Genomic DNA, 72,089 nt, shown 5'->3' with positions numbered 1-72,089 from the left:
TCTTCAGCATAGGAAAACGCAGCTATTTGACTAGTTTTGAATTTTGATGGGATTTTTCACCCTCCTTGATGTAATTAATGTAATTTTATGTTGACATGACACTTATTTACCTATTCTAGAAGATTCATTCATAAAATAGCAAAAAATTAATGAATGAATTGGTTTCCTAGCTTATAGAGGCAAGTTGTTTTGATTGCCTAGATTGTAGTGCTTTGTTTAAAATTGGTTGAAACAGCTCCTAGGATGATGAGCTTGACCCCTAGAGGCAAGGGAATGTGTTAGCATGCCTATATTATGTATTTTCTTGGTCATTTTCATGGTTGGACTCTTGGGAATAGCTTGATACACTATTGTACATATTTTATCTGCATTTTTGGCAAAGGAGAGACCAGGGTTTTACAAAACTATTTGGGATTCATGTGGCCTTATGTGTTGATGGTGTGTTTCTCTCAGTACTTGTAAGTTGTGTATGTGTACCACTTTCCTTATTTAATCTTCTGCAATTAAACAAATGAAGTGTTAAGGTAGAATCCATAAATTTGCTATGCTCTGCCTTTAAGTTTGTTTAATTTTCCATGTTTTCTTCAGTTTAAGGAGAATCCTTGAGACTTCCTTTCTCTCCTTAGCTCCTCATCTGTCAGGACTATTCATTCACTCAATTTAAAGGCATCAAAACAATCACCTATCTTGCCCCAAGTAGACCTCTGCAAAAGCTGTGCCTCATCCGCTCACCCAAAATTGCCTTTCCCTGTTTTCCAACAAAACCTTAAAAATCTTAAATCAAACTATCTTTATCAATTTACTAGCCTAAAATCAGTATTCATATCGGTCATCTCAGCCCCTTTGAAAACCTTTTGCCGAGATAGACCCGGAGAGAGCCCTCTCCTGTCCTCGTAGGGCTAGATACGAGGCTGAGCGTGGTTTGATGTGGCCTCAAGTTTTGCCTTCCTCAGCCTGAGGTGAATTCGAGTGTTAACACAGTGGCGAGCATACTAGGGAAGAAATCTCAATGGTTTGCTGGTTGATGTCATTTGTTTCATAAGCTACAGACAGAGCTTGAAGTTATGCCAGGTAGCCTTCGAAACGCTTTTGCTTTGCATTAGCGGAAGTAGATAAACGCTGCTTCAGTCAATCTCTGGTCTAGCTTGTAAACGTGACATCTAACTTGTTAATTACCCCAGTACATGTATCAAGTTCAGATCTGATTGTTGATGGTGGACAACGATCAGACACTAGAAGGCTGAAATCATTCACCTGGCGACTCCTTTCACTGAAGAATCCAACAACTTGTGCTTCATGGTGACTTCACTGCAGAGAGATCAGTAGCTGTGAGATTTTCAAGATGGACCGAATCACAAGAAGATATGCTCCCATGAGCCGAGATCACATTCCAGGTTTTCCGAATAAGATGCCCAAGGTAGATTGGTCAAGGAATCTGCCTACATTTAACAATGATGGTAAGAAGGATGTTGCTTTACATCTTGTTAGATTTCACATGCATATTCGCAAGTTGAAGGTTGATTTTCCTGAAGATTGCTTGATGAAGATATTCTTGGCCACTCTGGAAGGTAAAGCCCAATCTTGGTATGAAAGTTTGCCGCCTGCTTGTATTTACTGTTTAAGGGATTTCCATGCTATGTTAATTAAAAGATATAAGGACTCTTATCCATCATTAAATTTAGTTCAAGACTGTTACAAGCATGCTTATAGTTTTATTGAAAGCCTTGAGAAGTTTTATGAAGATGATAATTTCATGGATGAAGAGATCATGGAAGCCCTGTATGAGAATCCATTTCAGCAGCATAAAGAAAACTTAGAGGATACTTGTCCAGATGATCAGGACATTTTGCAGCAGAATCAAGATCAACAGGTTGAAGATGGTCATATGGCTGTAATTGATGAAAGAGAAGAGCTTGTTTCAGATCTGCCCACAGAAAAAGACCAAATTGCAGAATGTGATAATGTTAGGACAGCTACTTCAGAACTACATTCAGATTGTGATGACCAAGCATATCTTGTGTTGAATCCTGAAAAGGAGAGCTTTGTTGTTGAGATCATAGACAGAGTTTTGGATTCAGATGTTCATGAACAAGAGAATGAGATCTTTGTGCAAGTAAGTGATGAATCTCCTTTCAATAACTCAGTAATAAATGATAGTTTGAATGCCCTGTCATATGAAGATAATTACTGTTTAAGCAGAAGAAAACAAAAGGCATTGTCTCCTTTGTCTGAAGAGGAGATAGATCAGCTCTTGAAAGGTCTTGTTACAGCCCAAGCTACAGCAGATTTGCAGTGCACACATAGTCAGGAAAGTGTTGGGGAAACCTCTTCCTCTGTTGAAAAAGATGACTGTCTTGTAGATCAACAAACAGATAATGTTTTCCTTCACAAAGATGATAAGGATGTCATGTTCGATAATCTTGAAGACTGTTTGTTGTTTAAGAATTAACTAGATCATGAAATTGAGGAATATATTCTTGAAATTCTGATGGTCAAGGAACCTACAGCTAATACTCAGATGGCAGATTTGTGCATTTCTATCCCTCAGAAATCAGTTGTCCTTTCAGATCAGAGTGGAGTGAATACTCGTATTTTTGCATTTGGATCTCCAGATAAGCCAGTGTTTCAGGATTTTCAAGACCCCTTCAGCATTCTTCTGCAAGCATTAGAAAGGATAAATATTGTCTGGTTTATTGTTATAAGCATTGGTTTCAGTGATTGTGTTGAGTTGCCTACAAGTTTAGTATTCTGCCCGCTCGACGAGAGTAAAAGCAGAAATATGGTACGCAGCCATCTGCTGGATTGGTTGCATTGGAAGGCCCATTATACATGATTGTATATATTATATCAGTATGCAGGTGGTTGCCATCATGATCTTAAAGCTTGATGGATGGCTGCCCTTTTTTCAGAAAGTTTTTGTTTTAATTCAGTCTTTTCAGTTTGCATCAAGTCAGTTTGAGTCGATTTTCCAGTTAATAAGTTGAGTCATCAGTCTTTTGTCATTTTTTCACAATAATGGACTCCATCGCCCAATGGATGAAGGCACTGTCTAGCTCTTACAGAGATCTGCGGTTCTTGGCATCTCCAAGGAGCTACCATCCCCATTGGAGCCAATGTTAGAGTCGGTCTAGTTATCCCTCCATCAGAGATCAAAGCTCTTTTGCATTTCATGATTAGGTGTCCCACCAGTTTTGATCAGTTGCATTTCGTTAGGCATGCCATAACTCTGATGGAGTGGGTTGTGTCACTTATTCCCCTCGTGCTTGGCACTGTTGGTTCAGGCCTGTTTATTTAAATAAAGTCTTCAAAGGTCATTAACCATCATGTTTTAAAATTTCGAGGTCTTAGGTCTAGGGTTGAGTCAATTTTGTCTTGAAAAGTCTTAGAAGACCAACAGGCCAGAGGGATGTCTTTGTTAGATCATCACTTCAATAATTTTCATCATTGTACAGCTGAATAAGCACTTCTCTTCAAAACTCTGTTTTGAAGATAAGTCACCATCTCATTTTTGTAAAAATTGTCAAAATTTTCCAGTTCTCCAAATGTCCAAGCGCAACCTTGGTCTCCTTTGCCAGAGCATCAGAGCTATCCCTGCAAAAAATTATAAGAAGAAATCATTATTTCAACCAATTGTTTTTAAAGGGAAACCAAAAAGTCAGAGCCTATTTAATCTGAAAAAGTGTCAACAACCAAACATTACAAAATGGGTTTTGGTCAAGTGAAAATTAAAAGGGAGTCTATATAAAGGTATTTCTCCTCATAACCAACCCATTCACATCTCAAGAGCAAGTGCATCCATTCTAGGGTGATTTTACAAGCTGGTGAGAAAATCGGGCTAGTTCCAAGGGCGTGCTACGCATCAGCATTGGCGCGCTACGCACCCAGGGCACGCTACGCATTAGCACACCTTTTTTAGTGCAAATTTACTCACGCGCTACGCACCAGGGGCGCGCTACGCGTTGGGATTTTTGCTCAGAAATTCGCCTGCAAGTGTGTAACTCCTCCTCTAACTCAGTTAAAACACAAAATTTCTATATCCTTTCCCTTCCCTAAATTCCTTGTTTATTTCCATTGCCTCTATGTTCCTAATGTTCCCCCTTCCCTAACAATTCCCTTGTATTTGTGTCCCCTTGGTCACAGCATTTTGAAAAAAAGGAAAAAGTCTACAGTCAATTGTGTGCACAATCAGCATATATATTCCAGCCATCTTGTCTTCAACAATATGTCAGAAACCGAATCAGCTTATGAGCAGAGTTATGACAGTGATTCTACACCAGAAATAGAGGTGCCAAGGAGGTATCACAAAAGTGGCAAAGGTGGTCGGCAGGTCAGGGAGGAGCCCACTTCTTTGGCTCATTTGCAAGCTTGTCCACTTGCAATGGACTGTTTTCGGTATCAATCATGTTTTGAATATTGTGAGCGGATCTCACAAATCCAGCATCACCGAGAACTAGTTCGTTTATTTGTTCTACATTTGCAGAATGGTCATGTAAACGTTGTTGGAGTGGATTTCACCTTGTCACCCGAGATTATTGCTCAGGCCACTGGGATACCAAATGTAGGGGAGAAATGGAATAAGCGCCAGCAGTTAGACAGATTTCACTATGAGCCATATATCAAGCCCGGGTGTATGAGACATTTAACCGCTATTTTTCCTTTCAGATTCCTAAGGGATGAGTATGCGCCATTGATGAAACTCATCATTCGATATTTTAGTTGCGAGGGTAGATTCTCACGTCTCTACGCGTACCATGTCCGTTTGTTGATGCATTTCACAAGGGTACGTATGATGAATATTCCATTTTTCATGTGTCGCAACATAGAGAGAATGGTGCCTTTAGTACGAAGGAAGAGCCCAACACATCAGCATAAAAGCATCTATCATTATGCATTGATTAAGATCATAGTGATGCATCAGTTGGCACAGCAGGGCATTACTTGGGAGGATTTTATTTCTCGTGATCTTTTCACAGTGCCACAGCCACCTCCCGAGATTGTCCATGAAGAGGGAGGGCCTTCACATCAGTTTGACATTCCTGGGCCCAAGCATGTCAGCGCTCCTTCATGTGTTAAATATCAGAGAGGCCACAGGGCCTTATTTGCATCTGCACGGTGAGTATTATCTCCACCTAGGGTGGAAGGGGTCTCGCCTTCTTCATCGGCACAGTGAGTATTATCTCCACATCAGGTGGAAAGGGTCTCGCCTTCTGCAGCACAGGTACAGGCACAGGTACAGGATAAGGGAAAGAAGCCCAAGCATGAGGAGAGGCTTTCACGTGAGCCATCAGGTTTTGTTACTAGTCATGATGAGACAGCTTCATATATCAGGTATCTAGAGTAGCGCAACAAACAGCTAGAAGATGAACACACTCTTTATGAGTTGCGGTGAATCCGAGAAGACCGAAACTTGGCCCGCAAGAGACCCGGTGATTTGACACCTATCGAGCGAGATTCTATGCTCTGCCATATGAAGAATCATTACTGGGCTCGCATGCATGTTTGCAAAGCGAAACTGAAGATCCTTAAAGGGCGATTGAGCAAGGCACTAAAACGGAGAAAAAGGGCCGATCCACTCCAAATTTTGGCCGAAGCTTCTTTGAAGGAGCATGGTACTTGATGAGACACTCCCAGCTCAAATCTCAAAAAATTTGGAGAAATTTTTGTCAATTTTGAAATTTTTGTATTAAAAACAGGTTTTTGCCCTCAACGCGTAGCGCGCCGCGCGCTACCCTGAATATGGGGAGGTCCAAATCACGAAAGGTTTGCATTTTTGGATTTTTCATGATGAAATACACCTGTGCAGCCACTTCCAAGGCATTTCATCAAGTTTTGGGCCCCCAAAAGGTCAAAAAACATGCAAAAAATGACCTTACTGCCCCTTTTTGGACACACAGGAAGCAGTCTTGGGAGAATGCATTTTTGGAGGGGCAAATGGGCACCAAATTGAAAAATTCCACTTGGGTTGGAAATAAGACATCCAGACCTTTCCATAAATCCCACCTAAGCCCAATTTGGATGCCGGGAAGTGCCCCAAAAGTGGGCTGAAATGCGCGCTATGCGTAGGGTTCTGGCGCGCTACGCATCAGGATATTTTCTATGTCTTTCATCTTCAGCACAGGAAAACACAACTATTTGACCAGTTTTGACTTTTGATGGGATTTTTCACCCTCCTTGATGTAATTAATGTAATTTTATGTTGACATGACACTTATTTACCTATTCTATAAGATTCATTCATAAAATAGCAAAAAATTAATGAATGAATTGGTTTCCTAGCTTATAGAGGCAAGTTGTTTTGATTGCCTAGATTGTAGTGCTTTGTTTAGAATTGGTTGAAACAGCTTCTAGGATGATGAGCTCGACCCCTAGAGGCAAGGGAATGTGTTAGCTTGCCTATATTATGTATTTTCTTGGTCATTTTCATGGTTGGACTCTTGGGAATAGCTTGATACACTATTGTACATATTTTATCTACATTTTTGGCAAAGGAGAGACCAGGGTTTTGCAGCACTATTTGGGATTCATGTGGCCTTATGTGTTGATGGTGTGTTTCTCTCAGTACTTGTAAGTTGTGTATGTGTACCACTTTCCTTATTTAATCTTCTGCAATTAAACAAATGAAGTGTTAAGGTAGAATCCATAAATTTGCTATGCTCTGCCTTTAACTTTGTTTAATTTTCCATGTTTTCTTCAGTTTAAGGAGAATCCTTGAGACTTCCTTGCTCTCCTTAGCTCCTCACCTTTCAGGACTATTCATTCACTCAATTTAAAGGAATCAAAACAATCGCCTATCTTGCCCCAAGTAGACCTATGCAAAAGTTGTGCCTCATCCCCACAACCAAAATTGCCTTTCCCTGTTTTCCAACAAAACCCTAAAAATATTAAATCAAACTATCTTTATCAATTTACTAGCCTAAAATCAGTATTCATATCGGTCATCTCAGCCCCTTTGAAAACCATTTGTCGAGATAGACCCGGAGAGAGCCCTCTCCTGTCCTCGTAGGACTAGCTACGAGGCTGAGCGTGGTTTGATGTGGCCTTGAGTTTTTCCTTCCTCAGCCTGAGGCGAATTCGAGCGTTAACAGTGTGATAAACTAAGTTTTAATGCAGATATTCAAAAGCAAAGCTGCAGAGGGAAGAGATGATGCAAGATTCAGATGCTGCAAAGGGAATAGAACATACTTGAGCATACTTAGCAAACCAGGTTCAGGTTTGGGCCATCTTAACCAGCGAAATTTAGAGGCTGCAAGATTCACATGTTGCAGAGGGAGGAGAACCTGCCTGAGCATAATGAAGAAATGAAGAAAAGAAGGATGAGACTACTTTCTTGCAGCTAAGCCAGGTATTAGCCAGGAAGAAAATTACCTGAGATGAATGCGAGTGACATGGTCACCTACTCCCAGTCCATCCTCTCTGTTCGCATCGCCTTCATCCACCTACCCCTTATGCTGAAAATCGTAGATGAGTTGGGTAGTTCCCCAAGGTCTGCATAGAAATAATCATCATCATTTGGCTCCTCATAGGTCCAATATGAACAATAGCTATTTGAAAAGGCTCCTTCTCATCCCATTACTAATCCTGAATCGGTGGTCATTCCTTCCTGGGGCATGATGCGATGGTAGCGACTCTCGGATCAAGCAAATTGGGCTTATGATCATTCTGATCTTTCCTCAGCTACATCTTGCACGAATTACAGAGATAATATTAACTTACTTTACATATGAATATACATTATGAAACATCTCATATTTGTTTTTACAGTATGAAACATCTCAGATTTGTTTTGACATTAAAACTTACTCCAAAAGGAAACCAGCCATGAGTTCGACAGAAGCTTCTGGGCCTTCATTGAAATGGAAGGAGTCGATGGTTTCAAGGGAAGGAGACCAGTTGATCATCACCCCTCTTGGTGCAGACAGTGAAGTGGGTCGCTCCTGCGTTTACATGACATACAAGAACAAGACCGTTCTGGTAACCCCAATTCACTTGTTTTCTTTTTGTTGTTTTTTCCTCCATATTTCAATTGGGTCTCCCCCAGTGCAGGTTCCCCACCCATACCTGAACTCTTAAAGCATACATAATGTGTTCACAGTTCAAGCTGTTTGCACAGGTACAAAAAAACATAGAAAGTTCATATATATCTACTGGAAAAATATCTGTGCTTTTACTATTGTCATATAATCTATAAAACATACTTAAGATACTGATAACCTTGTAAACATAAACTAGCAGAAGGTGTGATGATTCGTGACCTCTTCCAAGTCAATGATAGTATGTGTTGACTCATGCTCTCATTTTATAATACTCTCTGATTGATGTGCCTTCTCTGTAGACACATCATCTAACTCTTCTTGATTTTCACAAGATGATGGGCGGACCATTATCAACCGAATAGTAACTAAAATTACATGCAATGCAGACACAAAACTATGAAAATTTGGCAGGGAATTGTTTTTGACAAATGAGTTTGAAGAAACTAAAAATTTCTCACATTTTGGTTACATCTACATATTCCTATAATTTTTTTGTAGCAAAATGCCATGGCAGCCATTGTCCCTCATATAAATTGCGCATGGGGAATCTCAATTGAATCATAATTCAAATGCCCTTGTAGGGTGCACACTAAAACAGGAACCACTACTGGTGTTGTTGGGTAACTGGAAAAAAACACTACCCCCTCATTCATATCTACTCATACATACCAGAAACAAATATGTTATACCACTGGTTCTCCAGCTACAACTCCTGCTGACCACTTGTTATCCAGTGTATAAACCTACTATCCAATCCTGGTCACTCTCAAGCGATAGCGAAAACTTCCACTTCAACTATTGGTTATTCAACAATTCCAGTAGTGTAATATTACTAGTAACCACCACAAAAGACTACAAAAGCATGAGTTTCTTGAGCCAGAGCGAGAGCGAGAATGCTGCAACATCAACTCCATGAGCAGACTGGATCTCAAAACCTGCTATAGAATGCTACAACATCTTGTTTTGAAGCAAGTAGATTCATCGTGACATATGCAGGAACCAACACGTGTAATACATGCAGGTGGTTCCATTGTCACTGGGTGTCCAAATGCCCAATACGGGTGTTCTATTCGATGGCTATCTGAATGGCCAGGTTTTCTATTCCACGGGTGTTCTATACACAATGTTATCATCTTTCATTTAGTTCATTTACCCAACCAAGTTATCGTCATTAAAATGTGTTACAAAAACTATAAAGAATTCCCTTTAACCCTTAGTATGAAGAAATTATAAAAATTATGAAAGTATCGTAAAACATGCTGGAGGTGAACTCTGATATTTTATTTTTAAAAATTATATAAAATAATGTACATTCGAATCTTACTTTTATGTTATGTTATAATAAAATAATCTCATACACTTTCATGATGATGGCTTTCAGGTTTTCATTGCCTCGATGGCTTTCAGGTTTCCATTGCCTCTTGTTCTATTGGCTTGTTTTTTTATTAGTTCCCAGCAATAAACATACAAATTCATGAAATATTTTTATGAACATACACAACGTTATCATCTTTCATTTAGTTCATGTACGTAATCAAGTTATCATTATTAAAATGTGCTTCAAAGACTTTAAAGAATTCCCTTACCCTTTGTATGAGGAAATTATATACTAAGTTCATTGTATAATGTGCCGTGAAGTCCAGAAGTTATGAAAATAGCTTATACCCCAGTAAAATAAAATATTAATATAATCGATTCCAACTGCAGATATGAATTCAATTAGAGAAGATTCAGATATGGAAAGGATTGTGTGCATAGGGATGAAGAAGGATCTTGGCTTTGAGGAGTCATGATGCCGGCCAGTCTTGAAGAGAACAACACTAATGCAGAGGAAATGGATACTGAAATGCCCATGGAGTCTCCAATTAGATAGAAATAGAAGTACACCATACATTTCCCTGGTGCAGTGAAGAGGAGCGCCTATTAATTTCATCAGCAAGCCATAGCCGTGGAAACGAACGAGATGAACTAAGGTACATAATAATGCGACCAGGTAGAGAATCCTTCCTCTGGGGTGCGCTCTATTACCTTTATCACTTAGTTACAGGTAATATGAAAACGGTGTATTGATATCTGAATCATACTTACTTCTATTACAATGGCATTACATGTCTGTTTCATTCTTATTGAGAGCTTATCTTTACCATATATATTTGAATCACGTTCATACAGTAAGCAACAGGTAAGAGTAATCGATATCGAGATCAAGATCGAACAAAGTCAGCCTCATCATCCGAAAAATCAGAAGAAGAAGGTAGCAGGAGAATCAAAAGCAACTGCAACTTCGCTTGAATTCATGGAAACTGGGCAATCAGACAAAGTCAGCATCGGGTGGCAAGATCATCCAACTTATTAGGAAGAAGTTGCACCCCTCTAACTGGACTTCCTGGAACTTTGGCTTCTTACTTTTTTAGAGGAAGTATCAACCTTGCATGAACGGATAAGCAGTAGGCACTGGGTGTTTACCCCTATTTGTGTACGACACTACAGGAAATCAATTCGATATGAATACCGCACGCCGGCAATCTCCCATTAATCCCTTCAACTGCTCCTCCTGGCTTGTCACTATTACCTTCTCGCTGGATAACCGATGTTTCCTTGATCAAAGAGAATCTTAAAGGCCTCTTAAAGGAGTCAGGGGTAGGGGATCCTTGTATCGTGGAATTCTTATTAGTTCACTTGATAACTAATTAAAAGGAGTTCAATCTATTTACTAGATCCACACCAGCTTCTATTTCCTAATCCTAGGCACGGGGTGTTTACCCCTATTTGTGTACGACACTACAGGAAATCAATTCGATATGAATACTAAACGCCGACAATCTCCCATTAATCCCTTCAACTGCTCCTCTTGGCTTGTTACTATTACCTTTTCACCTAATAACCGATGTTTCCTTGATCAAAGAGAATCTTAAAGGCCTCTTAAAGGAGTCGGGGGTAGGGGCTCCTTGTATTGTGGAATTCTTATTAGTTCACTTGATAGCTGATTAAAAGGAGTTCAATCTATTTACTAGATCCACACCAGCTTCTATTTCCTAATCCTACTTTGGCATGGACTTGGTGCTCCGCAACCATTCTTGTTAAGTCATGAAGATGTTTATGTTAGCTGGTTCATGGACTAATCCAAGTTTATGCTTGTATTTTTTTCTTCTCCATTCAAATCAAAGCTCATTCTTGTATTTGTTTCCTCTCCATTCAATTTGTTTTTTCTCCATTCAAGGGATCTGTGCACAACAGTGAGGAGATGGCAAAGGAGAAGGTAGGATCTCAAAGATGGCATGAGTTGAGAGTCCATGGGGTTGAGTTAAGGTCAAAGGACTAAATTTGACTGCAAATGTTTTTTGTTGTTGTATGTGTTGCTTGTGATGTTTTTGAGTCTAGTTACTTTTTATTATTTTTCTAATATCACGAAAATAACATGATTTCATATTTAATTACGATATAAAATGATATTATAATTAAATATAATATCATATTCTTAAATATAATATTATGTTATTTTTCATAATGTTATATAATATTAAATAATATTATTATATTATTTTAAAAACAATATATTATACTTATATTTTATGTAATAATTTTGTTGTATAATTTAATATTGATAATTCACAAAACTATATATTCATAATTTTACCATTAGATTCTAATATGCTGCTCAAAGAAATACAATAAATTTTTTTCCATGGGAGTTTGGGAGATCAAAATCATACAAGACCTAACAAAGTATTTCATCTAAAATATGTAATTACTAGGTAGAGTAATATAAGAGGACTTAGTTTAAAATATCTCTAAAAACCAATGCTCCATCAAGTTTCGATGAAGGGGGCACAAGAATGGGGAAACAAACAGGGGACTTATGCTAGTACCTAAAAATTTAATGGGGTTCAAGCTCAAAAATATAATACATTGTTTCATACGTCATAAATGGTTCAATGAAAATATAAATAGTAAATTATTGTATGCATTGATTTAAATTATCATTATTATAGAATTTTATTAGTACTAAGAAAAATAGTAGATAGCGGCTTGAACAGTAAATTGAAATTATTCCAACTCAAAAATAGTAAAAACTAACAAGTCAAAGACTTGGTTTAAAGTCATCAATATCAAGAAAACTAAAATGAACAATGGAGAATGAACCAATTTTATCAAAACGAGACCGGTCATTAAAGAGATCAACCCCAAAACTAGGAATTGGAAAAAAACCAAACCAAGAAATAGATTAACCAAAAAATACATAGATATTCAAATTTTGAAAATCATACATAAGTATTCATGTGCATCCATATGAATCCAAAACATCCATATTCCCATTTCATCTCTCTAAGTTTCCCTAAAATGTGGATGTGGGCAACATTTCCCCAAGAACCCCCCTATCCTAAGTGCATGCGAAACATGGGGAGCATGCCCCACACCCTAGGGGATGTGTCCTTATGGAACACTGGTAGAAAACCAAAAATAAAGAGAGCCAAATACTTGAGAATGATCCTAAAAACTAGGAGTTTTCCACGCCAATAAGAGTTGTAATAGATTTACTATTTGTTCCTAGACTAGATCTTGGGGCTAAGCGAGCTTTTATGCACTTCATTCTATTTTCCAAAGCTTTCATTTGAAGAAGAATTTTTTCAAACACTAATAGGATTTCATATTTAACACCATATATTTCCATGAGTATATTGTTGAGAAGTGTGTTCATTTTCCATTGATGGTCAATTGTATGAAGATACTTATTCTAGCATCCTCCAATATGCCCTATTTCTAGCACCACTACACTGACATCCATATGAATCTAAATGGAATTATCTTTCCTGGATAACCTTCATCTCTACTTCCGAAGATCCTATGGATTTCCTAAGGAATTTGGTTGTATAACTACCTAGCGAAGAACTTTACTCTATATAAGGCATGAAAAATTCCATGAATACCATGTACTTTGCTTCCCTGGTGACTTTGCACATGATGGTTTTCCATTATAGTGACAAGAAGTAGATCTTGGGACAAGGATGGATATGAAATCCCAGTCAAGCACAATAAGGGCCAAACATGGAGAAGAGTGATTGATGTTAAGCTAGAGAAGGTAGAATAAATATCCTCATTGAAAACCAACAGTGAAACTACCGAAACAAACTAGAGATGGGAACGAAACAACTAATGTGAGCAATAGAGAAATCGATGACAAAATGTAGAGAGGGATAAATATCTCTATTGTAAGGAGATGGAAAATAAATGTATAATACTTCCATCATAATGAGAGGAATGAGCAGAGCCACATCAAGAAACAAAATGGAAAATGATCTTTGTATCAGGCTCACATAAGTGAGTTATCACTAGAAGTAATGGAAACCATTAATGAAAAAGACTTTGGGGCATGGGATTGTATTTTCACTTGGAATAATTCTTACAATAGTATATAGGTAGGATTAGGTTGTTGGTTGTCAGATTTTTGTTGAGTGATTTTCTCAATAATATTCTCCTTGTTTGGAATATGTTGGATCTCATGATTACTATTTATGTGGCTTGTAATTTGTCTTTGTGAGTAATATAGGAATTGTTTTGACTGAATTTGTCCACAATGTTTTCTCTTCCAATTTCTTTGTTGGTATTAGAGCCTCTATGGGCTTGAATCCCTCAAGGGAGAGATGGAAAATATCTGAGGTTTTTTTTTTGTACATAGCTCAGTGTAGGTATGTTGTTATGTGAGTAAGAGATGTGTTAGTTTGTTATTGTGTTTGTGTATCATCGTTGTCAACGACGATTAAGTGCTTTACAGTAAAAAATGTTGTTGTAATATCATGGATTGGCTGATACAAAGTCTTTATCTGTGAGATTCATAGTATGATAGCTCGTTCACCTACCCACCAGAATCAAGTATTGCCAGTGACAAACGGAAGACCCGCGGATTTGTGTTTGTAATATATGATCTCAGGCAAAGATAGTGATTAGTGTATGAGGAAGCACAAACAACCAACATATGGAATGTTGAACATATTTTCCATCTACCAAGATTATTGGCATGGCTGCTGCAATACGTTGTGGTGTAAACATGCATAGATGCATAAATAGACCTGTGTGGTTGTGCATGGAGTAATGAAAATTGACCTATGTGTGGGGTCAGCTTCTTGTTAAAATGGATTCCATTCAGATCTTCTTGATCTATTATGGAGGATTAGTGATCTGAATTGGATCCTTGAACTCTCTTAAAGTTTCCTGAACTCTGTAAAAACGCATGCCGAAGTTTCAAAGTCTTATGGATGTCGAGCTTATCAGAAATAACCTCTAAACAATGGCAATTTGTGGTTAGCACAGAACAACGAGGACCTTCAGTCAAAGCGTGCAGACCGTTGGCACATGGTGACCACGCGCTGGCACAAATTGACAAACGAGAGGTCAAATCCAGAAACAGGGGTGGTTGCTGATACGTGCTAATTGCGTATCGCAGGGTGTCCCACTCAATGAAGGAAAGCCCCCAAGCACTCGGTCATGAGGAAAGCATAAAACCATACAGAAATCGCCAATTCTATCAGAAGGCGTGTCCCGCGCTAAAACCAGCAGGATATCGGAAGGGCTTCAAGCGGTAAGCGGGTTCGACCGAGTCCTGCCCAATTTCATACACTAGGTGACACACGTCCGGCGGAAGAGAGGTAAAACCGCTCACATCGGGCGGGTAAAGTTCATACTACTTATTTGCCAGATATGGATGGATACCGTAGGATCTAGAGGCTACAGAACAATGATGGAGAAATGATTCGATGGATGACCAGATTTGACGGGGAAATAGGCTACGTCATATGAGATTTGAGGTCTGGTATGACTGATGAGTTGCCAGAGGAATCAGTTATGCAGGCAATCTTGGAGCAACGGAAATAATGACCGTTCAAAGAAAACTAACACTCAATTCAAGAGGATACAGGTGGCCACTTCTCTGTGAAGCGTTACACAGTGATGATGATGCAGAGCAGGGGAATTCAAGCAAACAAAGGCAGGAGATCCATGGAGCCCGGGAGCGGAAACAAATAGTTAGGGAGTGGGTTGGCTTTAAGCCACGAATAGACAGAGAGTAAGACGAAAGAGGAAGAAAGAGAGAAAAGAAAATTGCAGAGAACAGAGAAGCCGAGTTGACCTACAGAGCAAAGGCAGCATCGCGTAGACAGAGACAGAGAGAGTCCGAGAGTGTTTGAACTCCAAAGAAGGCTTGAGAGGTTCAAGCAACTCTTCTGTGTATACTTGTCAGGTATTGAGTGCCAAATTGGACTCATACTGCTGAGACCGGTTGAGGTCGAGATTCAGTAAGGTGAGTCTATGTACTCTAGAGACTTGGGGGATCCAAGTACAATCCTATTGATCATCATCTGTTAAGTGAGACTTGAATTGAGCTCATTATTGTAAAAATTCTGCTTTTAAGACACAATAGAAAGACCACCACTGAAGGACGGACCAGGAGACGTAGCCCAGGAGGATTGGGTGAACTCCTTATTAAGCTTGTTGTGTTTTATGTGTTTGCTTACTATGTTTCTCTTACTGTTTCAGTGTCTGTTATTTCACAATCTTATCAATCTGTTGCATAAAATAACATAGGCACACCCCAACACATGAGTTTGTAATACCTTCATTAATTCTCTGAGGTCATTACGAGTGATTTCAGATCAAGTGGTATCAGAGTTGTAGGTTGTTAAGGTTAGACAAGATTGTGCTGGATTTTGTTGTTGAATGCTAACTAGATCAAAGCTTAAATTAGGAGAAGAATAGCTGGTTGAAACTAACCCGGAAATTAGAAGAGTCTATCCTAAGAAGAAAATGTCAGAAGAAAGTCCCTTGGGACCAGACCCCAAATTTATAGATAGTTTCCTGGCCATGAGGGCCATGGTGGAGGAAATGTAGAGGGAATTTAGGAAACATAAAGATGAAGATTCATCAGGCTCCAAACAAGACAAAGGAGAAGAAGAATCTCTCCTCCGTGACCACTCAAAAGGCAAAGGGAAAGGGGAAAACTTTCTCACGCCTCCTAATAGCCCTGAACATAAAAAGTAGACATCTTTGATTAAATTGGATGTTAAATTTTATTTACCAATATATGATGGAGGGTTGAATTCAGAGAAGTTGGATAATTGGATCAGACAAATTGATGTTTATTTCAGAGTGCAAAGAATTGACTCAGACAAAAGTAAGATTCAGCTGGCCAGCCTACGCCTTGGAGGCACTGCCTTCGTATGGTGGGAAGGCAGGACGCAAGCTGACATGAAGAAACATGGTAAGATTCTTTCTGTCTGGAGTGAATTTGTTTATGGAATCAAAAAGCAGTTCTATCCACTAGCTTACATGTAGCAAGCCATGATGAGCTGGCAAACTCTTCGCCAATTAAAAGGGCAAAGTGTACAAGGTTACACCCAAGAATTTAGGAAAAGAGCTTTGATTCTAGGAATTTCATTAGACTCATCTGAGACTCTGTTGAAGTACATAGGTGGTCTACACAGCTACATGAGACACACCATCCTCATGTTTAACCCCACTAGTATAGATGACGTATCCGTTCAGGCTACACACTAGAAGCTAGAGGTAAGAATGGGAACCCAGAAGTTGGGGGATCATCCCAACCCACTACAAGGAAAAATAAGGAGAAAAGAAAATAGAAATGGAAGGAGAGGAAGACAAACACTATACAGAAAAGCAAGTCTTCATGCACTCACTATAAGAAGGATGGGCATGATGATGAGCATTGTTGGATTCTGCATCGGGGGCTAAGACCCAAGAAGTTCAAGGGCAAGAAGAAGAAGACTGCTGCAGCTATTCAAAAGGATTTGGGGTCGGACTCAAGAGATGAAACAACAATTGCAGCCACATGTATAAAAGGTAAACATTCTGAAGCATCTACTAGTAATTCTGCAGAAGTGGTCAATAGGACAGTGATCCAATTGCTCAGAGTCTACTACAACAAGCATCCCAAACTTTGGGATGAATATTTATGTTATGTATAGCATGCTTACAATCAAGCTAAACATTATTCTACACATAGATCTCCTTTTGAGACTTGTTTTGGTTTCACACCAAGGTCTCCCTTGGATTTTGTCTTTGGTAAAGACATAACATTTGATGGACACAGTGATGTGGACAAGGCAACCAAGCTCATTGAACAAATCCAAGAGATTCACCAGGCAGTACAGGAACAACTAGAAAAGAGCCAAGCCAAATACAAAGCAAGGCATGAAAAGCATCGGATGGAGCATAGTTTCTAAGTTGGTGATCAAGTTTGGCTATATATCAGCAAAGACAGAATGCAAGGTGAAGGTAAAAACCTAAAGCTAATAAGGTATGGACCTTTCAAGATACTTGAGAAAATTGGTGAGAATGCTTTTCACCTTGATTTACCAGCTTACATGCACATCTACTCAGTCATTAATTCAGACAACTTGAGACTATTTGAACCTTCATTAATTGAAGATCCCGAAGAGCAGAGTCAATTGCCTTCTATTGATGATCTGTTACCTGAATATCTCAATGAATTGCAAGAAGACATAGTTATGGATAGGAAGGTGAGGACGACGCGCAGGGGAGATGTTGAGTACCTCAGAATTTGACTCAAGGGTTCAAAGCCAAGCATTGCAAAGTGGATAGAGATTAGACAAGTGAGACAGTTATACCCTCACTTAGTCGATGTTTGAAAACCAACTTTTGGTGGTCCAAAAGCCTTTTTCAGTGGGAAGGCCGTGATCCGAATTGGATCCTTATACTCTCTTAAAGTTTCCCGAACTCTGTAAAAACTCATGCCAAAGTTTCAAATTCTTATGGATGTCGAGATTATCAGAAATAACCTCTAAACAATGGAAATTTGTGGTCAGCACGGAACAACGAGGACCTTCGGTCAAAGCGCGTAGACCGTTGGACCATGGTGACCGCGTGCTGGCACAGATTGACAAATGGGAGGTCAAATCCAGAAAGAAGGATGGTGTCCCCCTCAGTGAAGGAAAGCCCCCAAGCGCTCGGTCATGAGGAAAGCATAAAACCGTACGAAAATTGTTGATTCCGTTAGAAGGCGGGTCCCGCGCTAAAATCGATAGGATATCAGAAGGCCTTCAAGCGGTAAGCGGGTTCGAACGAGTCCCCCCCGATGCCATACACTGGGTGACACGCATCTGATGAACGAGAGAGAAAACCGCTCACATCGGACAAGTAAAGGTCATGCTACTTACCCGCTCGATATGGATGGAGACCGTAGGATCTGGAGGCTCCAGATCAATGACGGAGAAATTATTTGATGGATGGCTGGATTCGATGGGGAAATAGGCTGAGTAATATGAGATTTGAGGTCTGGTATGACCGATGAGTTGGCAAAGGAATCAGTTTCGCGGGCAATCTTGCAGCAACGGAAATAACAACCGTTCAAAGAAAACTAACACTCAATTCGTGAGGATACAGGTGGCCACTTTTCTGTGAAACGTTACACAGTGATGATGACGCAGAGCAGGGGAATTCAAGTGGACAGAGGCAAGAGATCCAGGGAACCCGGGAGTGGAAATGAACAGTCAGGGAGTGGGTTGGATTTAAGCCATGAAAAAAAAGAGAGTAAGACGAAAGAGGCAGAAAGAGAGAGAAGCAAATTGCAGAGAACAAAGAAGCCAAGCTAACCTGCAGAGTAAAGGCAACATCGAGCAGACAGAGACAGAGAGAGTCCGAGAGTCTGTGAACTCCAAAGAAGGCTTGAGAGGTTCAAGCAACTCTTCTGTTTATACCTGTCAGGTATTGAGTGCCAAATTGGACTCACACCGCTGGGACCAGTTGAGGTCGACATTCAGTAATGGGAGCCTGTGTGCTCTAGAGACTTGCGGGATCCAAGTACAATCCTACTGATCATCATCTGTTAAGTGAGACTCGAATTGAGATCATCATGGTAAAAACTCTGCTTTTAAGACACAATAGAAAGGCCACCACTGAAGGATGGACCAAGAGACGTAGCCCAGGAGGATTGGGTGAACTCCTTATTAAGCTTGTTCTTTTTTATGTGTTTTCTTATTATGTTTCTCTTACTGTTTCAGTGTCTGTGTATTTCACAATCTTATCAATCCGTTGCATGAAATAACATAGGCACACCCCAGCACATGAGTTTGTAATACCTTCACTAATTCTCTGAGGTCATTACGGGTGATTTCAAATCAATCAAGTAGTTGCTGAAACCCACAAGTGTTCGAGAACTTGTGGAAAATGTTGTTCCAAGATGTTTGCAAGAGCGATATTTGCAATATTGTTCCGATCCCAAAATTTAGAAAATGTTGGGTCGAGGTGTTTGCAAGAACGAGATTTAAAATCTAGTTCCGATCCCAAAATTTGGAAAAATTGTGTCAAGTCGTTTCCAAAAAGAACTAGGTCAAGGAATTTATAATTTTTGCTTATGAGATGCATCCATGCTTAGCTTCATTGAGAAGTTAGAAGAGTTTATCGTGTTTATCGTGTCTTTAATTCCCACATTAAAGGATCGCCTGATAAACATGTTGTCTTCCAAGAATAAGAAGCAGAGCCTTTGGATTCAAAATGTGGCTGTTAGTAGTATTGATTCCTCTAAGTTGAAGGAATCCAGTATAAAGGCATGATGTCGCCGCATTGGACATGGTGGAGTCTATATTAGTCAAGAACCATTCAGCTCCTCATACGAAATGGGCAACTTTATTTGCTCAGGGTTATGCAGTGATCTTCCAACTATAGAATTTGTTTCCTATTGAGTTTGTATTTATATATTTTGGGTTTATAAATTAAAAGTGCAGAACCAATTAATGAATAGAAAAATATAATTAAATTAGTGGCTCTCGAATTTCTTCAATGTTGAGAATGTATCACTAATTTAATTGCATAAATTTTTTATACGCTTATGGGTCTTGTTGTGCTTCGGGCTTCAAGAGCATTAGTTACAGGTTATGTTATGAGATCCTTCTATGTAGAAAATTCAGTTGTATAATTAACTATAGAATATGCCCAGTAATTAGACAAGTTACCTATACAACTATCAAAAATGGTAGTTCTTTGCATTTTGATAGATGAGATTTTGTCCATAGGGTGGTCTAGTATCGAGATTTTCCTTTAGAAGATCAAGAAGTTTCAATTATACAAAGTTCATCAAAGATGGTTAGAGGCAATTATGTCTTAGACTAGTTGAATGGGAAGCTTGAAGATTGTGGTGGCGAAAACAACGTTGTCTAGGAGACTTCAGAGTGGAGATAAGTGTGGAAGACTAGTGAGACAAATGTGACTATATGTGAACTATAATTTTTGTTTTTTATTAATCTTTGTAATGATGTAATGTAAGAATTAAAGGGGGGAATTGGAATAATGCTTACATTAGTATATAGGTAGGATTGGGTTGTTGGTTGTTAGAATTTTGTTGAGAGATTTTCTCAACAATATTCTCCTTATTTGGAATCTATTGGATCTCATGAGCACTATTTATGTGGCTTGTAATTTGGCTTTGTGAGTAATATACCGATTATTTTGAGTAAATCTGTCCACAATATTTTCTCTTCTAATTTCTTTATTTTTCAAATAAATAATAAAATCCTTACCATTCATTACATACAGTAATATTTAACTCATCCCCTTCTCCACGTCTCATCTCATCATTCCATCTGTCATTTCATTTAAATAATTATAATATATGTAATAATATTATTATGAAATTATAATATAATTTAATTATATAATATTATATTATTTTTTTTTTTTTTAACTTTAAAAAATACCCTTATATCCCATGCTAGAAAATATGTGTTTCCATCCTCTAAATGCTCTCAAATAAAAAGGGTCTAAACCATTACAAAGATATATGAGCCCAACATGAACTATTGAAAATATTATATTTAATTGTGTTATGATATAATTTATATTATATTTAATTATGATACATTATAAAGAAATATATTTATATTATAACTACCATATTATATTATAATATATTATTTAAATATAACGGTTTAGTAAATGTTTTATGTTTCGGAATGTTTTATTGCATTTTCCCATTTAATTTTCTTATAATCCGGTAAGATTTGGCTAAAAAATATTTTTCCTGTTGAAAACACCAAAACGTAACATGTTTAAACAACATGATATTATATTTAATTATAACATAAGCATATTATATATGATATTATTTTACTTACATTTATTATATTATATTTAATAATTGTATTATATTGTTATCACGATGGTATATTATAACAAGGAGCCACTATTGTGGCGCTAGTCCTTGCCGGTTAACAGAACAGTTTGGTGAGTTATTATTATGAGATTTAATTTGCGTTATCATGAGAGCTGGTTTCCATTACTAGTGTGTTGTAGGCATGGTTACTTGTATTAAGATTTAATGAATTGGATGGCCAATTGTTGTATGAACTTTTTGAGTTTATGCGAAGAGTGAAATATAATGAACTTTGCCTTTGTTAAGTAAGAATTGTCATAAATGTCATTGAAGTGATAAATGCTTGTAATGTTGAGTTTGTATTTCTTAAAATAAGATTAGTTTTAGATATAATTTTGCAATGTCCCATGATTTAAAAAACGCTTAGATTAATAATTAAAATATAATAAAAGTTAACAGTGTATCATAGAAAACTTGTGGGGGAAAAACTATAAAAGCTAATAATAATGCATTTAATGTATGAAGAATTAAAGAGTGTCAAAGTAAGTTATGTATTTTAATAACCACGGGGTATAAAATATATTTAAAGGCATAATAATGAATTATAAAGTACGAAGAATTGGAAAGTGTTAAAGTGAGTTATGTATTGTAATAACCATGGGGTATAAAATATATTTAAATTCATAATGAATGACTAATAGGAAGGTGTTAAAGTAAGTTATGTATTTTAATAACCATGGTGCACAAAACATAGAATTTTCTTATTTTTTTACATTTGAATATTATGGAAATATTGATAAAATGTTAATGACCAAATAAACATTATTATGAATATAAATTTGTTAATTAAAGTAAGTAATTTGTTGCATCTAATTAATAATTTGTTGTCATGCAAAAGGACATGACTTTTGGCCTTTTTTATAGTTTTGGGTTAGTAAATATACTATCTAACTACAATAATAAAATATTTTTGATAAGTTTATTTTATAAATTAAAAATTAAAATAAACAAATTAAAATTAAAAAAACATTTAAACTTTATGAGTTGAAACCTAAATTGATCATGATCTCCAAGAAGAAATTCATTATCTTTTGGTGTTCTATATTCTTCCTGTCTGCAATATCATAATATTCGAATTAAAAAATATAATTTATAATTTAAACCGATAAGCTAATACATTGTGTAATAAGCATAAGAAATACATTGTTCTGTCATTTTTGTTGCAAAATACATTTATGTCAAGTCAAAGAAATATAATTTTGTTATTTTTTTACATTTGAATATTATGGAAATATTGATAAAATGATAATGACCAAATAAACAATATTATGAATATAAATTTGTTAATTAAATTCGCGGTGGAGAGTGTTCAATATTTACATAGATCATTCTCGAAGGTCAAAGAAGAACCTAAGCATTTAAAAATTATAGTTATGGAGTCTTGAACCCATGATTGAAAGATTACATATCTAGTAACATGTTTGGACATAAATGATACCATTCAGGTTAATCTCAATGATTGAGGAATTATTCCATGGTCAAAAGAACAAAAGATATATTTATTTAAAAATATTGTTTATCATAACTTTAGTGTGAACTTTAAATTTGTCCAATTACTAATTAGCAAAGAAAATAAACCCTGCATCTAATTTCTAATTAGTAATTTGTTGTATCTAATTAATAATTTGTTGTCATGCAAAAGGACATGACTTTTGGCCTTTTTTATAGTTTTGGGTTAGTAAATATACTATCTAACTACAATAATAAAATAATTTTGATAAGTTTATTTTATAAATTAAAAATTAAAATAAACAAATTAAAATTAAAAAAAAAATTAAACTTTAAGAGTTGAAATCTAAATTGATCATGGTCTCCAAGAAAAAATTCATTATCTTTTGGTGTTCTATACTCTTCCTTTCTGCAATATCATAATATTCGAATTAAAAAATATAATTTATAATTTAAACTGATAAGCTAATACATTGTGTAATAAGCATAAGAAATACATTGTTCTGTCATTTTTGTTGCAAAATACATTTATGTCAATCAAAGAAATGGCATTTTATAAGCTGGATAAAGAAGTATTCTGTCAGTACAATGTCAAATTTTGTGCTGTAACATTTTGTCATTCTGTGAGTACAATGTCATTCTGTCAGCAATCACAGTACTTCATTCCAAGTCTCCATGTTGCAAAAGTTTCAGTTGAAGGGGATCCCATGGAATTTGCAGAAATTTATGCTTCTTTATACGAGCTTAGCTGCTGAATTTTAACAACATCATTTCCAGACTTTCCTAGAATGGCTGATACTGCGCGTTCAGATATTACAACTTCAACTGTAGTTTTTGTGATAAGCTCACCAGCTGCTGTGACACTGCCAAAGGTGATATACAATGTCAGGGACATTATTACAGAAATCGTGATCAGCAAAACCCCCATGATAGCAGCAATCGACAAAGTTTTGCAAAGCTTGTGTACCTTCCAAATGCGGCAGAAGTCCCTTGACGAAGAATTGGCTCCTCAAACTCAGAGAAATTGACAATACTATTTATATTGCGGTTTGACTGAATTTTGAAACAAAGCATATAGTTAGTACTAGAGGGGTTAGTGTTTGCAGACAGATTTATGCTTAATTATTTTAAATAGAAATTTAATTGCAGCAAAGAATCTGCTTTTATTCTAAGAAATCAAAATAAAAAAGTAGCAACAGAGGGAGAGTAGAGGAATTCTTGGCAAATGTTGGAAAATGTCGGAGGGAAATCAAGAACTGCATACAAAATGGGTGCACTTGTTTGCTGTGGAGTGCCTGAAATTTCAACCAGTGTTTCAGATGTTCCTGGTCTAAGTTCAAGAAGATTAACTTTGGCATGAGAAATCTGACTATACAAAGAAAACATGATCAGTAAATAAAGGGTCTTCATAGCAAGGTATCAACAATTGAGCTTGAATCACTAGCCATTTAACACATTGTTATTTCCTCTAGCATTGAAGCTAAATTTATCGTTAATCTCATATTGCTGCCATGTTATCTCATTGCGGCGAAATGTGGCAACAATTTTAAATATACAGAACAGGTCCCGTCAAAAATTGATCCAGTACAAATACCAGAGCAGAAATAATGTCGAATAGTTGATAACAGTTGTCAAAGACAAAAAACCTTGTTTTAATTAACAGTGGATGAAAATAAATAAAAATGTTTAAACAAAGCTGACCTTTGATGACCATGGGGCTGGTGAAGACTGCATAGTCGGATAGCTTGATGATGAATGGCCAGAATCTTGAAACGGGATGCTAGAAGAGAAAGATGTACGAGGAGAGCGGTATTCAAACCTTGTTCTAGTACTTGATGGTGCCAGAGACGAAGAAACCATAGCTGCAGTACTGTACTTGTCATGGTTTAAATTTTCTTGCAGTCTTGAAGTTATTTGAACTAAAGGTTCTCGTGCAACCCTTATATCATGTACAATGTGCCAAAAGCTTGTTTAACATTAAAAAGAGTATTTGATTGACTAAAGCTGTATAACAGTAAGAGACATCCCTAACATGACTTGTCTAACTTCAAGGAGATTAGATTTGGCATGAGAAATCTGAATATACAAAGACAACATGATCAATAAAGGATCTTCATAGCAAGGTATCAACAATCGAGATTCAATCACTAGGCATTTAACACATTGTTATTTGCTCTAGCATTGAAGCCAAATTTATCGTTGATCTGATACTGCTGCCATGTTATTTCATTGGGGCAAAAGAATATTCAAAATAGAAAACTCATAAGGTATACAGGAACCAGTATGTGGCAACAGTTTTAAATATACAGAACAGGTCTTGTCAAAAATTGATCCACTACAAAATTCTGAAAATGACACAAACTGCCATTTGCTAAAATTCTGAAATTGAAACATGATACATTGAAGCATAGTAGAGCAGAAATAATGTTGAATAGTTGATAACAGTCGTCAAAGGCGGAAAAAACCTTGTTTTAATCAACAATGGATGAAAATAAATAAAAATGTTTAAACAAAGCTGACCTTTGATGACCAAGGGATTATAACCTAAGTCGAACCAAAGTTTTGGGGTGGAAAGGTTTTGGGGTCTTATTGCAGGTTTCGCATTGTTCGAGGTGAATGGCAGGCTTTGGCTCAGTGTTTGACATTACTGCGGTACAGATGGGAGTCCTTTTCAACGCAGACGGATGTACATTCCCACGGCTACATAGGTTATATTGTTAATATAATGAAAAATCACGTCGGTCAACCAATGCAGACAGATGTACATTCCCGCGGGTAAGCTGGAGTATGTATGTGCCGCATATTGCCTTTTTTTTATTAATGGAATGTATTGTTATTAATGGAATGTGTTATGGTTTGGAGAAAGGAGCGTTGTTTGCCTGGTACTCCTCTGTTAAATTCAAGGGTTTGTCTGTCGTTTAGAACCGTAGAGTCTAAATGCCCTTTGAGGAATTTGTAGTCTGGAATTCTTAGTTTTCATTATAAGCACGCTATCGGTATAGACTTTGCTTTTCGCTTCAGGAAAAGGGTTAGGGAGTGTGAGGATTTTTACAGAAGCTGTCCTGTTTCTTCGAAGCCTGAGCGAAGTCTGGCCAGCTTTAGCTGAAGAAACCATTGGTACAGTGTTGTAGGGTTTCTTTTTTCTTCTTTTCGGGTGAAACTGTGATTCTTGGTACAGATTGAGCGGCAATTTTCGTAATTTGAACTGTTTTTGCACATGAAGATCTAGATAAATTGGGGTTCATGGGTATTTAGATTGAAGCTGGAGTATGTATGTGTCGCATATTGGCTTTTTAATGGAATGTATTGTGGTTTGGAGGAAGGAATAACTGGACTTTTCATGGTTGAAATTTTTGGGCAGTGTTGAAGTTATCTGAACTAAAGCTTCTTGTGCAACCCTTATATCACGTACAATGTGCCAAAAGCTTGTTTAAGATTAAAAAGAGTATTTGATTGACTAAAGCTGTATAAGAGTAAAACACATGCGTAACATGGCTTGTTGCAGCTTTGCAATGTTGACGAGATCTCTGTTGATTTGTAAAAACAATTTATTAGAAAGTGAGTATTGTATATACCTGAACCAAGTGATCAGTTTCGAAAGCACATCGAGGAAGGTCTTCTCTTTGTAATATTGTAATATTGGCAGCTGTTGTGTGCCTGATATCAGAAGTCACTGCAGCACCCCTGCCAATTAGACAACAAAATTTCAAAATAAGATCAAGCTGCTAAAAGGTACTTTATCATATGCAATCCTATTACTGGTTACAGAACTATATCTACCATCAAACTTCAGATTCACGCTAACTAGCTAAACATGAAAATGCAGAAGGAGAGATCAATATCACGTACAATGTGCCAAAAGCTTGTTTAAGATTAAAAAGAGTATTTGATTGACTAAAGCTGTATAAGAGTAAAACACATGCCTAACATGGCTTGTTGCAGCTTTGCAATGTTGACGAGATCTCTGTTGATTTGCAAAAACAATTTATTAGAAAGTGAGTATTGTATATACCTGAACCAAGTGATCAGTTTCGAAAGAACACCGAGGAAGGTCTTCTCTTTGTAATATTGTAATATTGGCAGATGTTGTGTGCCTGATATCAGAAGTCACTGCAGCACCCCTACCAATTAGACAACAAAATTTCAAAATAAGATCAAGCTGGTGAAAGGTACTTTATCATATGCAATCCTATTACTGGTTACAGAACTGTATCTACCATCAAACTTCATATTCACGCTAAATAGCTAAACATGACAGTGCAGAAGGAGAGATCAAAACCGTGAGGCTACAAAGTCATAAACTTCTGGAACAAGGCTTGCAACGCCTGCTTTTCAATGAGATCTAATACAAACATTGGCTGAAAATATTGCACAGTGCTGAGGATGTAGGCAATTATGAGATTGCCATTGTCTTAGTATATAACAAAGGGGCAAAATGGTGCAAGAAAATGCAAAGAACCGACTAGCAATTTTAGGCATGTGAAGTGGACTTCAAATCATATAAAAAATGAAATGGGTTGAGGTAAACTTACTGCTTTGAAATCCAGCATTGAGTGCGAGCAAGAATACCAATGGAATGAGTGGAAGCTACCAGAAATGTATATCGGCCATTGTGTCCTTCGTCCTTTGTAGATTGGAAGCCATGTGACCATTCTTCAGATTGTAAATTGCAAACCATGTCAGCACTCTTCAGATATATGGCATATTCAGATGGTCTCTGGGATAAATTCTTTCCTGGTAGTGTTAGGAGATTTTATGCAAAGCAGTTATCTTGTAGCATTCATTTCGAAAATATAACTGTACATTTGACTTTGAATCAGATGTATTTAGGAACATGCAAAAAATTTAAGCAAATTGTAGAGGTAACAGTAAACAGAAACTTATAATGAAAAATCATGTCGGTCAAGCAACGGTCAGCAATTGATCGATCCGATATAGTCGCAGGGAGGTAGTAATAATACCAAATGCATTATGGCATAATTCCATTTTCAAACAACATATATTCATTTTAAAGTCCATATAGTTTGGTGTTATTTATAAAGTCTAGCTTGAAGCATGTTGCAGAATGCTTTCGATCTCAAATACAAGACAGAAACACAAACAGTACAAACAGACATGTATAAAGACTTTCTAGCTCTCTTTCCTGAATCGTTACCTACACTATGCAAGAAACAAAAACTAACATAGCATTGAGCCATAACATAGGAAGAAACAGAAATGAGTAGCCGATTCAATATACAATTTGTCATTTAACTGAGTGGATAATAAGTGCATGTTTAATCAATCTATGGAATCTTTGGTGTTTGCATTCAGCAGCTTTAGATACAAAATTATTGCTCATTTGATGTTGCATTTGCTGTATTCAATGATATAATTTAAACCAAACATGGTACTTTTTAACGTGGAGCAAAAATATAAATAAAAAAGGTGGCAAGACAATTTCTGGTTGTCAAGCTTGAAGCATGATGCAGAATGAGTTCCATTTGAGATACAGAACAGAAACAGAAACAGTACAAACACAGATGGATAAAGACTTTGTAGCATTTTTTCGTCAATTGTTGCGTTACATGTTCTTTGTAAATGAGTCAAAATTGCAAGTCAAATACTTGTATTACAGTAAGAGCATAATATGAAGAAACATATTCATATTACTTTTGCATTTGTTGTGGACGTGAAGGCCACCATGTTCCTGCATTTTGTAATTTGTATAACAAATAGTTAGTTAGAATAAAATGATAACATTGTAAATTGAAGAGAGGACATATTTGAGAGAAAACATGTTAAGGAGTTATGTGAACTAAAGCTTCTTGTGCAATCCTTATATCATGTACAATGTGTCAAAAACTTGTTTAACATTAAAAAGAGTATTTGATTGACTAAAGCTGTATAAGAGTAAAACACATCTCTAACATGGCTTGTTCTAGTTTTCGAATCTTGACAAGATTTCTTTTAATTTGCAAAAACAATTTATTAGAAACTGAGTATTGTATATACCTGAACCAACTGATCAGTTTCGAAAGCAGACCGAGCAAGGTCTTCTCTTGGTAATATTCTAATATTGGCAGCTGTTGTGTGCATCATTTCAGAAGTCACTGCAGCATCGATGTCAATTAGACAACAAAATTTCAAAATAAGATCAAGCTGTTCAAAGGTACTTTATCACATGCAATCCTATTACTGGTTACAGAACTGTATGTGTCATCAAACTTCACATTCACGCTAACTAGCTAAACATGACAATGCAGAAGGAGAGATCAAAACCATGAGGCTACAAAGTCATAAACTTCTGAAATAAGGCTTGCAGTGCTTGCTTTTCAACGAGATCTAATACAAACATTGGCTCAAAATATTCCACAGTGCTGAGGATGAAGGCAATTATGAGATTGCCATTGTCTTAGTATACAACAAAGGGGCAAAATGGTGCAAGAAAATGCAAACACCCGACTAGAAATTCTAGGCACGGGTTTCATAAAAACCTTTAAGTACCCTTGCCGGAGAACTCCAAAGGTAGTTTCTTGATACACGACACTCTGTGTGAAGTGGACTTCAAATGATATAAAAAATGAAATGGGTTGAGATAAACTTACTCTCTGTGTGAAGTGGACTTCAAATCATATAAAAAATGAAATGGGTTGAGATAAACTTACTGGTTTGAAATTCAGCATTGAGCCCGAGCAAGAATACCAATGGAATGAGTGGAAGCTACCAGAAATGTATATCAGCCATTGTGTCCTTCGTGCTTTGTAGATTGGAAACTATGTGACCATTCTTCAGATTGTAAATTGCAAATCATGTCAGCAGTCTGCAGATATATGGCATATTCAGATGGTCTGTGGGATAAATTCTTTCCTGGTAGTGTTACCAGATTCTATGCAAAGCAGTTACCCTGTAGCATTCGTTTCGAAAATATAACTCTACGTTTGACTTTGAATCAGATGTGTTTAGGAACATGGAAAAAATTTAAGCAAATTGTAGAGGTAACAGTAAACAGAACAGTAAACAAAAACATAGGTAAAATAAAACAAAACCTTTCGAGCCCAAAACTTTCGTTCGACTTAGGTTATAATGCTATTATAATGAAAAATCATGTCGGTCAACCAATGGTCAGCAATTGATCGATTGCATATAGTCCCAGAGAAGGACTAATAATACCAAATGCATTATGCCATAATTCCATTTTCAAACAACATATATTCATTTTAAAGTCCATATAGTTTGGTGCCATTTATAAAGTCTAGCTTCAAGCATGTTGCAGAATGCGTTCGATCTCAAATACAGGACAAAAACAGAAACATTACAAACAGACATGTATAAAGACTTTCTAGCCCTCTTTCCTGAATCGTTAGCTACACTATGCAAGAAACAAAAACTAACATAGCATTCAGCCATAACATAGGAAGAAACATAAATGAGTAGCCGATTCAATATACAATTTGTCATTTAACTTGAGTAGATAATAAGTGCCATGTTTAATCAATCTATGGAATCTTTGGTGTTTGCATTCAGCAGTTGTAGATACAAAATTATTGTTGATTTGATGTTGCATTTGCTGTATTCAATGATATAATTTAAACCAAAGATGGTAGTTCTTAAGATCTGGCAAAAATATAAATACAAAAGGTGGCAAGACAATCTCTGGTTGTCAAGCTTGAAGCATGATGCAGAATGCTTCCATTCGAGATAGAGAACAGAAACAGAAACAGTACAAACACAGATGCATAAAGACTTTCTAGCCTTTTTTCATCAACCGTTGTGTTACATATTTTTTGTAAATGAGTCAAAATTGCAAGTCAAATACTTGTATTATAGTAAGAGCATAATATGAAGAAACATATTCATATTACTTTTGCATTTGTTGTGGATGTGAAGGCTGCCATGTTCCTGGATTTTGTAATCTGTATAACAAATGGTTAGTTAGAACAAACTGATAACATTGTAAATTGAAGAGAGGACATATTTGAGAGAAAACATGTTAAGGCATATGTTGATGTACCTTCCATTTGTTAGTTGACATGTAATAGCTCACTATCTTCATTGAGTGTGAACTTGCTCTGAATTTTGAAGTCACGTAACATGTAAACAGTGGTAGCTTTCTGTTGCAAATATGTTTCATATGACATTGATTTTAAATCAGGAAGTAAGTCATGTAATAAGGGCTCCCTGATAATGCACTGGACAAAGTTATTTGTAATGGATTCTATTACGGCATTTATACAATGCTTGTAGAGGAAAGGGCAATTATCATTGCATTGTGAACAAAAAATTGTTGCATTGGCTATTGCTATGGATGAATTCACTGGGGAGTTACAAATTGCACAAACAGGTTCGAAAGGAGTTGAATATGGATTTGTTGCGATCATAATACCTTCGACCTGTTTAAAAAAGATTCAAGCGCTAATTTACATCATTACATGGCAAATGCAAAGGCAGCAAAAACATTATTATTGCTATACTTACAGCATAGGTAGATGTAGTTAGTTTTCTGAGATTGTTGAGTGCATCTGTGTTAAGTTCAGTCATGAACGTTGACTTCGATGCTCTGAATATTGTTTCTTTTGTGTTTACCTTTTTTGTTAAATTTTTGAAAAGGATGAGCGGAAAGTGTCCTTTTTGCAATTGTTTTTCCATTGAAAGGAAAAACTGTTCATATGTGTCAAAGAGTTGCAACTGCAAAACAGAAATTGTTATGTATTGAAAAATACAAAAAGTAATATGCAAATACATTGTTCGTATGCATTGAAAAATTGCAATTGCAGTAGACAAATTACAAAAACTATAGACAAATTACAACAACTATATATTGAAGTGATGCATGTTATCTACTGAAAATTAGCAATAAGTAACATCTGAATACATACAGTTGCATTGTCATTTTCAGAATCTCCATCTTTGATATGGAGTATGTAATGCAATCCAACTCGTTTGGCAAGTGTAACGGTGGTAGCGATTGTGCCAATTGGGTACATTTCTTTTTTGTTTGCAAATTGCCTAATGGTTGTATTGGGAATGAAGCAATATTCTTTGCAAACTTCAGGTACAGTTTCTATGATACTTGATTCATTAAGCAAAATTATTTTGTCCCAGTCACCGCGATCATAAACAGTTTTAGGCAATATCCTGAAATTTGTAATTGAGATGCTGTTGCCTTGCAAAATTTTCTGTTCATGTTGCTCCACCAAATGTGCAGGTACACTCAACGTTATAGTCATCATTCCTTGAGCATCTGCCAAATCAGCTCGCAATACTTGACGTGATTTGTTTGCTTTATCAAGGAATGCAGTATAGACAACCATTATGTCTCCAACAAATAGCTGCCCAATTTTACGACTATTGAGATCTTCAATTGATACTTTAATTGGCAGTATCTGTTTTTGCCTATTAAAATTGCTTAGTTAGAAATTGCTATAAACATTTGTAGAATAGTATGTTTCTCCTAAAAACTGAATGAGTAGAAATAGATTAGAGTGTTGTGTTTCATATGCATACCTTTTTGATGTATCATTTTGTACATTTGTTGAATGAAGTTTGGCTGCGATTGTTTCAGTTGGACTGACACAGGCAAACGCATGGTTCAATATGATGTGGATATTATCACATGTATTTTGTGATAAGCAATCAATAAAGAAATTGTGATATGTAACCTATACATGTCTTCTTGCTGCATTGTTTGGGGGGACTTACTACTAGTGCTTTCTTCACTCGTCCAAGATTTTCTAATTTATATACATTTAAATATAGATATGTAAAAAGAGAAGATATATATAGTAAACATTAATCTGATATATATACATTTAAATATAGATATGTGAAAAGAGAAGATATATATAGTAAACATTAATATTTTAAATAGAAAATAGCATATTTGTATAGTTGTCATACATACCTTTTCAAAGCAAGTGGTTGGTTTGCCTTTTCTAATTGAGTTATGTGCTCTATTTCTTCAGTTGTTTGTTTTCCTTTTTCAGGATTTATGCTATGTTATAGAATAACAACATATATTTAGTTCAATTTGAAAGAGCATATAGAAGTAAACAGTTAACAAGGAACATTAAAACCATAGAACCATACATATGCAAAGATAGAATGCATATATAGTAAACATTAATATTCTAAAAACAAATTGGCATATTTGTATAGTTGTCATAGACATACCTTAGTGAACATTATTATTCTAAATACAAATTAGCATATTTGTATAGTTGTCATAGACATACCTTTGCAAAACAAGTGGTTGGCTTGCCCTTTCTAATTGGGTTATGCATTCTATTTCTTCAATTGTTTCTTTTCGTCTTTGAAGATTTAGGCTATGTTATAGAATAGTAACATATATTTAGTGCAAATTAGAAGTAAAAAGTGAACAAGAACATTAAAACCATAGAACGATACATATGTAAAAATAAAAATAGAATGCATATATAGTAAACATTAATATTCTAAATACAAATTAGCATATTTGTGTAGTTCTCATAGACATACCTTTGCAAAACAAGTGGTTGGCTTGCGCTTTCTAATTGGCTTATGCATTCTATTTCTTCAATTGTTTCATTTCCTTTCTCAAGATTTATGCTATGTTATAGAATAGTAAGACATATTTAGTGCAGGTCAAAAGAACATATAAAAGTAAAAGTTGAACAAGACCAGAAGATCCATAGGAAAGGAAAGGCAAAAAGAATATACTCTATTTGTTTATGTTGCATGTTGTTGTTCTTTTTTCTTGCTCGTTCTGTTCAATTGAAAAGGGTTTTACTAGCAGGATCTGCATCCATAAATAGATGAGCTCATATCTGCAAATTTATGATAGGATACTTGTGTTGGTTGATTGAAAAGGCTGTCTTTGGCATAACTTGCATTGATCAATACAGAATGCCATATATGTAAATGTACAATAGAATGCATAGTATGTATGTTTTTATCATTTCGTTTAGTACAAAAAGGATATTGTAGTATGCTTCAGTAAAATAGAAATGGTAAAAGCAATGAGGTATTGCAAAAATGTCAAAATTTGGAATTTTGTAAACTGTTTCATGTTTATATCATAGCTGAAGGACAAGAGATATTGTATCATGGTCAGACCAATATGTATCCAATACGAAAATTCTATATTTTATATTAGCTAGATTTGCCCAAACATGGTCAATCAATTATTTGTGCATGCTATTAGTTTTGTCAACTAGGAAATGAAGATTGTAGTTTTGCATGTAGGTTTCTAGCTGCTTTGTTTTTTGATTGCAATGTACCATATCAATATTGAAGTCCCCTAATATAACTATGATATAGTTTAGATCTAACTGGTATAAAGCTTTTGCAATGACATTGAGGATATTGTTTAGGTTTGCATGTGGCGATGCATAGATATTGAGTATTGCAATTTGTAATGTGTGAACTTTTATTTTTGTGAGCAATGCTTCTACAAAGCAGTCTTCAAAATGGGTATGTTCAAGGATAATGATATTTTTCTTTATCAATATCATTACTCCATGCTTAATGCAACTTGAGATGCAATTGAAATTTTTGAAGTATTCATTTTCCATACACAGCAACATATGTGTTTCTTGTAAGCACAAGATATCAGATTGCATTATGTCATAATCATTGCATACGTCAGTAAGATGCGCATGAAGGTTGCGAGTGTTCAATGAAAGAATAAAGATGGATCGCAATGATTGTATTGATGAAGAGTCATATTCTAATTGCCATTTTGTAGTGGTTTGCAAACGTTGCATTTCACAATTTACTTTTTGCTTGACCTTGAAATTATTATGTTTAAGAGGATTAAGCAAATACAATGATTCTATGTTTCTGACACGTGATAGTGCTGTGTATACTAGGCCATGCACTTGTACTCCAGTAGGGTCAAATGCAAGCCTATCCAAGGTTAAGCCTTGTGATCTATGTATTGTGCGTGCACATGCAAGTTGAATTGGAAATTGTTTTCGTATTTTCAATGGGGCCATCTTTGATGTCATAGGCATTGCTTTTGATATTCGCAATATTGGTGTCCAATCATGTGCTATCTCTGAAGTATACAAATGAGCTAGTTTTCTAGATTGTCGATGACCAATATTAGGGTCATGGAACTTAATCCATAGAACATCGACCTTATCTGTATGGGTATATGCTTTAACTATTCCATCTGCACCATTCACTAGCCCATCTAGTGCATTATAATTGCAAGCATACATTTCAACTAACATGTTCAACTTTATCAAAAGGTGCGGAGGCAAAATAGCCGTATGTTGATGGGTTGGGAAATTGTCGTTATTCTCCTCATTTTCATCAATTGCATTAATTAAAATTTCTTTGCCAGGCATTAGCATCAACATTTTCTTGTTATGCATTGCAACATCTTTGTTTTTGTAAAATAAATAGGAAATGTTGGATCATTTGGTACAGGGCGCATGCAACTTGTATTCATGTATGTTATATCGTCAGATGTTTGACAATTTGTTCGCATTCTATTTAACACTGATATGAATCTCTTATTTGTTTGTCGCATCGTCATATGCAATTGGAAGCACTTGACATTATCCTTCCAGAAATCATGTGTTATTGTTTGATTGTTAATTGTTGGTTGTTCAAAAATAAGAGAGTCTTGAATAGGTTGTGCTTGATATAAATCACCACAAAATATGATGTCAATGTTCCCAAAGTATTTTGTTTGGACATGTTTTATGTTTCTGAGTCTATTGTCAATAGAATATAAGAACCGACTTCCAATCATCGAGATCTCATCTATGAAAGCTACTTGCAATTCTTGATATAGCTTTGATAAGTTGTCCAATACTTCTTTGCTCAGTGAGAACAATTGAGACTTGTTGAAAGGCATAGCAATGCAGAATGGATTGTTGTTCCACCTGCATTATATGCAGCTTTTCCTGTGTATGCTAATATTAGACCTTTTGGTTTCATAGGATCAATTGTGTTTTGTGAATCATAAATTCGTATAAGCACTTGGAAAATCGCTTTTTCTGTGAGCGTTTTACCTACACCTGCTCCACCTGTAATAAAAAGGTAAATTGGTTCCTTGGGTTTTTTTTTTTTTAATTGCAATGTCTTTTACAATTGCTTGTTGCTCTTTGTTCAAGATTCTTATAAGTTTGTAATATTAATTTTTCTCCATTAAAAATGGATGGGCAGTAATTTGAAATCCAAGATTGATTTTTTTCTTCATTTCAAATTGTTTTGGAAATTGCAAGTCCGATTGCAAATCATATTCCTCATAATGGGAATTGTTCTCCTGGTTTTGCATATTCATTTGGTTAGTGTTCAAAGAACTAATTTGCTCATTTGTTGCAGTCTCTAAATCACCCCATGTTGGATTGATGTTATATGTAAATTTGGCTTCATTGACTTGAATTGTTTTTTCATGTAATGTATATGCAGAGTGCCATGTAGGCAATTCTTGTTTCAATGTATCTTCACAATTTTCAAATGGCATATATAACAATAATTTCTCTCGACAAAATTTTTCAATATCATTGTGTTTGTTATATTTGACAAACCGTATAACATTTGGTTTTTTCCTTTTAGATATGGGTTTGCCATCTTTCTTTTAATTTGATACAAATTCTGCAAGGCAGATTTTGCTAATGGAACTTGGCCGTCCAATGTAGTAGTCAATAATGGAATGGCACATAACATCTTCTGAATCATCAGGTTCTTGTTTCAAAAGAATAGGCGGTTTAAGCATAAATGTGCATTCATCAACTGGAGACGTGTTTACAAATATACATTCTCTTGAACTACAACTCAATGGCAATGAAAGTGCTATATGCACTGCTTGTTGAGCTGACATTTGTTGTAGATTGAGTAATGTATTTCCAAGTTTACGAATCATTTGCATAGCATCAATTTCATCTTTCTGATGCTCTTTGCGTATTCTTCTAAATGCGTTTGTCATAGACTTGTCAATTTTGGTCATATATGAACTACAATATGACGCTGCAGCATATGCATTTAGCACAAATTGTGCATCTGTATTTGCATTCCATAAAGCAGGCATAGCCTTTGCAAAACTGTTATTCCAAATGTGAGAAGGTTTTCGTTTCAGGAAAATTGTTGGTTGCTTTATTGTATGTTGTAATAGTTCTATGTACTCATTTTCTAGTAGCCCTATTTCTAGGAGGAAATTGTCATGTGTTAAAGAATCATTGTAGTTTGTTTGCTCCAAGAATGCAAAAAACGATATTGATTTCTCTATGATTCTTTTATTTTCTGCATTGGTTGGTTCAATGATCATTGTTGATTTCATTGGTGGCATGGGGAAGTTGTATCTGCAATTTGAATTTTTTCACTTCTTACAACATTTTGTATGGTGATGTTTATGCAATTTAGCAACATCTGGCTCCAAATGATCTGTATTACAAGTGATGTAATTGTCAAGAAACCTCTCAATTTCTGAATTGCTTTCTTTTCCATATATTGGAGCATTCTCTATCCATAACAGTCCATGTTCATGTTCAGTTCCTCTATTTTGGAATTCTGTTACGAAATAGTAATCAGATATTTTTCCAAAGAATGTAGTATCTTGACATATCAATCGCTTTATAGCATTAATTCTATATCTATAGTATTGGCTACATGTGACTGGATATTTTCTTATAAGGTAGTCAATGTCATCATCTTCTAATATATCAATAGCACTTTTATTTGCTTTATTTCTAAACAATGTGACGAGTGTATCTACTAATGGTTTCCATCGATATTCTGCACTTGTGAATGTCACAAAGAAATTTGGAGGCCCCAGTTGTCGTATCATTGCAAATATGTTTTTCCTAATTTGTTCCAAATGATCAGAAGATATGCGAATGTTTTTGAAATCTATGTATCCAATGTCAAACTTCAATAACTTTTCCAAATTTGCTTGATACTTGACATCTTTTGCTAATATTTTCCTGCCTTTTAGTTTTCCTTTTCTTATTCATACCCATATGCAAGAAAGCACTTTATCAATTATTATTCGCATTGTCTTGAAAAACAAATTTGTTGTATGATATTGGAAGTCACCACTTGCTTGTAACAATTCCCATTGTACAATATTTTGGTAACTAAACCTATTTGTGATGTCATGATCACGTGCATTGCCATAAAATAATGTTGGAAAGTTCATTTCTTCTGCATATTTGTCCTTGAAAATGCCTAATGGTCGTTGTCCTTCAGCAGGTGCCAATTCAATAATCTTGTCTTGCAAATCGTAGATGCGTTGTGATTCTATTAATCCATGCACCAATGTTTCAGTAGTTGTTTCATTATTTGCATCACTATCTGTATCACTTTCATTGTCATTGTTTGAATTTTGTACAATGTATTCATTATTCTCTTGTAAAACACGGGCCCAATTCTCATTTATACAAATGTTGCTACTTTATAAAGACTTCTAGAACATAGTTATTTCAATGCTTTCATGACAATAATTGGACGTACTTTACCTGTTTGGTATGCATTTTTGTATTGCAATCGTCTTTTCAATGCAACTGCAATTGTCATTGTATCATTTAGATATTGTGGCAATGCTTTTTGCACAATGTCCATATGAACTGGTACATTGATAATTGATCCTGTTAAGCCAATTTGTGATCGTCTATGTCCCCATTGTCTGATTTGTGCAAATGCAATTCTCAATGACACAAGTCTTTCTTCTAGGTCTGAAAGTATATTTACAGTTGGCAATGAAATGTTACGTCTTATTTGTTCAGGTGTTGCAAATTGTGGTAGCTTTCCATTCTCGAGCGCTTTTTTGCAAGAAACACATATGTTTTCATTGCTAAAGGTCCTATTGTTCAACGTCAAATTCATATGCTTTTCTTGCAAATCTATAGTGAACAATCTAATATTTTTTGCAAAATGCAATTTGTTGCAAACTGCACATGTATTCCTAGGTGTGTCTTCGACTTTCTCCATATAAATTTGTATTGCATTTTTCTTGCTTGTAATTCTTGACTTCTTATTAGAAAATGGTTTTTTGCATTTGTCATTGCATTTGCGTTTTGTACATATGAATTTCTTTAGCTTGTGGTAATTCAGCCTACAATCCTTAGTTGGTTGCATTTGATCTAAATGACATGCTATCTCAAATGCAATATTATTGCTAAAATGTACTTGAGATATACATTGCTCTTTTTCTAGTATATGCTTATGACGCAATTGATTACAAACGTCATTTGCTTCCATGTGCAGTTGTTGAGAATTGTGAACATATTGTTGTATCATTGCGTGGTAGTGAATATGTGATGTATTTGTCATGAATGACAAGATGTTAACAATATCATTGCATCTCGAATAAGCGGAACTGTAATTGACAAAGTTATTAGCAACAGAGGACCATACTTGGATATTGACTTTGAATATCACAGATATCCATTATAGACAGAATGGTCCGCCTTCCACCTGTCCTTGTTCATATGGCATTGCCATATTTATCAGATATTGTTGCCAGTTGCTATTCATTGTATAGTGTATTGCATCAACTACTAGGTATTGCTCTAAACAATGCAATGCCTCTTGATTCTTATGCATAAGTGCATTGCAAAAAGATTGCAAAATGTAAAGTCGCAAACACTCTGCATTGAATTCTGTTGCTACTAAATAGCAAATTGCATTAAAGAGACTGTCACCACAATTAGATGTCACTTGCTTTGCAATTGTTAGTCCATTTAAAAGCATATTATTTGCAATATGCATCCAATGGCTTTCAATATCTTTGCAAATAGGTGACAGGTAGATATTAGACTGGTTGCAAATGCAAATTGGAAACTTTTGGTAAACCAATGGTTCATAATGACCACTAACAGGATTTGCATCATGAAAGAGAATGCAATATGGAATTGCATTTTCATGTTCATTAAAGAGCAAATATCTCATTTTTCTTTTCAATGACCAAACTGAAATTGATATATCTAGCCATTTAGCTAACCAACGTATGCAAAAGGTATCACCCCATAAACCTCGGTCAGACTCCTTTATATTTGTAGATGCAGAACAACGCATTTTATGAATATATGTATCAATATCATTAACACCATGTAACTCGTATAGGAAGTCAGGTGCCAATTCATACTCATATGATTGTATTGCTTCAACGTCATTGTTCTTTAAGCAAAAAAGAAAGTGGTCTATTAACCCATTTCGCAATTCATTTGAAGTATAACGAAAATGCAGAAGCATTTCGAATGAGTCAAATAGACAATCTCCTACAGTATATGAAAATGCATTTAGTCTAAAAAGACCATTTCTTTTTAATACAATATCAATTTTCTCAGGCAAAATGCATTGCAATCCGAATTTGTAATTGTCAACATCTATTATTTCTTCCATCATTTGCAATTGCTTACCAGAGTTTCCTTTTGCAATTGTCTTGTACAACTTTGCAAAAAATATTGATGAAGTTAGCAAAAACTGAAGATGATTGTTTTGAACAAAATGTATGTATATTAAAAAAATAGGCTATTTCATTATGTTGCTAAACAAATATCAAATTTCTAGCAAGAAGCCATATTTATAAATAACAAAGAAATTGGAAATGGAAACAATGCAAAGACATAATGAAAAAATGGAGCATAATTTTAAGAATATTTGTGCAAGTTAACAAAAGGAAGCAATGGAAAGACAAAACGAAGAAATGCAGCATAACTTTAAGAATATTTCTGAAAGTTAACATCATTGTCAATTGCATTTGTGAAATAAAATAACTGTGAGGCTATTTATGAGTTTTACATAAGTGGTGCACCAATTCAATTGTCAAAATATAAAAAGTATTGTCTCCAATTTGTGCTAGGTTGCAACTCCAATATATTTCAACGTAAAAAGTTTGCTGCTATTCGGTATCAGAGTATGGTTATACTATATGGATCTAAACAGAATTCAAGGATCAAGGAACCCAAACAAGGCATTGAGAAGCAGATACGAGTACTGCATAAGCGTACTTCCATAAGGCTTGTTAGGAAGATCCATCATTATGTGATGTTGGGGGTATGATTCATATAAATGATGAACATGTAATATGTTCAAAGGACAGCTTTGGCAAACACAGCAACAATCTGCCTGAGCAAATTGTCCCAAGACTGTTGCCAATTCTGGCACCTGAAAAAAGATGCCCAAAAATTAAAGATCTTTGATGATTCGAAAATTGTGGTGAATTGGATGAATGGAACAAATTCATTGGATAATTATAAATTTCAGCCTATATTTGAGGAGATTCAACTTGCTTGAATAGAGTATTTAACACATTATCTTTCAACATGTCTACAAAGACAGGAACATGGAAACTGATGGACTGTCAAAAGCTAGATTACACTTGGTAGCACGAGCTTGGATCATTCAAAAGAAAGTGTAAGGGCAGCTCATGGAATGTCTTGACACACTTTTCATATAATCATAGGACTGTTTAAATGTGAATATCTATATGTATATTCTTTTATGGCACTGTTTATGAACATATCTAGGAGCTAATTTTTTATGAGACAAAACTGGTTTCAAACCTGCGATATATGTCAGAATGAGCATGATAGGGCTGTCATATTGACATTTTTGAAAACTATTTATGAAGCAAGATATCTTCTCAGCCATACTTTTATCACTTCCTATGCTTAAGGATATCTCTATATGTATATTTTTTTATCGGACTGTTTATGGACATAGCTAGGAGCTAATTTCTTATGAGACAAAACTGGCTTCAAAGCTGTGATATATGTTAGAATGACTATGATAGGGTTGTCATATTGACATTTTTGAAAACTGTTTATGAAGCAAGATATGTTCTCAGCGATACTTTTATCACTTCCTATGCTTAAGGATATCTGTGAAATGCAGAAACATATATAGTAAATGTAATTTTGTTTTCATAATAAAATTATTTTTTCTCTCTGAGGAGAATAACGTATTTGAACATCATATCAGAATCAATCTGGTTATAACTAGCTAACATGAGATTTTAATCTAAGGTTTAAATAGACAAAATGTCTTGATACATCATTATACGGAGCTAGTTGGATGCATTACCCAACTTCTACTTGTTGGGATCATCTCAAATAATATTATTGTTATGATTATAATAATTAATAATATTAATATTAATATTAATGTAAACACAGAATAATCACTTTTTTATAATATTAATAATAAAAAATATAATATTGCTATTAAAAAGACTTCCAGTGTAAATTGACATATAACTTTAACATGGTCACCTATTTGTCTAACATTGTACCTTAAAGTTAAGATATACTTTGCCAACATAAGATAGTACAAATCATTAGAATAGACACACCCATAACGTACAAATGTATGAGTTAAAAATCTAAACAACGACGATTCCAGATTTGAATTCCAATATAATTGAATGAGAGAAAAAATATATATGAGCCAATACGGCTTAAATATCTATATTTTTTAAAACAATCACGGACTAACTCAGCTATAAACCTAGATTAACTGGACCATAAACCTACACAATGCAAAAATTAAAAGCCTAACAAATTGACAAAAAGCAATTAATAGAAAAATTGACAAAAAGCAATTAGTAGAATAACGCCGTACTTGCAATGAAGCCGAGGGTTCGAATTCCTTCTCGTCTAGACCATATTCATGCACAACCCAGCCTGTCCGAGTACCATGAGAAACAAAAGCGTCTTCCAGTGGCCTTCCAGTAACCAGCTTCCGTCGCTGGGTTTGTTCTTCACCCGTTTGGATTCTTCCTGTCCCTTGGGCTGAAAAAACAGCATTCCAGATCTCTTCCAAGCAAAAAGGACTTCTCTGCATATCAGAAGAAATACCAGAGAAAATTAGAACACTGAAGAACCATGGTGGTCGAAACCGACATTTACGGAAATTTCCATAAAACCCATGCAGGTAATAGAAACCCTCAGCATCACGGAAAAGCTTATAATTTTCGCAAAGGAAACATTTCATCCAATATACAAACAACAACAAACGAAGAACATCTAGTACCAGTATAGCAAACCTTCAATTCAACAGTTCTTAACAAAGCAAATGAACTTATACAAGCGAAAAACCTTGAATCCACGCCTAAGATAGGAAACCGTGCAGTTACAAAACAGAATATAATCTTAAATATTTTAACATCTTGGGCAAGCAGAACAGCAAAACTTAGCCACAGCAGGAGCGGTCCGCTCAAGCCTAACAACTGGTGAAACCAGACCTAACCCTTTTCCTGAAGGGAAAAGTAAAGTCTATACCGATAGCATGCTTATAATGAAAACTAAGAATTCCATACTACAAATTCCTCAAAGGGTATTTAGACTCTACGGTTCTAAACGACAGACAAACCCTTGAATTTAACAGAGGAGTACCAGGCAAAAAACGCTCCTTTCTCCAAATCATAACACATTCCATTAATAATAAAAAAAAGGCAATATGCGGCACATACATACTTCATCTTACCCGCGGGAATGTACATCTGTCTGCGTTGAAAACGACTCAAACAGTTCAAAAACCCCAATTTATTTAGATCTTCATGTGCAAAAACAGTTCAAACTACAAAATACTGCCGCTCAACCTGTACCAAGAATCACAGCTTCACCCAGGTCCTCTCAGCCCAAATGATAAGGAAGTCACATGGTGGTCGAAACCGACATTTACGGAAATTTCCATAAAACCCATGCAGGTAAGAGAAACCCTCAGTATCACGGAAAAGCTTATAATTTTCACAAAGGAAACATTTCATCCAATATATAAACAACAGCAAACGAAGAACATCTAGTACCAGCATAGCAAACCTTCAATTCAACAGTTCTTAACAAAGCAAATGAACTTAATAGTAACTAAATGAACTTAACAGAGTTCTTAACAAAGCAACCTTCCGTTCTAGGAGTAATGTCAGAGTCGAATATTCATACATCCATAACAGAATTACAAACTTAAAAAAACATTATGCATCAAAGTAACTCTGCGGTTCTAAACGACAGACAAACCCTTGAATTTAACAGAGGAGTACCAGGAAAACAACGCTCCTTTCTCTAGACTCTACGGTTCTAAACGACAGACAAACCCTTGAATTTAACGGAGGAGTACCAGCCAAACAACGCTCCTTTCTCCAAACCATAACACATTCCATTAATAACAATACATTCTATTAATATAAAAAAAGGCAATATGCGGCACATACATACTCCAGCTTACCCGCCGGAATGTACATCTGTTTCCACGTGAATGTACATCTATCTGCATTGAAAAGGACTCGCGTCTGTACCGCAGTAACGTCAAACAGTGAGCCCAAGCGTGCCATTCACCTCGAACGATGTGAAGCCTGCAATAAGACCCCAAAACCTTTCCACCCCCAAAACTTTGGTTCGACTTAGGTTATATTGTTAATATAATGAAAAATCACGTTGGTCAGAGTGCAATCTTAAATATTTTAACATTTCGGGCAAGAAGAACAGCAAAACTTAGCGACAGGAGCAGTAGTCCGCTCAAGCCTCACAACTGCTGAAACCAGACCTAACCCTTTTCCTGAAGGGAAAAGCAAAGTCTATATGGATAGCGTGTTTATAATGAAAACTAAGAATTCCAGACTACAAATTCCTCAAAGGGCATTTAGACTCTACGATTCTAAACGACAGACAAACCCTTGAATTTAACAGAGGAGTACCAGGCAAACATCGCTCCTTTCTCCAAACCATAACACATTCCATTAATAAAAAAAAGGCAATATGCAACACATACATACTCCAGCTTACCCGCGGAAATGTACATCTGTCTGCGTTGAAAAGGACTCAAACAGTTCAAAAACCCCAATTTATTTAGATCTTCATGTGCACAAACAGTTCAAGCTACAAAAGACTGCCACTCAATCTGTACCAAGAATCACAGCTTCACCCAGGTCGTCTCGGCCCAAATGATAAGGAAGTCACATGGTGGCCGAAACCGACATTTACGGAAATTTCGATAAAACCCATGCAGGCAAGAGAAACCCTCAGTATCACGGAAAAGCTTATAATTTTCGCAAAGGAAACATTTCATCCAATATATAAACAACAGCAAACGAAGAACATCTAGTACCAGTATAGCAAACCTTCAATTTAGCAGTTCTTAACAAAGCAAATGAACTTAACAGAGTTCTTAACAAAGCAACCTTCTGTTCTAGGAGTAATGTCAGAGTCGAATATTCATACATCCATAACAGAATTACAAACTTAAAAAAACATTATGCACCAAAGTAAGCACAGAGATAAATTATACAAGCGAAAAACCTTGAATGCACGCCTAAGATAGGAAACCGTGCAGTTACAAAACAAAGTCTAATCTTAAATATTTTAACATTTCGGGCAAGCAGAACAGCAAAACTTAGCGACAGGAGAAGCAGTCTGCTCAAGCCTGACAACTGGTGAAACCAGACCTTACCCTTTTGCTGAAGGGAAAAGCAAAGTCTATACCGATAGCGTGATTATAATGAAAACTAACAATTCCAGACTACAAATTCCTCAAAGGGCATTTAGACTCTGCGGTTCTAAACGACAGACAAACCCTTGAATTTAACAGAGGAATACCAGGCAAACAGCGCTCCTTTCTCTAGACTCTACGGTTCTAAACGACAGACAAACCCTTGAATTTAACAGACGAGTACCAGGCAAATCCTCAAAGGGCATTTAGACTCTGCGGTTCTAAACGACAGACAAACCCTTGAATTTAACAGAGGAGTACCACGCAAACAACGCTCCTTTCTCTAGACTTACGGTTCTAAACGACAGACAAAACCTTGAATTTAACACGGGAGTACCAGGCAAACAACGCTCCTTTCTCCAAACCATAACACATTCCATTAATAACAAACCCTTGAATAACACAGGAGTACCAGGCAAACATCGCTCCTTTCTCCAAACCATAACACATTCCATTAATAACAATACATTCCATTAAGCAGCACATACATACTTCAGCTTACTCGCGCGAATGTACATCTGTCTCCGTTCAAAAGGACTCGCGTCTATACCACAAAGCGTGCCATTCACCTCGAACCATGTGAAGCCCGCAATAAGACCCCAAAACCTTTCCGCCCCCAAAACTTTGGTTCGACTTAGGTTATATTGTTAATATATTGAAAAATCACGTCGATCAACCAACGGTCAGCGATCGATCGATCGCATATAGTCCCCGGCAGGGACTAATAACATTATTATTAAATATAATTTAATAACATGATATAATATACTGGTATATTATATTTAATATTATTTTAATTAATATTAATTTATTTGTATAAGTATATAATGTATAGTATATAATATAATACAGTAAGTAATATAACATAACATATTATAATAATATATATGAGCGAGGTTAAATATGGAAGGAATTACATATTTTTATTTTAAATAATATATCAATAAAATGTTTTAACCATAAATAAAGAAAATTATTTATGTTTTAAATATAAGAATTTTTTTATTTTCAATTTCTTTATATAATATATACATAATTAACATAAATATTTTTTCCATTGGTACATGTCTCTATTATAGAATGAGAACTATTTATGTCAATATAATGTTACATATTAACTCTATATTAAAAATTGAATGAATTAAGCATTTCTCTCAAATTAGGAAGTATGAAGTAATTTAAAATTCTTTCAATTACTTTTTTCTCTCTTTACATATATATCAAGTTGATATAAAATTGTTGTACTTAAAGTGGGCATTGAAATATTTTATTTATGGTTAACATTAAAATATTTCTTTTATATCTAAATATATCAGTTAAAATGGATATTCAAATATTTTATTTAAGGCCTATATATATATATATATATATATATATATATATATATATATATGAAATTGATATTGAGAATTTTAATTAACATGGACATTCAAATATTTTATTTTACATATGCATTGAAATATTTATAAATAGTGAAGAAATTTCACATTTCCCTCCAATTTGAAAGTGCTTATATAAAAAAAAAATTACTTACTACGGACATTGAAATACTCTATGGATGTCTTATACTACAATATTTCAATGTCCTTCATCTTGGGTTGTAATATCAAACATTATTTTAAATGTCACGTGTCAACTCTATATAGGGCACTCAAGAAATTATACATTTTCCTCATACTAAAAAGAAGGAATTATAGACGAAGATAGAAGTTTTATACTTTCAATTAATCTATTTACATATATAAATTTGGTGTAAATTATGTTATTTAGGGTGAACATTGAAGTATTTTACTATTCCTATATTGAGAGGCTCTTTTGCTATTAATATTTTTAATTTTTTTAATGTGGGTATTAGTTTACTACTTTTTAATGTAACATTATGGGACATCTCCCCCATACTAGACTATAGAGTGCCTCTCAACACAACAATAAAATAGTTATATTTGTATGCTCAACGTGCCCTCTTTTCGTTCCACTGCAAAACTACTATACAACAAGTGATGAAAGTTCTTAGTTTGATAATAGTTCAATGGAATTTTGTGTCGCATCTCTGGAATCATATAGAATGCATCAATTGGATAAAGATGGTAGTACAATTTTTAATTATGGGAACTTTAAAGATCATAAGGTTCTTTATTTAAGTTTATAGCATTAATAGAAGAATCAAATAAGACCATTTGTAAGACCAATCTCATGGTGATCAAGTCCTTTTACAGTAGATGTGAAATTGCATATTGCACATGTGGCTCCCATTTATTGGCTCATAGGGCTTCTAAGGTGGATTCCCCTCCCTCTCCTCCTCCTTTATTGTGGTAGTTGACTCAGAAATTTAACCAAGGCCATGGAAGAAGACCTAGTCGATTACTTAGAGGACCCACTCATTGGTATCTACATTTGGGCACCACAATTTCTCTTTGATGATTCCCCAAAATCACCCACTATTGACAATGAATCATTTCATTATTCAAGACTAGAGGGATATGTAAGGTACACTTTTTAACCCATATATAGTCCATCGGGATCCATGCCTTTGAAAGTAAAAAAGAATATAATATTTTACTCCATTGTATCCTCTCATTATACGATTGATTTAAACATTCTAGCCATTGCTTCTCCATCCATTCACACAAAATAAGGTATTAACCCATTCTTCTAGACACGTTATTTATAATCTCTATCCTTGATATCCCCTCATATCCTCTACCAAATTTGTCCTTGCAAAAGCCTATATCATCTTGCATTAGATGTATCTTCACCTAAGATATGTTCAATGGTGGTGAGCTAGCTCAAAAATCCATCTACAAAAATGCTCCCCTAGATCCAACTATCAAGGAGTCTCCCAAAAATCATCAAAAATGTGTTAAGCACAAGGATGAGGAGCCTATATTGGTTCTAGCGGAATCTATCAATTTGAATGGCATTTAAAATATGGAGAAAACCAAACTTGTGATTTGTTTTAGAATCAAAGGTATGATTATGGAATTCCTAAAAAAAATGAATGGACAAGAATTTTTCTAAAATTTTGGGATACTCTCCTTAGTACATGATTCTAGCTAGAGCAAGAATGGCATATATAATTGCATTGTGTGAGGACGCTTAAAAACTTCTTTTATCATGTTAGCATTATGGCTCACAAGTACTCTACCTAAAAAATTGGTAGTTAAATTTCAATGTTAAGTTGGAAAAAATGGGATTGATTCTAGTTTGGGTCCATATTCCTAGCCTTCCACTCCTTTCTAGTTAGCAAATGGGTTTGCTGAAATTGGGAACATTTTGGGTTTCTACTATGAAACCAACTTTTCCTACTTGGAGATGTTGTAGATGGGCATTGCCCATATTTTGGTTGGCCTCAATACCTCAAATAGGATCATAGATGTCATCACTCTCACAAAAGCAAACTATGGGTTATACAACCTATTAGTTACAAGGGAATTCCATTTAAGTATGTTAGATGCCACAACTATAGCCATCTCAGAGTGTAATTCCCACAATTTGGAAAGCATCAAAATGGGTATGAAAGAATCCTTAGAGGTTGTATATTTTGGTATTTAGGATTCCCATTCTAGTTTAAATTACGCTATTACTTAGCCTTCTATTAGCATGCACTAGATGCAGTGAACTCAGCCTCCCAAGAAACTCTAACGTCCAACACTAGCCTCGTGGATAACCACGCCATTTCTTCATCTTTAATTCTTCCTTCCATATCCTTTGATCATAATTTAGTTTGCTTGCAACTCTTGGCCTTGGGATACAAACTCACACAAGAGGGTTCAAAAGTTTTTCTATTGAGTCACAATGTTCCAAAGGAAGGCTTAGAGGAATTTTTTACCAAATTCTTAGGACTCTCTAGTCCTCAAACCTACCTGTTGATCCATATTACACCCTTTATCTTCATTTTTGACCCTTTCATCCCCTAGTTGTGCACACTTCACTAAATCCATTCTATTCTTCAAAGACACCTCCTGTCCACTCTCTCCCATCCCAAAATACAACCATTGGTCCAAAACTAAAGGTTAGCTCCCTCCTAGGCATGACATTGTAGGTAAGTTGAGTTATTATAATGAATTTGAGTTGAAATCCTTGGCCAAAGTTCAAAAAATCATTCATTTATCTTGCTTAGAAGAAATCCAATGCTGAAATTTGATCCAACAAACAAAAAACTATTCTAGGGACCTTTAAAGCACTAGTATCAGCTAGTGTAGGCTTCCAAATAAATGTTATCTCCCTCAACTGCAAGGGAATCGCCAACTCCTAAAAAAAAATAGTTTTCAAATGTTTGGTGGAATTTCATAATCCCCAAATCATTTTTTCAATAAATCATGTTAGAAGGTGACAAGATGTCTCATGTGTTACCTTCTTCCATGCCAGGTTTTATGTTCCTTTCGATTGATGTAGTTGGTACATTAGGGAACTGGTCTCTGGTCAAAGGATCAATGCTCTAAATATCACTAGCTCATGGTCAATTAAATCAAGCCTCGCAATAGATTTCAACTCTAGGGAACTAGACATGAAATTTCAATGTCTTAATTTATATGGGCCTTATTCATAAAGAAAGGATTTATGGGATTCCACTCTCTAGGATCCCCTCCTTCAAGAAAGTAGGGTGATTATTAGAAGTGACCTCAACTTCACCTTGAGGGCCAATGAGATTTGGGGCCTATAATACATCCTAATACCCTCTCATATTGCCTCTTTAATCACATTTAAAGGCTTGTTGGATCTTCTTGCCATATAACCTCTAAAACTTTTGTTTATTTATGGGAAATAAAGAGTTAGGAATGTTTGGATTATAAAAAGGTTAGATAGATTCCTCACATAAACAATTCTTAAGTCCTAATATAGAAACTTTATTGATTTTACATCTTAAGATATATTTTTTATCTTATATATGTTTTTAGATATATTTTCTAGAGCGTAGATCCTATTTTCTGGTTTATGTCTTCTATAATCCTATTTTCTTGTTTATTTCTTCTATAATTCTATTTTCTCTCTTTCTTGTGTATTTCTTCTGTAAGGTATCAAGCTGATAACATATCTGGCAATTTATTCATTATTTTATAAATATTTGTATCATTAAACATTGCCATAATGAATATGATCAAATTGCCTTTTCGGTCAGTTTCAAGTTTCATGGTCTATACTATTATTAGTTGAAAATAATTAATATTATTTTGTATTAATGGAGAAATGGTTACATAGTTGTAACGTATCTCCTTAGTTTAGGATTTGTTCCTAGAGTTTAGGAGTGTGGTTGCAACTTCCTGATTTCCAGAGTTGTATTTAATGATGTAATCTTTTCTTTGATGGTAATAGAGGGTACGAGAGTGATCTCTCTATTTTGTGAGTGTAGTCTCCAGGTGCCGGCCACACCTGTGAGCTACATCTCCTTCTTTTCAATTCTTTTCACATTTTATCTTGGTATCAGAGCTCAGATTGGGTGAGCCTGATCTTTTATCACCTTTTTGGCTGAAGTGCCTTTGTAGCTAGCTTGCCTGTGTGGTAGAATTGCTTGTGTGGCTTGAAGTGCCTTTGTAGCTAGCTTGCCTGTGTGGTAGAATTGCTTGTGTGGCTTGAAGTGCCTCTATGGCCGCGTGTACACAAGAGCTCTGTGCTCAATTGAGCAGGTGGAATGCAGAACACCTGGCTCGGACTCAGAATTTTTTTTTTCATGAGTAGAAGGGGGTTGGCGTGGGTTTCTGACTCATGAGCGCACCAAAATTCTAGATTGGTGCGTCTATTTTGTTATTAAGCGCGCCACCGCGCCATAATACTGGATTGGTATGGAATTTAAGGGGGAAATCGCGCCAGACATTTTAACTCGCACCAATTTTATCTTGGCGCGGGATTTTCACTCGAGAGAGCACCAACTCACCTTCAAGGGATCTACGAGAAGCCTCATCTTCGTTTGGCGATTTGCGAGGGGTGCAGATCGGAGAAGTTGCAGATCTATCTGGGAGAGGCAGATCAGATCAATTTTAATCAAATCAATTCTTTGGCTGTATTGAAAACGCCAAATTTTCTCATTGGAGCGAGATTGCTAGACACTGTAGATCGGTGGCAGAGGTGACAGATCGATCTGACAGGTATCGGTTTTTGTTGTTGGGTAGATTCATTTTGTAGATCTGATCAGAATGAGTAATATGATGGAATCTTACCTTCACGAGTCTGGTAAACTTGATGGATCTAACTTCACGAATTGAAAGTTTAAGATCCAAACCTTGCTTGAGGGTGCGACTGCTTGGTCCATAGTTACAGGCGATGAGTAGAAGCTGAACGTAGGGCCATAGGAGCAAGATTTGGAAAACCGAGAGAACAAGGCCAAAGTCTTGTTGAAGATGTCCGTGAAGGACAGTGTTATCCCCCACATCAGAGACTGTAAAACGTCTGCGGAGATCTGGACGACCATCAAAAGCCTGTATCAGACCCAGAACACCAGTCGAATTATGGCGCTTAAAAGCAAGCTATTTTCAATGACGATGGATGAAAGGGAGACTACTACTGCATTTGTTGCGCGAATTAAAGATGTGAAAGACAGATTGGGGGCCATCGGAGAGACAGTGTCTGACTCTGATCTCGTCTCAATCACACTGAGCGGGATGTGTGATGAATTTCAAATGTTTGTTACTGGATTGGCGGCAAGGTAGAAAGAACCCACATTTGAAGATCTGACAAGGATCTTGCTGCAAGAGGAGGAGCGGCGGCAGAACCTGAACCCCCAGAATGATGATCTTGCGCTGATGGCGAAACGACAATCATTCAAAGGAAAGCAATCACAACAGCAATCAAAGCAGAAAGAAGAGCAAAAAGAAGAATAGCAAGAAGGTGATAATGCAAGCCCAGTTATAGCAGAAGAAAACAAATTTGAGGTAAGTCCGCTACCAAGTAGATCAGGTAGGAAGACTCAAAAGCCATTAAAATTGAGAGACTATGCTTTGATGTCAAAAGTTTTGAACATTGTAGAGCCCACTAATTACAAAGAAGCTAGTCAATTTAAGGAGTGGAGGGCTGCAATGAATGAAGAGATGGAATCAATTCTTAGAAATGATACTTGGGATTTAGTTGAGCTGCCTAAGAATAAAACACCCATAGGATGTAAATGGCTGTTTAAACCAAAAATGAATGCAAACGGAAGTATAGAGAAATTAAAAGCTAGGTTGGTTGCAAAAGGATATTCACAACAGGAAGGTATAGATTTTGGTGATACTTTTGCACCTGTAGCAAAGTTAAATACAATCAGAATTCTTATTGATTTAGCTACTAAATGTAATTGGGAATTACACCAGCTTGATGTTAAATCTGCATTTTTAAATGGTGATTTAAAAGAGGAAATTTACTTAGTACAGCCAGAAGGATTTGTAAAGCAGGGGAAGGAACATCTTCTTTGCATTTTGAAAAAGGCTTTATATGGTTTAAAGCAAGCACCCAGGTCTTGGTACGAAAAGGTTGATTCTTTCTTTTTAGAGCATGGCTTTCATAGAAGTTTAAATGACCCAAATTTGTATACCAAGTACAATAATCAGGGGCAGATTATTTTGATTTCTTTGTATGTGGATGAGATGATTATAACAGGAGATGCAGATGATTTAATCAGAGGAATCAAAAGGCTTATGGCACAAGTTTTTGAGATGAAAGATATCAGAAGCCTTCATTACTGTCTGGGATTAGAAGTATGCAAAGATACTGGGCAAACTTTTCTTACCCAAGGGAAGTATGCCAGAAATCTGTTGGAAAATTTTGGTATGGATCAGTGTAGATGTTGGGTCCCTATAATACTAGTGATTACCCCATTACTATTGTAGTTATACCCCTTATTAATATTGTTGTGCCCCTATTGCCCCCATGTTGTTATTATTGTGCCCCATATAATCCCTCTATTGTTAGTTTTGTGGCTTTATATTATTATTGTTAGCTCGGCTGGGTTATATTGTGACTCCTTAGACTCCTATATATAGAAAGGAGGTTTTGTCATTTGTATCATCGAAGAATTGTTCATTTATGTAATGTAAAAGAGGTTTCCCCCTCGAAGAGGCTGAATTATAAGGCATTGATCTATCTTTTCTATCTTTTCTTGAGCTGGTTTCATAACATTTGGTATCAGAGCTTTGGATTCTAGGGTTTCGCTGCTCCAAACAGGTCATCGTGGCATTTTCGCTATAACTTTTTTTCTGCGATGTTCCAGAGGTTGCAAAAAAAACCCATTTGAGAAGAAATCACGCTAAACCGCGGGTCCAAATGTTAGAGATTTTCGCGCTATATTTGCGGAGATATGATCTGAGGAAGTTGGTCTTTTTGCAGACTCCTGAATTACATTCCAAACAGGTGACCTAGGGAAAATCGTCATAACTTTCTCTCTGGGGATCAGATTGAAATTTCGTAAGAAGGTACAGAAAGAGGACGAACTTTAGTTTCTTTTATGCATTTTCAGATCCAAAGGTCGAAACAGTGACTCGTGGCACGTCATACAAGTTTGCTCTACCGAACTATTCTATAATCAAGTCACTGTGGGAGATTTCGCATAACTCTTCCTTGGAGAATCCAATTTGGGTCAGACTTGTGGCATTAGAAAGAGGACGTGGAAGGCTACTATAGATCGCAATTTCATAACTGAAGGATCTGAATTTACAGAGATACATCAGATTCAATATCAGGCTTCTACAAAGTGAAAAAAGGTGTGTAGTTTTTTTTTAAATTTTTGCGTAAGCTTGGTTTGAAGGAATTCAAAGGGCATAGTAAAGCATTATTATTGGTAACTGATGCCCCGAGGAAAGAAAATGCAAACACCTAGTAAGGAACCTGAAATCTCTAGCATGACTCATGAAGAAGAGGAAGAAATTCTACATGATATATCAAAATTACAAGAACAAGTGCAACAAATGTCACGCTCACAAAAGCTAACAGAAGCTAAGATAAATGGCGTCGAATCTAAGATAAATGGCGTGGAATATAAGATAAAGGGCATGGAAGATAAGATGGATGATTCGAAGACATATTTGAAGAAAGACATGGCAGATTTGAAGACAGATTTGAAGCCAGACATGGCAGATTTGAAGACAGATTTGACAAATTTTCTACAAGAAATACTTACTAATGGTGAAAAGGTTGTAAAGGAAACTCATGATGTGAACAAAAGAAATTGTTAATCATGATTACATAGACTCTAATGTTGGATCGAAGACCCACCATATTCCAAAAATCGATATGAGGAAGTTTGATGGCAAGGATCCTGCCACATGGATATTACAGATGGAGCAATTGTTCGATCTCAATAATGTGCAAAACACACAAAAGGTACGTATGGCAACTTTATATTTGGAACCAAATCAGTTTGTATGGTATCAATGGCTTTGCTCTCGTAAACAATTTATCACTTGGGCAATTTCTACGGAAGAATTGATAGCACATTATGAGGATACAAAAAACAACACTTTTTTTAGTCAATTGATAAGTCTCAAAAAAAAGGGTTCAATAATGGAGCACATTGAGGAGTTCCAAAAATTGAACATAAGGGTAAAAGATATTCCAGAGGAGCATAGGATTGATGTGTTCATAGGGTCTTTAAAGGATAATATCCAACATGATGTTCGCCTTTGGGAACTTGATTCATTAGAGAAGGCATTCAGGTTAGCAAGAAAAATGGAAAGCAAAATTATGGCAACCAGGAAGCATACTACTCACAACTATAAAGACAGAAGTGTTGTTGCCCCTAGTCTTCCACAACCTATAAGGTTGACACCTCAACAATTGGAAGAAAAAAGAGCAAAAGGGCTTTGTTACAGTTGTGATACCAAATACACTAAAGGTCATAAGTGTGCTGAGAAGAAATTATTCTACATAGACTGTGAAGAGGAAGAAGAAAATGAGAAAGAAAGGTCAAAAGAAGAGGATATACTCCAAGAACAAAGCCTAGATGAAGAACAAATAAATTCGACCATATCTTGTAATGCATTGGCGGGAATTACCACTCCTCAAACCATCAAGATAGAAAGACAAATCAAGAAGAAAAAGCTAATAATGTTGATTGATTCAGGAAGCACCCACAATTTTGTTCATTGTAAGGTAGCAAAAGAATTGAATTGCTTCCTATATCCAGCACCAAAGTGTTAAGTGATGATTGCAAATGGAGGAACAATAAATTGCTCTGGAAAGTGCCATAATATCAAGCTATCCATGGGAGAATATGTATTGACTAGCCCAATGCTTTCCATTCCAATGGGAGGTGTTGATGTTGTACTAGGAGTCCAATGGCTACAATCCTTGGGTATAATAGCTTTTAATTTTCAAGAACTTTTCATCAAATTTTCTACGGAAGGAAAGGAAGTTGAATTAAGGGGTATTGCAGGGAAACCAGGAAAGATATTAAGCTCTAATGGTATGACAAAGCTTCTAAAAAAGGAACAAAGAGGTGTAATTGCACAATTATGTTCACTAGATGTTTCCACATCGGAATCATCTATTTCTCAAAATCTCCAAAAAGTCCTGGACAATCACTCCAAGGTATTTGAGACTCCCAAAGGTCTCCCACCTATGCGTGATCATGATCATGCTATTCATCTGATTCCAGGAAGTGTTCCTCCAAACATTAGGCCGTACAGATATCCCTATGTCCAAAAAAGTGAAACTGAACGTATGGTTGCAGAAATGCTAGAGGCTGGTATAATTCAACCAAGTCAAAGTTCTTTCTTTGCTCCAGTATTATTGGTGCACAAGAAGGATGGATCATGGCGCATGTGTCCGGATTATAGGGAGCTCAATTACTGGATGAATTGCATGGATCAATTTACTTCACCAAGTTGGATCTTCGTTCAGGATATCATCAAATCAGAATGAAGACTGAAGACATTCCGAAAACAACATTTACAACTCATGAGGGTCATTATGAATTTTTGGTCATGCCTTTTGGCCTTACCAATGCACCTTCAACATTTCAAGGTTTGATGAATTCAATTTTCAAACCATTCCTTAGAAAATTTGTGTTAGTATTTTTTGATGATATACTAATCTACAGCAAGTCTTGGAAGGATCATGTTGAACATGTTGACAGGGTACTACAAGGTAAAAACGGATCATGATAGCCTTAAATACTTTTTAGAACAAAGATTATCCTCTGAAGAGCAACAAAAGTGGGTCACAAAGATATTGGGTCATGACTTTGAAATCATCTACAAAAAAGGGAAGCAAAATGTGGTGGCAGATGCACTCTCAAGAAAGGATGAGGATGTAGAAGCATTGTTGTGTGCCATTTCTATTATCCAACCAGATTGGATAAACGAAGTAGGGGAGGAATGGAAGAATGACAAAGAAGTGTGGGCACTTATTCGAAAGTTACAACAAGATTCCAGTACGTCTGATACATTTAGATGGCAAAATGATTCGTTATGGTACAAAGATCGCTTATACCTCTGTAAGAATTCCCAACTAAAACAAAAGATTCTTATGGAATTGCACACTTCTCCCTTAGGAGGGCACTCAAGATTTTTAAAAACTTACCACAGGGTTAAGAAGGAATTTTTTTGGGATGGCCTTAAATCAAATATTCAAAAGTTTGTGGCGGAATGTTTGGTTTGCCAACAAAATAAAGTTGAAACAATTAAGACACCGGGTCTATTACAACCTTTATCCATTCCAAGCCAACGTTGGGAGGAGTTTTTAATGGATTTTATCACAGGTTTAGCGAAGTCTGAGGGAAAGAGTGTCATCATGGTGGTAGTTGACAGGCTTACCAAGTATGCACACTTTTGTGCATTATCACATCCATTTAAGGCCAGTACAGTTTCTACTGCATTTATGGAAACAATTTAAAAGCTACATGGAAACCCAAAGATTATTGTAAGTGACAAAGATCCCATTTTCACTGGAAATTTTTGGACATAATTATTTTCTTGTCTTGGTACTCAGTTAGCTCATAGCTCATCTTATCATCCTCAATCTAATGGGCAAACTGAGATAGTAAACAAATGTTTGGAAGGATATCTTCTTTGCTTTGTATCTGATAAATAGACACAATGGGTCAAATGGTTGCCTCTGGCTAAATGGTGGTATAACACTTCCTTCCGTACAGCAACAAAAATGACCCCACTTATGGCACTTTATGGGTATCAACCACCATCCATCACATCATATTTAAGAGAAAATTCTAAGGTTCAGGTAGTGGAACATCACATCGAAAGATTTATAGTTCATCAAGCCACATATAAGAAATAAGAGTCACTCAGGGCAGATCTAGTGCAACCAAAAAAATAAAAATATGGAACAAACTTTTGAATAAAATAATCTTTCATGAACCAATATCAAACCGTGGTTTCTCAAAAGTCCTTTGAACTCAGTGCTGTCAAACACAGAAAGAAGAACCCTGAGTTGGAATATCATTGTAACCAAATCTTAAGGAATAAATAAATGATTTCAATAATAAATTTGTGCACAACGTAAGTCAGACAATCATCACATTGAAAGATCTTAAGTGTATTCAATAGCTCCTTCCCAGATATGGGCTATAAAGACTCCAAACCACACATAGCTTGTATCTTCAAAAGAAATAGAATCCTAAAATAAGAGAATATTGTGCGAGCTACACAAGGATACAATACTTAATTGATAAGCATACACACCGCGATAATATATTTCATAATAAACAAGCCACATACGGCTAACTAATAGAGGGATAACAAGCTATATTGGTTGGGCCCAAAACAACCAGCTCGTACCCTCATTAAACAGAAGTTAAACTACAGAGAAACAAAAATCATTAACATGATATAACATCAATAGAAAGAGAACCTGGCATTGAAGCTTTTTATTAGAAAAATCTCAGTCCTTGATACATCTTTATTTGAGAGATATAGAGTTCAACCTAGCAGTACATCATCTCACAGCATCTCTAACGTAATTTCTCTCATGGCTCGAAATTTATAAACATTTTACATCACAAATCATCGCTATGAATGAGCTATTATGTAAGAAAAAAAAAGGAAAGATGAAAACTAATTATAACATATTGCTAACAATAGTTTTATAGGTGAAATATCAGCGAAGCACTGAGATCTGCTCCATATGATACTGATCTCTTTTAGAACAAGTAGTTATACTCTGTGTTCTTTGTTGAAGACCAGGGAAAGATAATGTGCTTTGTCTTCAATTATGATCCTAGAAAATATCTGACGGCTTGGTTGACTTTGACAACTTAGTTGACTTTGCAACTAGACTTGTTGCCCGACAGTATGCACTCTTAAACTAGATGCAGGAATCCCCATACTGATGCAGGAATCCCAAAATGTATGAGGTTTCTTCCTATCAAGTACCATCTAAATTTCATATGGGTTAATGACTAATGTAAGATAAAAGACATTAATAATACATCAAATGTAATGATTTTAACCATTAAAATCAATCTATTAACCTTTTTTAAAGATAATCAAATCTATACCCATATTCTCATGAATACAACAATTGGAACAAGGAATGTGTGCATGAAGGTCTTTAGATTGTAAAACAGAGGGAAAAAAGGAGGGTTATGTAGATGAAAATTGGGACATTCTTCGGTCCTGACATACCCCTAGCTCAATTTCGTTGTGTCCTCACACAACTGAGGGCACTGACCTTCTGAAAAGAACAAATAATTGAGACTCCACTCCATCACTTCTGAATTTGGATATTGATCTCAGAACCTCCATCTTGAACCTTTTTTAATTGCCTCTTGAATCTTTTGGCTCTGGTCTTCCTATAAGTTGCATGTTTCCTCTATTTTCTCACTTTCTCCCTTAATTTGTTGCTTCTCTTACCAACTCTTCGTTCCTTTCTAATAGTGATGTATTTTTTGACTTTACATATTGGTCTAAGACCTCCATCTCCTTAACATTTTGCTTCAAAATTTGAATTTTCTTTTCTCTTTGTTTTTTTCTCATTTTAAATGCAAGAGGAACTGAATCTTCTTGCTCTTGCAAACTACATTGTTTCAAACTATTCGTAGAGGTGTCCAATATAGCTGCTACATCCACCAAAATGGAAAAAAATTCATTTTCAGTTGCCTGCCTCTTGCCAAGAATCGATACATTGTCACTAGCTACACCCTTAACTTCTTTACTCTCTTGAACATCTTGTGGAGGGCTCTCTCCATAGAAACATTGTGCTTTTGGTGAGGCAGAACCTTCCTCTTGTAACCCTAGCTCCATTTCATCCTCATCATCAGGAGTGCTTTCATTTATTAGCACTTTCTCATAGGAGGGAATATGCTTTCCTTTTAGTAACCCTCGCGTTAATCTTTGGGGTGATTTTCATACCACTACCTTATATCTTTTTATTTCTTAGATCTCTCCAGTTGTCTTTCATTATCAACCTTTTGGTCTTGAGTGGGATTAGAACCAGACTTGGAACCTCAAATTTTTACTGTGAATCCTTCCTTTGGCTACTCCTAGATATTAATAGTTTGCCTTAAGTTTCTAGATTTGTGTGGCTAAAGAAAATGATTCCATGTGGTACCTCTGTTTTTCAATACCTCGCTGACCAACATTTTAATTAACCTGTAGTGGCACAAATTGTACCCTTTCTGAGTATCAAAGCTCTTATGTACCCCTTTAGACATTTTAGCTAATCTCTTGAGCAAAAAATAGGGAAAATAATAAGTTGTCGAGACTCGAAATGCAGTAAGATACGTATGTGATATAAGAGAGTTACTGAGTAACATCCCTCACACGTAAGAAATTTTTGTAGCATAAAGAGTAGGTTCCTCCATTTTTCAATCATCTGATGTCGAGGAATTCCTATTTTCCAATCAACTTTAAAATATCATTGCTCCAGGAACCTACACCAAGCCCCCTGTTCCACCACTTCCTTTTTGAACCACTGTTCTCCGATACATGGTAGTTTTGTTTCCTGGGATATGAATTGTTCAGAAACTTAGAATACCAATGTGCCAATGGTAACAATATTACCATCAAATCCCTCTACAAACGCTTGAGCAATATTTGTGTTGAATCCATACAAATTATATAGGAATTGAAGCCACCCTGCCTCTTGCAAAATAGGGAGACGGGATTTGTACTCTGGAGTTCCTTCTACCTCCTTAGCTGATCACGGTTCCATAGTCCCTCCGTAGCCGAAATACACATCTTAGTCATTGTTTGCAATTAAAATTCTCCACTCTCAATTCCTGCTTACTAAAGATTACGAGTGGAGGAAAAAATATTCAACATAAGCATGCAATCCCTGTTGTAGATCTGATCTAAAAATATATGAGAACACAAATAAACCAAAGAATAATAAGATCCAAATATAGAAATGATTCACTTTATTATCAAAACCCTTAGGGTAGGGAAACACCATACATTCACTCCTTAAGGAAGGAGAACACTCCACAAGCCATATGCCTGTTCATACAATAATACTTCTCTTCATCTTCATATGTGGAGTCTCTAGCCTTTATATAGGCCTCATACATACAATACCATGCATCATTACCATGGTTTCCTCATACCATCAACTAATACCATGGGCCCATTACATTATTATTAACTACTTGTGGTCCCTTACATGACATGGGTTAACCACCTTATTTATTACTATGGCCCATCCCATTATTACATTATTACCTTGGGTACCTCCCTTGGTACCCCATATTATCCCCCCTAGGTACATAACAGTCCACAAAGCTGAATGTGACAGTGTACTAATCGGGACTTAATACAATCTATCGCTACCCAATGTTTCTAAATCTCAATCAACAATGATAATGAATATAAGCCCAGAGCATCAGTACAAGAATCGGTTGTAAATAATAGGACTAGGTGGTGGGTTCAAAGAAATAAAAGCGTTATGATTATGGGGGATGCACAAATATTTAGGTAGGGATTAAAGATTTTAACAGAACCATATCAGTGTCTCGGAATCTCAAATGATACGTGGGATTTTTTATCATCATGATAGTCGAGGATGGTTATCTTATGATAGTGGAGGAAGGATAGGGGTTGACCTTTATTGCCACATCCCAATCCTATTAATTGCAATGCATGGAACAGGGTGATTTCTTTACTTCAGATAAAAAGTTGCTTTATATTATAATGGTATGTTATACATTCAAGCACCACTAAGAATATTTATTAATGATAAGCCATAATTACCCAAAAATGAAGACAAAATGCTTTTTTTTTCTATTTTGAGAAATAAGTCATCATATAAACTATTTACTGAATTTTAAATTTGATATGATTAGATTCTCAAGCCAATACTCATGATAAAGAAAAAAGAGACAAGTAAAATTTTAAATTAGACTTTACATATTCCTGTATAGTTAAGAGGTTCCTACGCTGAAGATCCATTCCTGCACTTGAAATAAATAAATAATCCTTTGTACTCAAACTAATTAATGATAGTTGATCAGTCACTCTGAGAGAAAAAAAACTTCCTATGTTGGACCAATTATAATATAAGATTGATCTTATTTTATGATATGAAGACCTCAATGCGAGGTTGGATGTTTCCATGTTGTAGCATTATGCTCTAAGTCACATAGATTCTCCAAGAAAACTAACAGATCTTAAAAATAGGGGGAATAAAAAAGAGGGGATAGAGGTGTTTTTTTAGAATGGGAGGTAATATTACAAGGTACATATAAAGATAGAGATTGAATAGAGTAAGAATAGTGAAAAGAGGGGAAATAGGAAAAAGGGGTAGGAGATATAGTTTTAGGGGTAATAAAAGAGGGAAAAACATAATAAAGACAAGGGGTCAAAATTATAAGAATGTGCAGGATATATATATATATATATATATATATATATATATATATATATATATATATATATATATATATATATATATATATATATATATATATATGATAGTAAAATATTAAGAGGGATTGCAGAAGAGGGAAAAGAAGAAAGATAGAGTACTCGATTCTGAAATGATAATGCCTCTGTCAAAAAATAATGTTTTCACTGTGAATCCAAAAGTAGTTGTAGTGGAAACTTTAGGCTAATTGGAAAAAAATGAAGTCGTCGGCCTCAGACTTATTAAAGGAAAGGTTTCTGCGAATTACTTCCTGCTACCGCTAGAATCATCTGTAGAGACTTGCTAGAGATATATTAGAGAATCATACTAATTGACCCAGTGTTTCCATTTTATTAAAAAGGATGGGATCTGCCTACTAGTGACTTGGTTTTCAAGTAGAACCTCTGCATAACTGTGCACCAAGTTGGTTTTCGCAGTTATGCAATTATTATTTTTTTTCATTTTCTTTTTTCTTCTTCTATATATATATATATATATATATATATATATATATATATATATTCTTTTATTATTGAAGAAAAAGAGATCATAAAATACTCACAGTAGGTTGGGTATCAACTTTGCCTACCATTTCCAAGTTTGATCGTTCTTCAACCTACTTAATGAATTCTTCCTTGGCGATGGGTTGCTAATATAACCTAAGTTTATTCCCATTTACCAGGAAGACAGTCCCATGCTTGTCAATTGTTTTGATTTCAATAGCTCCATTACCAAAGCTCTTGCCACCTCATATGGTCCCAGACAGTGAGTGTGAAACTTCCCTTTAAAATTTTTAAATATTGAGTCAAAGATAACTACCAAGTTGCTTGGCTGAAACCGCTTTCTCTTGATCAACTTATCATGCCACTTATTGTGCTATTGTTTGATGAAACTAGTCTATTGAATGGCATCTCTTCTCATTTCATCTAATTCATTTATTTGCAATTGTAACAACCCTCGTGAAAATTGCATGTAATAAAAGTTGAAAACAATAACCACAGATGAATGGGACACTTATTCCAAGTTGAATGTTGGGCAAGACATCCTAGGGGGTGTTCATTTGGCTGTTTATGGCTAAGGAAAATGGAAAAGGTAATGGATAAGGTATTAAAGAGGTAAAATAGCATTTTGGCACAATTATTTATGAAAATAATGGAAATTAGGAGAAAAATGAGGTGAAAGGTCACAGATTGGATGTGAGGAGGAAAATGAAGGAAAATAATGGAAAATGAAGAAAATAGAGGTCTAATTCATAAAAAGGCTTATGAAGATCATTAGGTAACCTTTTGCCATTTTAGCTTTGTAGGTCTCTCATTATTCTCTCTCTCTCTCATACTCTTGGTCATTTAGAGTTTTCTTGGAGCACTTTGGCATTGGAGAAACAAAGGGAAAGAAAGCAAGAGGAAGCAAAGATCAAGGAGGGAAAGGCAGGATCAAGCAGGTACAACAGGCTTCATTGTAGGTATCAACTTTCATGTGTCTTTTCCTTGCTATATTTGGCATGCATGGGATTGCATGTGTTTCTTTTATACCATGGCAAGGATTTTTCGAGGTGTGAGATTATTTTCATCCTAGCCCTTCCATTTCCCCATATATTTGATGAGATGGGTTCTCTCATGCGGTTTATGTGGGATGGCCTGATTGGATTCGAAGCTGAGTGGGTTGGATCTCCGAATTGACAAACACATGGTGTTCATGGCCCTTGAAATGGATTGAGGATGGACAAAGCCAATGGCCTAGTAACCCCTGAATCGAACTGTGGGTTTTGGTAAAGCTAGATTGTGTGCCTTAATGGGCCTAGGAATCCTTGTCGATGAATGGCGGGATATACGATATAGCAAAGAGATAGATTTTCTCTCTGTTGGGTCTAGTGATTCTGGGATGGAATGCATGGTAAATCCTAGAGAATATGTCTTGGTGTAGGTCCTAGTGATCCTCGGATCAGACTGTGGATGCACGGCAAAGCCCTAGACACTAGGAGGCACTCAAATTCCTCACGGTGTAGGTGGAGAACTCTAGTGGAATCCACATTGATTTGTGTTTTTGATGTGTTCTATGAATCCCACATTCATGCTTGGAATATGGAACGGGGGTGATTGGCTGAAGAGAGAGACTTGGCTGAGACAATCTATGGTCGGGTGGAACGTGGTAGTCCCATCTCCGATTAGTTCATTGCATTGATTAATGAGAAATCCATTCCATTGATTTTCATGTGTAAATGTATTGTGTATATATTGATTTTGATGGTTGATATGTTTATTGTAATTATGTTCCTATTATGATGGTTATATGTTCATTTTATGGCAAAACCTATGTTTGGCCCTCAGCATGTTTTTACTTGTATTTGAATGGATATTGTATCTATGACCTAATAAATGATAAGGCAGCGAAAGACATGAGGAAACAATGGTTCATGGTGATTCTCATATAAGTAAGAGATTCTTGCACTTAACTCTGTCATTTACACCTATAGGTTACATGTCGATGATATGTTTGATGAAATGCCTGTCATGGCTAGTAGGGGTCTAGTTAAGGCCTTGATCAACTATTTACTTTTGCATCATTGTTTCCCTATACTTTACTTAATTATGACCTTTCATTCCATTCTAGGCAGTGGCCTAGGCTTTGGCCCTAAAAAAGTGGCTCAAATCCCAAAGTCGTTGGCATAGAAATGGAAAGTTTCATCCACAGTCATTGGCATGCAGGCCTATAAGAGAGACTTTAGGTCTCTGGTGAGTCCCTTTCCCATAGCATGAGAGTGACTAAGCCTTAAATTGTCAAAAATAGCAGTGGGACCCAAGGACAAGCTGTCCGAGTGACTGACTTGTCTCCTGAGGGTTTTGTTGATGGTGTTGAATGGTTGTGTGTGATGTTTCGTCGATTCCACTTCCTTAAGGTCACATAGGAGGTCGAATCTGATCATAGTAGCCTCTCGTCTCATGTTTACCCTGGTTGGCACAGTTACTTGGGTGGATGTGGGAGGAGGGTGTTACAGAGTGGTGTCAAAGCATGGTTCAACTCTCAGACTGAATGGGTTGAATGTGTGTCGGTCATGTGTGCATGTTAGTTGCATGTGTGTCTCTTACACTTATATACCTATTACAATTGCTTGATGATGGATTAGGGTTGTAGTATGGTTATCATGGAGAATCTGATGTTGATTTCATGAAGAGTATTTGACATGAGTATGTGACTGACTGTATATGGCTATTTGTCGTTTGCATGTTGATTTTATGTCGCCTACTTGCATCCTTGTATGTTAGGTTACATTTTTGATATTTCGATTACAAGCATCAGTCTTGTAGGTTGATTACAAGAAAGGATTGATTATGTTCGACTACATGCGGTTATGCATATTTGTAGTTGGTTAGGAATTTCTTATGCATATTGTCGGTTGCATGTAGAAATCTATACAATGGAGTAATGGTTGTTGTCATGCATGAGGTCATAGCATGCACTATTAATATGGCCTTGTATCGATGACCAGATCCTAGTTAGAGTGATGTATATGTGTTGATTCATTTATTTGTGCATGTCAATATACTGTTATGATTATGTTATATATTTATAACGTTGATTTGGTGATCTTGCAGACAAGGTATCCTCCCCGAGCTATACTAAGGTACGTCAATTTATTGTGATTTGGTTTATCTGACATATTATGCATTGAAAGAAGAAAGAGATCAAATGGCTACCAAGGTGGTAGACTATGTAGAATCTCCTTATGCAGTAGAGAGTAGCATAGTGATGGGCATACTTCTGATTTCGTCGATACACTGAGGAGCTTGAAGGAAGAGATAAGGAGTTGTAAGGAAGGTAATGATTGAATCATACATGCACAAGAGAAACAAGCAGAGGTTAATGCTATACTTCTTCAGAGTTTGTCGAACTTGCAGCGATAAGGGTCGCTTTGGATCATCCATGCATGTATGGATGGAACTAATGGATCATATGGCAGTAGATCTCCTGGTAGACACACGTCAGATAGATCTGACACGGTGTGAGATGGCAGGTTTTTGGACACTCTGGAAAGGAGGGGCAATGAGTACAGGTATTATTCTAGTTCTAGTTTTGATAGACATCATTATCATCGTTGATATCATCATTACAGGAGAAATGCTAGTGAGTACGTGTCGAATGAATTCAACAAAGAAAAACCACCTACTTTTGATGGAGATGTGAAGAAGCTGAAAGATGCAGAGGCTTGGATACTTGGTATGAAAAAATTCTTTGAGTTGCATGAATACATAGATAACATGAAGGCCTTGATAGCTATATTTAGCTTGAAAGGTAAAGAAGACATCTAGTGGGAAGATGTTAAGTGGGTTAGAGACATCAGGATAAATGACTTTAGTTGGAGAGAATTCAAGAGGCTTTTCAGGAAGAAGTACTTATCGGAAAGGTACTATGACAGCACGGCTAAATAATTCTATGAGTTAAAGATGGGATCAATGACAGACGAAGAGCATATGACCAATTTTCTTGAATTATTGAGGTGTGTACTGTATCTTACTGATGAGAAATTTCATAGATTTGTCAATGGTTTGCCATTAGCATTTAGAGATCAGATTGAGTATGATGAGCCTCGGTCACTTCAGGAAGTTATTGGGAAACTGAAACATTTCTATGAGCAATCAAAGCGTAAGAATGAATATTAGCGTGTATGGAAAGGAAAAGACAAAGGTAGAGGTAAATGGAAGCCTAAGAGGACAAGGCCTCAAAATTCAGATGGGAAATAAAATGTCGCACTGCAAAAGAGATTTAATGCAGCTAGACAGGGACATGAGCCACAATAATAGCAGCGGCATAAAGGTGAGGGCATTGGTCGATTGGAGTGTTGGACATGTGGTAAGGAGCATCTTAGGATATATTGTCCACAACATCAGGGTGGAAGGCCTAAGATATATAGTGCACAGGAGGTGCAGGTTGTTGGGAATATTTTTCATAACATTCCACATATCTATGCAGCAGTGGAAAACAGGCGGGCAAAACACCAGGTATCTATAATTGAGGTAGACAGTACGATTTTTGATCAAGCTATTTCTATTTTTATTGACCTTGGATCTAATTAAAGTTATGTTAGTCCTAACTTGGTGGATAAGTGTGGGTTGAATAAGGAGTTTCATGTAAAGTCTTGGTTAGTGCAGTTTGCTATAGGTACAAAGAAGCGAGTGCATCATTGGGTAAGAGCTTATGCATTTGATTTGAATGGTATGCCTACATCAGCACATTTGAATATATTACCATTGGGTTCATACAAAATGTTGTTGGGCATGGATTGGTTGTATCTTCCTAGAACCAAGGTTGACTGCTATGACAAAGCTATTGAGTGTGTTGACAACAATGGAGAACCAAGAGTCTTGCAAGGTAGGAATAAAGCCACATCAGTTAGGATGTGATAGCTATGCAAGCAAAGCATAGCCACGGGAAAGGGTGCAAGATATTTAAAGTACACATTTCTAGTGAAAAGGGTAAGGAGGTTGAGGATGAAGATGTGTTGAACAAGTACCTGCTTTTAATGCAATTTATGGATGTATTTCCCAAGGACATTACAGATTTTCCACCGCATAGGGAGGTATACTTTTCTATTGAGTTAGTGCCAAGGAAAGCTCTAGCATCTAAAGCACCTTACAATATGAGCACACTTGAGTTGGTTGAGTTGAAATTGCAGGTGAAGGAAATGTTGGACAAGGGATACATTAGGCTAAGTGTATCACCTTGTGGTGCACCAGTCTTGTTTGTGAGGAAGAAATATGGTACCCTCAAATTATGCATTGATTACAGGCAGTTGAACAAAGTTAATATCAAGAACAGGTACCATTTGCCGAGGATTGATTACTTGTTCGATCAATTGAAGGGAGAAGCAATGTTCTCGAAGATTGACTTTAGATTTGAATACCATCAGGTATGCATCAAAGAGGAGGAAATATACAAGACTACATTCAGGACACGGTACGGGAATTATGAGTTTGTTGTTGTTCCATTTGGATTAATTAATGCTCTAGCTACATTCATGTGTTTGATGAATAGTGTTTTGCGTCCATATTTAGATAAGTTTGTTATTGTGTTCATCGATGATATACTAGTATATTCAAAAAATAAGGAAGAGCATGCCAAGCACTTAGCAGCGGTATTGAGGTTGTTGAGAGAGCATCAGTTATATGCTAAGCTTAGCAAATGTAGCTTCTTTTAGACTGAGGTACACTACTTGGGACATGTTGTCTCCAAGGAGGGCATTACAATAGATCCGGAGAAGATAAGGGACATCATGGAGTGGGTAGCTCTTAAGAGTGTGGATGAGGTGAGATCTTTCATGGGTTTGGTAGGATACTATAGGAGGTTCATGAGGAACTTCTCACAGATTTATTATCCCATTACATCCTTGTAGAGAGAAGGTAAGAAGTTCGAATGGACTGAAGTTTGTGAGGTTAGCTTTGAGAAACTCAAGTAGATGCTGACACATGCACTAGCGCTACAGATTGCAGATCCGAACAAAGAGTTTTTGGTACAAACAAATGCTTGCAATAGAGGGCTTGGTGGATTCCTTATGCAAGATGGACAGGTGGTATGTTATGAGTCCTGAAATCTAAACAAGCACGAGAAGAATTATCCCACACATGATCTCGAGTTAGCATCGATTATACATGCATTGAAGATGTGGAGACACTATCTTCTTGGCAAGTGGTTTGTACTATTGAGTGATCACATCAGATTGAGGTGTTTGTTTGACCAACCAGATTTGAATGCCAGGCAGGCTAGATGGTTGGCTACGATCAGCAAGTTTGACTTCAAGATCAGGTACTTCAAGGGTAAAGAGAACAGGGTGGCAGATGCTCTTAGTAGACAGGTACATGTACATCACTTGGCAGCTATGAGCTCCTATGGGATGGACTTACAGGATAGGATCTTGCAGGCAGGACAACGGGATGTCAGGTATATGGAGATTGTGCACAACTTGCGGCAGGGTGATAGTACATGTACAAGTCATGGTACATGTACATGTAGTGGTATAGGTACAGGTGGCAGTACAGGTATAGGTGCAGGTACAAGTGCACAGGGCATGGACTATTGTCTTACACTAGAGGGATTGGTCAGCTTCCGAGACAATATATATGTACTGGATAACAGTGATATCAAGAAGGTGATATTGATGGAATTTCATGCGAAACCTTATTTGGGTCACCCAATTTATTAGAAGACACTCATAGTGGTGAAGAGATATTACTATTGGTTGAATATGAAGAGGTATGTAGCAAAGTTTGTGGCTAGATGTTTCAACTATTAGCGAGTGAAAGCAGAGTGCAAACATCCAAGTGGACTACTACAACCAATCGCTATTCCCAAGTGGAAATGGGAGTTCATTTCCATGGATTTCATCACAGGGTTGCTGTTATTGGGAAATCTAGTGTTTATGCAGAGTTGCTAGTCCCACTAAGATGGGTATCTATCTTAGAAACAAACAAATTAAAGTTACTTTCGTTTTCCTTTATGAGAAGTAGATAGGAGAGGATCAAAGAATACCAACCTTAGTCTTCCACTCGGTTCCTTGCTTGTTCCTTCTCTTCACCGACATGTCTTTACCGCTTCTCCCTTGACCACTCCGCTTCAAATAGTACCTATAAAGTCAAAGCAGCATAATACCTTCAAAGTGCAGAGATCTACAATCATAAACAATATAGGACCAAATATATATTGACCACACAAATGCATATACTATCAAACATACAAGAATGTGGAGGAAAACTTGAATAGCTTTATTAATATAAAGATTAGAAGAGATGATTACAACCCATTGATCTGACCCAGCGCCATCCTCCCAGCATGAAAGCCCTTCTTCACCTCATGAAAAGCTTAGATCACCCAACACTATGATATTCCACCAGGAAACCAACAGCACTTCCTTAAAAGATACAAAATTCCAGCCTCTGGATCTCTAGGATGAGGGATCCATATATAGATGATTGCAGGGAGGTGAGTCAACTTTTGGGATTTTTATTAGTTTCTTCTCTCTGATATTTCTTGATTCCACTTGGAGATTGATGATCTCTTACTCATCCCTGGGCGAAGTCAGAGAGGCAAGTGTCATAGGAGAAGTTTCTGGAAGATTCCTTGATTATCCACCTTGAAGACTGTCTCTGCCATTTGTCCATTCTCGCCCATCGCACCCTACAGAAGGGATTTCTAGTATGCATCACACCTTTTACACTGGGCGGGTGAGATGCATCGCACCCTTAGCACTGAGCAACCTGTATGGTCTAGTTTTGACCAGTTCTGAGCAGTTTCCTATGGAGAACTTCTGGGAGATGATGTAATCAGCTGACCTTGTTTCTTTAGGGCATGAAACAACACTTTTAGGGACTCTGAAGCCCTTGGTTTATGGACATATATGATTGGGGTTGCAATGCCCAAAAATGTCTATAGCAGTTGCCCCCTAAAGCATGAGGTCGTTAATCTTTTGATGTCGAGTGAAATGCTTTATCATGAGGATCCGAGGTTTTTCGAACTAGAAGGTGACCTGTAATAAGATACAATGCAATACATTATCTTCATAATATTTTCATGATCTAGCTGAGGTGGGCATTCCCATGCTTAGCTTTATAAATTCATTTTCATGTACACAGGACAGACAACCGTCTGTGTGGCAGACTGATGATTCTGATAGAGCCATCATCCTTTGATTCAGATGATCATCTATGCAGCAATGATGTACATTTGATGTCTTTATTTTCCTGAATATATCGCAGCCCGGATGGATGAAACTAGATCCAGGGTCTTCAAACTCGTCCAATCTTCGACCGAAGTACAAGTCGATCCATGTGAAAAATGTTCTGGAGTCGAACATGGAAAGAAATCGTCTGATTACCAGCCAATGATGTAAGTTGTTAATAGGCGTGAGAGGAATCACCAATAATGATGATGACCCTCAAGGTACGGTAGTACAATTCACGTGGTGTGAAAATGGGAATTGGCGTCGAACACCACGCAAAATCTCTCGATCGAAGGCCATTAATGTAAACCTGTCGCCGAAAGTGAGAAACTTGCCATTGAGGCATGCAAGCTTCAAAGTACTGAAAGGGTTGTTCCTAGGTCGACTTCTTGGATAATGAGCTAATGTCGATGAGAAGTGACCCGTCATAGGAGGGCATTAATGAATCCCACATCTATGACACGGAATGGATAAAATGACTTTTGGAGGTGAAAACGATCTAATGATATAGGGTTTAGGGTGGCGGTCATGAAAGAATGAAGCGTAAAGGTATTGCAGTGGATGAGACACAAGATGGGTTGGTGAATTCTCTGATCAATTTCTCTTGAACATATCAGCGACACTTGAAATGGATTGGTAGCTTTAACCCCAAAGATGGATGGTACGATGGACCAATGGTAATATGACCGGTGAACGAAATAACCCAACCCGACTCAGACATGGAGTGAAAGTGTCATGTTCAAGAGCGACTTTGCTACCAATAAAGTTTCTTCAAGTTTTCTTCCCAATTTTTCCCCAGTCATTGCTGACCAGTACCTCTTTATTTTTATCAAGCTTGAGGAGGATAACATATGCTTGTTATATAATTTGCCCTTTGGGAAAATCCGTCGCTATGTTTTAACGAGCCTAGTGACAGTGAAACTCATTCTTGTCTATATGGACAAGTTTGTCGCTATTGGTTTTAACGAGTTTAACGACAAAGATAACTCGGTCCTTTTCAATTTTAGAGAGTCTGAAAGGGACATAAAGGAAACTCCAATAATCCTTTTTCGTCATATAATCCCTTAAGCCTGAAAAAGTATAAAATAGTACGAAAGGGATGAATTTTTGACAATTTTAACGAGCCGAACAAAACAAGCGTTCGATCTTTTTGTGTAATAATCCCTCAGGTCCAAAAAGATTAAAATCTAGAGGAGGGATAGCACTCCCGGTAGCTTTAACGAGGTGGAGAGGCCAACTGCTCGGCAATCTTTTCATATTTTACGAGTCAGACGAAAAGAGCTTAAAGGAGACTCGTTTTTTGAGGAATAAGTGATAATTTCAGGTAGCAATTGATTCCAGGTAAGGTTTGGAATTTTACAATCACAACAGTGTCACAAGGATGGCTAACAGGATCACTCTTCACATATGTTCCTAAAAAAGGGTAAACAATCAAATGGAGGCATATTATCGGCTAAAACAGAGTGGAGCTGATGATGAGAACACGACCAAGGCTTAAAAGCTTATGATAATGCATTCACAATGGTTATTTACCGGAAATTGGTTCATTTTTTAATGAGCTTAAACT

Source organism: Pinus tabuliformis, chromosome Q, assembly GCF_031772625.1.
Source record: "Pinus tabuliformis cultivar Carrire ecotype Pingquan chromosome Q, CPIR1, whole genome shotgun sequence".
Classification (NCBI taxonomy): Eukaryota; Viridiplantae; Streptophyta; class Pinopsida; order Pinales; family Pinaceae; genus Pinus; species Pinus tabuliformis.
Note: the sequence above shows the minus strand (reverse complement) of the source record.